We start from the raw sequence: 72,089 nt of genomic DNA, 5'->3' as shown, positions 1-72,089 counted from the left end.
TGGCAGGGTGACAAGGAAAGGTTTTAGTGGCTGGCAGGGTGACAAGGAAGGTTTTGAGTTGCTGGCAGGGTGACAATGAAGGTTTTGAGTGGCTGGCAGGGTGACAGGGAAGGGTTTCAGTGGCTGGCAGGGTGACAGGGAAGAGTTTGGGTGGCTGGCAGGGTGACATGGAAGATTTTGGGTGGCTGGCAGGGTAAAAGGGAAGGGTTTGATTGGCTGGCAGGGTGACAGGGAAGAATTTGAGTGGCTGGCAGGGTGACAAGGAAGGGTTTGAGTAGCTAGCAATGAGACAGGGAAGGGTTTGAGTGGCTGGCGCCTGGCAGGGTGACAGGGAGTGGTTTGAGTGGCTGGCAGGGTAACAGTGAAGGGTTTGAGTGGGTGGCAGGATGACAGTGAAGGGTTTGAGTGGCTGGCAGGCTGACAGGGAAGGATTTGGGTGGCTGGCAGGGTGACTGGGTAGGGTTTGGGTGGCTGGCACGGTGATAGGGAAGGGTTTGTGTGGTTTGCAGTGTGACAGGGAAGGTTTGAGTGGCTGGCAGTGTTATAGTGTAGGGTTTGGGGGCCTGGCAGGGTGACAGGGAAGGGTTTGAGTGGCTGGCAGGGTGACAGGAAAGGTTTGGGGTAGCTGGCAGGATGATAGGGAAGGGTTTGGGTGGCTGGTAGGGTGACAGGGAATGGTTTTTGTGGTTGACAGGGTGACAGGGAAGGGTTTGTGGCTGGCAGAATGATAGGGAAGGGTTTGAGTGGCTGGCAGGGTGACAAGAACGGGTTTGGGTGGCTGGCAGAGTGACAGGGAAGGGTTTGGATGGCTGGCAGGGCGAGAAGGGTTTGAAGTGGCTGCCAGTGACAGGGAAGGGTTTGGGGTGCTGGTAGGTTGACAGGGAAGGGTTTGGGTGGCTGGCAGGGTGACAGTGAAGGGTTTGGGTGGCAGGCAGGGTAACAGGGAAGGGTTTGAGTGGCTGGCAGGGTGACAGGGAAGGGTTTGAGTGGCTGGCAGGGTGACAAGGAAGGGTTTGAGTGGCTGGCAGGGTCACAGGGAAGGGTTTGAGTGGCTGGCAGGGTGACAGGGAAGGGTTTGAGTGGCTGGCAAGGTGACAAGGAAGGGTTTGAGTGGCTGGCAGGGGAACAGGGAAGGGTTTGAGTGGCTGGCAGTATGATAGGGAAGGGTTTGAGGGGCTGGCAGGGTGACAGGGAAGGGTTGGAGTGGCTGGCAGGGTGACAGGGAAGGGTTTTGGTGGCTGGGAGGGTGACAGGGAAGGGTTTGGGTGGCTGGCAGGGTGACAGGGAAGGGTTTGGGTGGCTGGCAGGATGACAGGGAAGGGTTTGGGTGGCTGGCACGGTGACAGGGAATGGTTTGTGTGGTTGGCAGGGTGACAGGGAAGGGTTTGGGTGGCTGGCAGGGTGACAGGGAATGGTTTGGGTGGCTGGCAGGGTGACAGGAAAGGTTTGGGGTGGCTGGCAGGGTAACAGGGAAGGGTTTGAGTGGCTGGCAGGGTGACAGGGAAGGGTTTGAGTGGCTGCCAGGGTGACAGGGAAGGGTTTGGGTGGTTGGCAGTGTGACAGGGAAGGATTTGGTTGGCTGCCAGGGTGACAGGGAAGGGTTTGAGGGGCTGGCAGGGTGACAGGGAAGGGTTGGAGTGGCTGGCAGGGTGACAGGGAAGTGTTTTGGTGGCTGGGAGTGTGACGGAAGGGTTTGGGTGGCTGGCAGGGTGACAGGAAGGTTTGGGTGGCTGGCAGGCTGACCGGGAAGGGTGTGGGGGGCTGTCTCGGTGACAGGGCAGGGTTTGTGGGTGGCAGGGTGACAGGGAAGGATTTGGTTGGCTGGCAGGGTGACAGGGAAGGGTTTGGGTGGCTGGCAGGGTGACAAGAAAGGTTTGGGGTGGCTAGCAGGGTAACTGGGAAGGGTTTGGGTGGCTGACAGGGTGACAGGGAAGGGTTTGAGTGGCTGGCAGGGTGACAAGGAATTGTTTGAGTAGCTGGCAGGGTGACAAGGAAGGGTTTGAGTTCCTGGCAGGGTGACAAGGAAGGGTTTGAGTGGCTGGCAGGGTGACAGGGAATAGTTTGAGTGGCTGGCAGGGTGACAGGGAAGGGTTTGAGTGGCTTGCAGGGTGACAGGGAAGAGTTTGGGTTGATGGCAGGGTGACAGAGAAGGTTTTGGGTGGCTGGCAGTGTAACAGGGAAGGGTTTGATTGGCTGGCAGGGTGACAGGGAAGGATCTGAGTGGCTGGCAGGGTGACAGGGAAGGGTTTGAGTAGCTAGCAGTGAGACAGGGAAGGGTTTGAGTGGCTGGCAGGGTGACAGGGAGTGGTTTGAGTGGCTGGCAGGGTGACAGTGAAGGGTTTGAGTGGCTGGCAGGGTGACAGTGAAGGGTTTGAGTGGCTGGCAGGCTGACAGGGAAGTGTTTGGGTGGCTGGCAGGGTGACTGGGTAGGGTTTGGGTGGCTGGCAGGGTGACAGGGAAGGGTTTGGATGGCTGGCAGGGTGACAGGTAAGGGTTCGGTTGGCTGGCAGGATGACAGGGAAGGGTTTGATTGACTGGCAGGATGACAGGGAAGGGTTTGTGTGGCTGGCAGGGTGACAGGGAAGGGTTTGGGTGGTTGGCAAGGTGACAGTGAAAGGTTTGGGTCTCTGGCAGGGTGACAGGGAAGGGTTTGGGTGGCTGGCAGGGTGACAGGGAAGAGTTAGGGTGGCTGGCATGATGACAGGGAAGGGTTTGGGTGGCTGGCAGGGTGAGAGGGAATGGTTTGTGTGGTTGGCAGGGTGACAGGGAAGGGTTTGAGTGGCTGCCAGGGTGACAGGGAAGGGTTTGAGTGGCTGGCAGGGTCAGAGAATGGTTTAGGTTTCTGGCAGGGTGAGAGGGAAGGGTTTGGGTGGCTGGCAGGGTGACACGGAAGGGTTAGGGTGGCTGGCAGGATGACAGGGAAGGGTTTGGGTGGTTGGCAGGGTGACAGGGAATGGTTTGTGTGGTTGTCAGGGTGACAGGGAAGGGTTTGACTGGCTGGCAGTGATAGGGAAGGGTTTGGGTGGTTGGCAGTGATAGGGAAGGGTTTGAGTGGTTGGCAGGGTGAGAGGGAAGGGTTTGAGTGGCTGGCAGGGGTGACAAGAACAGGTTTGGGTAGTAGAGTGTGACAGGGAAGGGTTTGTGTGGCTGGCAGGTTGACAGGGAAGGGTTTGGGTGGCTGGCAGGTTGACAGGGAAGGGTTTGGGTGGCTGGCAGGGTGACAGGGAAGGGTTTGGGTGGCTGGCAGGGTAACAGGGAAGTTTTTGAGTGGCTGGCAGGGTGACAGGGAAGGGTTTGAGTGGCTGGCAAGGTGACAAGGAAGGGTTTGAGTGGCTGGCAGGGTGACAAGGAAGGGTTTGAGAGGCTGGCAGGGTGACAAGGAAAGGTTTGAGTGGCTGGCAGGGTGACAGGGAAGGGTTTGAGTTGCTGGCAGGGTGATAGGGAAGGGTTTGGGTGGCTGGCAGGGTGACAGGGAAGGGTTTGGGTGGCTGGCAGGGTGACAGGGAAGGGTTTGAGTTGTTGGCAGGGTGATAGGGAAGTTTTTGGGTGGCTGGCAGGGTGACAGGGAAGGGTTTGGGTGGCTGGCCGGGTGACAGGGAAGGGTTTGGGTGGCTGGCAGGGTGACCGGGAAGGGTTTGGGTGGCTGGCAGGGTTACAGGGAAGGGTTTGGGTGGCTGGCAGGGTGACAGGGAAGGGTTTGAGGGGCTGGCAGGGTGACAGGGAAGGGTTGGAGTGGCTGGCAGGGTGACAGGGAGAGGTTTGAGTTGCTGACAGGGTGACAGGGAAGCGTTTGGGTGGCTGGCAGGGTGACAGGGAAAGGTTTGTGTGGCTGTCAAGGTGACAGGGAAGGGTTTGGGTGGCTGGCAGGGTGACCGGGAAGGGTTTGGGTGGCTGGCATGGTGACAGGGAAGGGTTTGTGTGGCTGGCAGGGTGACAGGGAAGGGTTTGGGTGGCTGGCAGGGTGACCGGGAAGGGTGTGGGTGGCTGGCATGGTGACAGGGAAGGGTTTGTGTGGCTGGCAGGGTGACAGGGAAGGGTTTGGGTGGCTGGCAGGGTGACCGGGAAGGGTTTGGGTGGCTGGCAGGGTGACCGGGAAGGGTTTGGGTGGCTGGCATGGTGACAGGGAAGGGTTTGGGTGGCTGGCAGGGTGACAGGGAAGGGTTTGGGTGGCTGGCAGGGTGACATGGAAGGGTTTGGGTGGCTGGCATGGTGACAGGGAAGGGTTTGTGTGGCTGGCAGGGTGACAGTGAAGGGTTTGGGTGGCTGGCAGGGTGACAGGGAAGGGTTTGAGTTGCTGACAGGGTGACAGGGAAGGGTTTGGGTGGCTGGCAGGGTGACAGGAAAAGGTTTGTGTGGCTGTCAGGGTGACAGGGAAGGGTTTGGGTGGCTGGCAGGGTGACAGGGAAGGGTTTGGGTGGCTGGCATGGTGACAGGGAAGGGTTTGTGTGGCTGGCATGGTGACAGGGAAGGGTTTGGGTGGCTGGCAGGGTGACAGAGAAGGGTTTGGGTGGCTGGCATGGTGACAGGGAAGGGTTTGGGTGGCTGGCAGGGTGACAGGGAAGGGTTTGGGTGGCTGGCAGGGTGACAGGGAAGGGTTTGGGTGGCTGGTGACAGGGAAGGGTTTGGGTGGCTGGCATGGTGTCAGGGAAGGGTTTGTGTGGCTGGCAGGGTGACAGTGAAGGGTTTGGGTGGCTGGCAGGGTGACCGGGAAGGGTGTGGGTGGCTGGCATGGTGACAGGGAAATGTTTGTGTGGCTGGCAGGGTGACAGGGAAGGGTTTGGGTGGCTGGCAGGGTGACAGGGAAGGGTTTGGGTGGCTGGCATGGTGACAGGGAAGGGTTTGTGTGGCTGGCAGGGTGACAGGGAAGGGTTTGGGTGGCTGGCAGGGTGACAGGGAAGGGTTTGGGTGGCTGGCAGGGTGACAGGGAAGGGTTTGGGTGGCTGGCAGGGTGACAGGGAAGGGTTTGGGTGGCTGGCAGGGTGACAGGGAAGGGTTTGGATTGGTTTGAAGAGGAGTAAGAAAAAGAAGAATGAGGAGGATTAGGAGGTGGAGGAGGTGGAGGAAGCATAAGATTAAGAAGAGGAGGAGGAGGAGGAGGAGGAAGAGGAGGATTAGAAGGTGGAGGAGGTGGAGGAAGAATAAGATTAAGAAGAGAAGGAAGAGAAAGGAGAGGGAGGAGGAGGAAGAGGGAGGATTAGGAGGAGGAGGTGGAGAAGCAAAGATTAAGAAGAGGAGGAGGAGGAGAAGGAAGAGGAGGATTAGGAGACAGATTAAGAGGAAGAAAAGGAGGGGGAGAAGGAAGAGTAGGAGGAAGAGGAGGATAAGGAAGAGGAGGAGGAGAAGGAGGAAGAGGAAAAGTAGGAATTTTTAGTGATGAGGGATGTTTAGGAAGAGGAGAAAGAAGCTGTGTGTGTGTGTGTGTGTGTGTGTGTGTGTGTGTGTGTGTGTGTGTGTGTGTGTGTGTGTGTTTCTTTCTCTTTGTCTGTCTGTCTGTCTCTGCCTCTTTCTGTCAGTCTCTCTTTGTCTCGGTCAGTCTCTGTTTGTCTCTGCCTCTTTGTCTCTTTCTGTCTGTCTGTTTGTCTCTGTCTCAGTCTGTCTCTCTGCCTGTCTGTTCGTCTCTGTTTGTCTCTGTCTGTCTGTCTGTCTGTCTCTGAGTCTGTCTTTTTCTCTGTCTGTCTGTCTGTCTCTGAGTCTGTCTTTGTCTCTGTCTCTCTGTTCGTCTCTGAGTCTGTCTTTGTCTCTGTCTGTTCGTCTCTGAGTCTGTCTTTGTCTCTGTCTGTCTGTCTGTCTCTGAGTCTGTCTTTGTCTCTGTCTGTCTGTCTGTCTCTGAGTCTGTCTTTGTCTCTGTCTGTCTGTCTGTCTCTGAGTCTGTCTTTGTCTCTGTCTGTCTGTCTGTCTGAGTCTGTCTTTGTCCCTGTCTCTCGGTTCGTCTCTGTTTGTCTCTGTCTGTCTCTGAGTCTGTCTTTGTCTCTGTCTGTCTGTTCGTCTGAGTATGTCTTTGTCTCTGTCTGTGTCTATCTCTGTCTCAGTCTATCTCTCTCTGCCTGTCTGTTCGTGTCTGTCTGTCTCTGTCCGTCTGTCTCTGAGTCTTTGTCTCTGTCTGTCTCTATCTCTGTTTCAGTCTGTCTGTTTCTGCTTGTCTGTTCGTCTCTGTCTGTCTCTGTCCGTCTGTCTCTGAGTCTTAGTCTCTGTCTGTTCGTCTTTCCCTGTCTGTCTGTGTCTCTGAGTCTCTCTCTCTCTCTCTCTCTCTCTCTCTCTCTCTCTCTCTCTCTCTCTCTCTCTCTCTCTCTCTCTCTCTCTCTCTCTGTCTGTCTGTCTGTATGTATGTGTCTATCTTCGTCTGTCTCTCCCAGCCTCTTTTTTTTCTTCTTTTATTTATTTATCTGTACATCTTACATATTGCCTCTGCCTTTTCTCTCTCCACAGAGAGAGAGAGAGAGAGAGAGAGAGAGAGAGAGAGAGAGAGAGAGATGGGAATGGGGGGAATGGAAGGAGGAGGTGGAGGAAAAGAGTAACCGCCATAAAGGGGGGGGGAGTTAACCGCCACCCTTCCTCCTCCTCCTCCTCCTACGCTTGGAAACAAGAAAATATAGTGTAGTTCTCAATACTAAGGACGAAGGAAGGAAGAAATTAAGGAAAGAAGGAAGGAAGGCAAGAAGGAACGATACAATTTTACACTAATATTCCTGAAACAGCCAAGAGAAGGAAGAAAGGAGAAAGGAGAAATGAAGGAAGGATAAAGAGTTAAGTGAAAAAAAGAAAGAAGGAAGGAGAGAAAGGAGGAGGGGAAGGAAGGAAGAAAAGAATGAAGGAGAGAAAGACGAAGGCAAGAAGGAAGGAAGGAGAGAAAGAAGGAAGGAACGAAAGGAGAAGGAGGGAAGGGAGGAAGGAAGGAAAGAAAGGCAAGAAAAAAGGAAGGCAGGAAGGAGAAAGAAGGAAGGGAAGAAAGGAAGGAAGAAAAGAAATAAGAAAGGAGGGAAGGAAAAAGAAGGAAGAGAGGAAAGGAAGGAAGGATGAAAAGAAGAGAAGGAAGAGAAGAACAGAAGGAAGGGAGGAGAGAAAGAAGAACGGGAAGAAAGGAAGGAAGAAAGGAAGGAAGGAAGGAAGGACAAATGCAGAGAGAGAGAGAGAGAGAGAGAGAGAGAGAGAACGTTAGCTTCAAGACAATGCCCGTACTCTCTCTCTCTCTCTGCATTTGTTTGCATAATTATTGTTTGTTTGTTAATCTGTCTACCTCTCAATTTGAATATATAAATAATAATAATAATAATAATAATAATAATAATAATAATAATAATAATAATAATGATAATAATAATAATAATAATAATAATAATAATAATAATAATAATAATAATAATAATAATAATAAAAGTTTAATTAGTAGGCTAGTAGTAGTAGTAGTAGTAGTAGTAGTAGTAGTAGTAGTAGTAGTAGGAAGAGGAGGAGGAGGAGGAGGAGGAAGAACACATGGCCTGCATATAAGGTTGAACATAAGAAAAGTAAAAAATTAACGATGATGATGATAAGAAGAAAAAGAAGAAGGAAAAGAAGAAAAAAAAAAGAAGCAGAATAGCGGTGATAATGATGATAATAATAATAATAATGATAATAATAATAATGATAATAATAATAATAATGATAATAATAATAATAATGATAATAATAATAATAATAATAATAATAATAATAATAATAATAATAATAATAATAATAATAATAATAATAATAATAATAATAATAATAATAATAGCAATAGTAATAAAAGCAATACTAGCACTCACCCAAGCGTAATTCTGGTGTAATTCTCGTTTTTGTTCATCTTGTTCTCCCTGTTCTTGCGATAACAAAATTGGTGATAACATTAGCGTAATCATTCATGTATAATTATATAACCGCAAAGACATACGCACGCACACACACGCACACTCATTAATTTCTTAGCTGTTCTCACTTTCTTTTTCCTTTCACTATTTCCAGAACTAACACTTCTCTAAAACGGTTTATCATCACACGTTTTTTGTAGCACCAATAATAATAAGAAAAAAATAGCACTCCCACCATTTCCTTGAATTTTTAACTTATTTCAAACCTTATTTAAGCTTTTCCAGGCGTTAGAAATGGCACCATGAGATCACTGGCACCTTATCTTCCCTTTCCTGGCACCGGCACTCTGGGAAACACGTAATTCGCTCTAAAATTTGAAAATATAAATTTGGCACTTTCCCGCCCGCCACTTTTCCCCTTCATATTTATCACCTTATCTAAGTTTCCCACGGGATAAAAGTGGCACCATATGATCACCGGCACCTTTGCTCTCCTCTCCTGGCACTTGGTACTCGGGGAAACACGCAACTCGCGGTAAACTGGAAAAAAAATATTGTTCGTGGCCACTGGAGAAAACATGGAGGGTGACTTTTCCCTTCCTCCTTCACCTTTTCCCTTATTTCCAGCCTTATTTAAACGTCCCACGGGATAGGAATGGCACCATATGATCACAGGCACCTGATCTTCCTTTTCCTGGCACCTGACACTTTGGGAAACATGTACGTCGCACGAAAACACGAAAAATAACGTTGTCACTTGGGGGTAAATTCTTCCCTTCACCCGCCGCCTTCACTTCCACCCTCCACTTTTAACGCCATTATCACCTTATCTAAGCCTTCCGCGGACTATAAATGGCACCCACGTAATCTCTGGTACTTCTTATCCTTTCTGTGGCACTTTGGTTCGTTGGCGCCGTGTATTTAGCGGAAAATGAGTAAAAATGATGAAGTTGAGCGCGCCGTCACACCATTACGTAACAAAGGACGCCGAGAACTCAGCTGATCTGCGCGGGAGACTGTTGGCTTCTTCTTCTTCTTCTTCTGTGCTGTTCTTTATAATCTTTTTATCTTCTCCTTATTCTTATCCTACTTGTATTTCTCCTTCCTTTCCGTGTTACTTTTTCCTTTTTTTTCTAGTTTCCTCTTTTTCTATTCTCATAAACTTTTTTTTCTCCATTTTTTCTATCTTCAGTAATTCCTCTTTCTTTTCTTTTTCCTCTTTATCCCTTCCTCTTTTCCTCCCTCTTTTCTTCCATTCTTTCTTATCAAAATTTCTTTCCCTTCTCTTTCTTCCTTATTATTTTATTGTATTGTTATGCCGGACGTGTTACCTGGGTTCCGTGTCGCCGTCAGGAGACTCCGTGGGAGGGAGATATGTAAACACCTTGCACAGCTTATGTAGTTTAATATGCTTCCTTAGTAGTACACTTCACTCGGACTCTTCACTGACCACTAGCTTACTGGGACTGGGACTGACTCCTCTCGCCCTCTTCTCCTATATAATTATATTCAGAACAGTACAGTCTAGAACGTTACAGTATATTTTAGATCATACAAGAACATGTAGCAAAAACATGTGCGAGTTGGGATAGACGCCGGGGGAAGCTTCCAGCACAACAATATTTTATCTTTTTTTTGGGGGGGGGTATTTTCGTTGGGAACATACCCAAAGGGAGTAAGGCGGTGCATGCCGCGCAACCCCGCAGACGGCTGGTAGAGAGATGCCCAATTCCTTCAAGGAGGAGGCCCAACAACGGGGCTGAGGGTGTCGGAAAGAGCCCACCTTTCCACCCCCATGGTAACTGATAGGTCTCGAACCCGCGCCCAAGCACCCCGCCGAAGCGCAAGGCGGAGACTCTACCACGGGACCACGGGAGCCCCCATATTTTATCTTCCCTCTTCTTCCTTCTTCTTTCCTTCCTCCCTTACGCTCTCTCTCCTCCTTTCTTCCCCTTTTCTTCCCCTTGCATATTCTCCGGGTTTATTTAGCTTGGTGTCGTTTTGTCATCACGATATACGCTAAAAAGACAGACTAGGCTACGTTGTGTTGCTTTCACTCTGAGACGCGCAATTATTGACTTCCCTGCTGTAAAATATAGGATGTGATTTTTCAAGCTTTCTTTCACGTCCAATCGGCCAGGGCAACAATATTGTCTCTGTTATTATTGTTATTTTTATTATTATTATTGTGAACATTATCGAGGTTCACGAAAGGACAAGGAAAAACGGAAAAAAAATAATGTGACGGCTTTCTTCTACGTCAAATCGGCTACGGAAACCATATCATCACTGTGATTATTGTTATTTTATTAATATTGTTATACTTAACAAGATCATAAAAGGACAACAGGAAAAAACGGAAAAAAATATATAGACTTTAGCTGTAATTGTGGTGCTTTCTTGAACCTCAAATCGCCTACGGCAACAATATTATCACTTATTATCGTTACTTTTACTGTTATTGGTGTTGTTAAGAATCGTCGAGGGAAAAGAGGAAAAGGCACATGATATTAGGCCAACGTAAACAGACCGAGTCCCCCTGATAAGAAAATCATAAAATTCCCCCTTTCAAAAATAGCCTAGTCTTTCACGATTTATCCATTTCTTCTTTCTTTTCCTTTATTATTAGTTATTATTCTTTCCTTTCCTTTCTTTTCTTTCCTCCCTTCTAATTCTTCCTGCTCTTTGTTTCTTGTCATTTTTCTTTCCTCCTCTTTTCTTTTTAATTATTATGAAAATAACGTCTACATCCATGACCCAAACTAACAAATAATTATGACAGGGATATTTAGGTCTGCCTCCCTCTTACTCTTTCTGGCTGTCTCTGTGTTTCTGTCCGTTTCTGTCCGTCTGTCTCTTTCTTCTATCTGTCTGTCTGTTTCTGTCTGTTTCTTCTATCTGTCTGTCTGTTTCTGTCTCTGTTTCTTCTATCTGCCTGTCTGTTTCTGTCTATGTTTCTTCTATCTGTCTGTCTGTTTCTGTCTGTTTCTTCTATCTGCCTGTCTGTTTCTGTCTCTGTTTCTTCTATCTGTCTGTCTGTTTCTGTCTCTGTTTCTTCTATCTGCCTGTCTGTTTGTCTCTGTTTCTTCTATCTGTCTGTCTGTTTCTGTCTCTGTTTCTTCTATCTGTCTGTCTGTTTCTGTCTCTGTTTCCTCTATCTGTCTGTCTGTTTCTGTGTTTCGTCTATCTGTCTGTGAATTTCTGTCTGTTTCTTCTATCTGTCTGTCTGTTTCTGTCTCTGTTTCTTCTATCTGTCTGTCTGTTTCTGTCTCTGTTTCTTCTATCTGCCTGTCTGTTTCTGTCTCTGTTTCTTCTATCTGTCTGTCTGTTTCTGTCTCTGTTTCTTCTATCTGCCTGTCTGTTTATGTCTCTGTTTCTTCTATCTGTCTGTCTGTTTCTGTCTGTTTCTTCTATCTGCCTGTCTGTTTCTGTCTCTGTTTCTTCTATCTCTCTGTCTGTTTCTGTCTCTCTTTCTGTCTCTCTGTTTCTGTCTCTGTTTCTGTCTGTCTTTTTCTGTCTCTGTTTCTTCTATCTGCCTGTCTGTTTCTGTCTCTGTTTCTTCTATCTCTGTCTGTTTCTGTCTGTCTGTTTCTGTCTCTGTTTCTGTCTGTCTTTTTCTGTCTCTGTTTCTTCTATCTGCCTGTCTGTTTCTGTCTCTGTTTCTTCTATCTGTCTGTCTGTTTCTGTCTCTGTTTCTGTCTGTCTGTTTCTGTCTCTGTTTCTTCTATCTGTCTGTCTGTTTCTGTCTCTGTTTATGTCTGTCTTTTTCTGTCTGCCTGTCTGTTTCTGTCTCTGTTTCTTCTATCTGTCTGTCTGTTTCTGTCTCTGTTTCTGTCTGTCTGTTTCTGTCTCTGTTTCTTCTATCTGTCTGTCTGTTTCTGTCTCTGTTTCTGTCTGTCTGTATCTGTCTCTGTTTCTTCTATCTGCTTGTCTGTTTCTGTCTCTGTTTCTTCTATCTGCTTGTCTGTTTCTGTCTCTGTTTCTTCTATCTGCCTGTCTGTTTCTGTCTCTGTTTCTTCTATCTGCCTGTCTGTTTCTGTCTCTGTTTCTTCTATCTGCCTGTCTGTTTCTGTCTCTGTTTCTTCTATCTGCCTGTCTGTTTCTGTCTCTGTTTCTGTCTGTTTCTGTCGGTCTGTCTGTCTGTTTCTGTCTCTGTTTCTTCTATCTGTCTGTCTGTTTCTGTCTCTGTTTCTTCTATCTGTCTGTCTGTTTCTGTCTCTGTTTCTTCTATCTGCCTCTCTGTTTCTGCCTCTCTTTCTGTCTCTGTTTCTGTCTGTCTGTTTCTGTCTCTGTTTCTGTCTGTCTGTTTCTGTCTCTGTTTCTGTCTGTCTGTCTGTCTGTTTCTGTTTCTGTTTCTTCTATCTGCTTGTCTGTTTCTGTCTCTGTTTCTGTCTCTGTTTCTTCTATCTGCCTGTCTGTTTCTGTCTCTGTTTCTGTCTGTTTCTGTCGGTCTGTCTGTCTGTTTCTGTCTCTGTTTCTTCTATCTGTCTGTCTGTTTCTGTCTCTGTTTCTTCTATCTGTCTGTCTGTTTCTGTCTCTGTTTCTTCTATCTGCCTCTCTGTTTCTGCCTCTCTTTCTGTCTCTGTTTCTGTCTGTCTGTTTCTGCCTCTCTTTCTGTCTCTGTTTCTGTCTGTCTGTTTCTGTCTCTGTTTCTGTCTCTGTTTCTTCTATCTGCCTGTCTGTTTCTGTCTCTCTTTCTGTCTGTCTGTTTCTGTCTCTGTTTCTCATATCTGCCTGTCTGTTTCTGTCTGTTTCTTCTATCTGCCTGTCTGTTTCTGTCTGTTTCTGTCTCTGTTTCTGTCTGTCTGTTTCTGTCTGTCTGTTCTGTCTCCTTTTCTGTCTGTCTGTTTGTTTCTGTCTCAGTTTCTGTCTGTCTGTTTCTGTCTCTGTTTCTTCTATCTGCCTGTTTGTTTCTGTCTCTCTTTCTTCTATCTGTCCGTCTGTTTCTGTCTTTCTTTCTGTCTATTTACGTTTGTTTCTGTTTGTCTCCTTCTGTCTGTTTCTGCCTGTCTTTCTATCTGTCTGTCTCTGTCTCACCCGTAGTAAGTCTGTTTTGGAGCTGCTAGACACGTTGAGTAACCTTCATGGCGCCGGAAAATATAACAAATACTGTATAAATAAAATAAAAAAAATCTCCCGGAAACCCACACGAAAGATGAAACGAAGAGAAAAAGCGTAGAAATGTTTCATATTGTTCTGGTTTTGAGGGTGTTAGATGGGGTTCTAGCTTGGAAAATTAAGAAAAAATGATTATTCGGGTTATTGGATATAAATGATCCTAACACATATACCTTTCATAATATAAATCCTCCGAGCATCAAACTATGTCCCTTTAAACAGGTTAAATGGACAGTTTGACAGGTTACTGCGCAAGGCTAGAGGGCTGGCCTTCAATCTGCTATTTTTCCTCTCTTTTTCCATTTTTAAAGGCGTATTTCTTGGCATTGTGAAGTCTGCCATTGAAACCCGTTTTCTGCCTCACTAAATCTTGGGAGAACATTCTTCTTCTTCTTCTTCTTTTGACCTGTAACGCTTTGTATCGCTTCTTAGGTCCTCCTCCTCTCGTTCCTCCCTTCTTATTCACACAACTTTCTTTTCAGCGTTATGTTATTTTCTAACCTGAAATAAAGCCACTTATATTCACTTATTCAGACCTTTGTGCCCTTTTTTCCCAGCACTGCGCGAGGAACACTTTTGCCAACTTTACCATTCTTCTTTCCGTTTCCTTTTTGTCTCCATACAGCCCCAACACCGTGCAGATCGCCCCGTTTTCCTCCTCCAGCCTCCTAGCCCACTCCTCTCTGCCTATTACCATCACTACTCCTGCCACCAACTCCCCTCTCTGCCTCTCATAGTTGCTGCATTCCACTATTAGGTATTCTACTGTTTCCATCTGCCCCGTCCTACAGCTACAGTCCTGGGGCGGTATACACAAAAGTTCTTAGCATCGCTAAGTGCACTTAACGGCAAAGAATCGTTAAGTTTTCTACTTAAAATGGCGCTGGGCCGCTTAGCGCTGGAGCTGGAGCACTTAGCGGGCGGAAAATTTAAGGCGGGGAAGGGGCTCCCATAGCACCGTTAAAAATGCATAAGTATTGCAACATGGTGGATTACAGCGGGATGAAAGGCATCACCTCCTAATATATCTGCCTCGTCTAGACGAATTGGAGGCGTGTAATGATTTGAAACTCATCCTGAAATATCTGTGGACTGTGCTGACCGTGCTGAGATGAGTGGCTCGGCGAGGCGGACCTTGGAAACACCTACATGGCCATCACGACTGAAGTGGTGTTCGCTGACAGGTAAAATGCAGGTGCAACCTTCACAGACTGACAGAGATTGAGTGATAACAGACACTGGAGACCCTCCAGGCGATGGCTGGTGACCGCCTGCCACCATCCACAGGCTGTCACACAAGGAGCCCTGGGAGTAACCTTGCTGGAAGCCCCGCGGGCCGCAGTGTGTGGCTGGCGTTATACAGCCCCCAGCCATCGCCTGGAGGGCATCCAGTGTCTGTTATCACTCACCTCAGGTAGTCTGTGAAGGTCCAGTCATCACTGGCGCACGTGTATCTTACCTGTGATCAACACCGGCAGCCACAGACTCCTGCCCAAGGAACGAACACAGGTGAGCCAATATTTTACCTCGCCAGACTTATCCTTTACAATATTCAACTCTTTTAACCTAACACACCTGTTAATCTTGTGACTGACTTCAACAAACGTTTCCCACCAATCTTACCAAACCTTAAACAATACCTATTTGGGTCACTAGTGTCTGTTATTTAATTTTTACTTGACTAACCTCCCAGCAGTGATAAACCAAACCTAACCTGGGTAAATTTATCATTGACATATAGTTATTTCAACTTAATCTGTTTTTTAAGATAGCCAGTTTTAACCAAATCAACAATTATTTAGAAAAGTTGATATTTTTAAACTAACTTAAATGTCAGAAGTGTCCTAACGAAATTACCTTCCTTTTCTTATTTTTAGTAACCAAACCAAATCAATTTGACGTACCGGTAGCTCTTAAACCGAACTTGCTCTAGTACTCAAGCTTGCATCACTTATGACTTTTTTCCTTTAATCCTAAATCAACTTGTTTAGAAACCTTGCTCCGACGAGCCCAACTTAATATAAGTTCACCTCTCCTAACTCAGATAAATTTCCGATTTGTGTTACTGACTATTTTTTAAACAAACATTTTGATTTTGGACGTAAATTTTTTACCAAACTAACTATCATTCAGAATGTTGCCTTATTTTAACTTAACAAAAAATTATAAACGTCACCTAACCTCATTGATCCTACTTAACGAACGGTAGCTATCCTTCCTGTAAAATACCTCCCAGGAATCCCTGGGTGTTGCAAAATGATACTAATACCCATGCTAGCTAGCATTGTAGTATTGTTTTATTTGTTTTGGTCATGTCTTTTCTTTTCACATTTGAAATTAATTAGTTCACAGTATATTATGGCTTTTGTTATTTGCAGCTTCCTTTCTTATGAAGATCTAAAAGTGAATTTTATGATTATTCTTAGTCTTACTCCCAAATAGCTATTAAAGTCAATCAACAATGCTAAAATCTTTTTGAACAAAAAAAAATTGCAAATTGGTCCATGAGTCAAGAGTTTTGACTTCTGGACAAGTATAGATATACATATAGGGCAGGTACCAAAGCATTTCTAATTGTAATGTATCTATTTGCAGTGATTGTGATGACATTGACAACAACGAGCAAGTCCTCCTAGACCTACAGTGACCTCAAGCTGGTATTCGCCACATAACATTATTGTTTAATCATTTAGTTTTTATCATCCAGCATCAAGCAATCATTCCCATGCAAGAATATAATGCCCAATATAAGCAACTTCAATTGCTAGAAAATAAGACAATGTTGCCAGCCCATATAGTGTGCACTGTGCAGTAAATAACTCATGTAGATAATGCCTGTTATTTTATCATATACTTATGTCGATGCAATGTCTTTTAGTTCTTGCTTCGGGTATATTAATTACTAATCCATTCTTATTTCTCCGACGGCCATTTCCTGTGTCGATACATCAATCAGTTCAGTACTTTTATTTTCTTAGCTTGTGTTTTGCAATTCTTTGCCAATTAAATCACTGGACACATCTTAATAAATATCACAGATTTAATTATCATATATCAGTCCCATAAGTTTATTTCAGATGCTCTTAAAACAACATCTGTCCATTCATAGTCCAACTTAACCTGGTAGCAGCAACAGGCCAAATTTGTGGCTTTACCGTGTACCAGCGATGGGCCACATTTTTGTCATGATATAAACCCCAAAAAATAGATGATGCATAAACTGATCACAAATGTGTTGATATATATTATGAAATGGTTTGCGTGAGTGATGATTTTTTCTCATTTTTCTCGCTCGGAGGAACCTTTAAGAAACATGATCCCTGCAGCTACCAGGTTAACCTCTTTTAGTATAGTACACTAATCAAGGAAAAACATCCCAATTAATATATATATATATATATATATATATATATATATATATATATATATATATATATATATATATATATATATATATATATATATATATATATATATATTATGTTTTTTTTTTGATCTTGTTCTCATATTTCAGGGCCAAACATGATGTGGAAGAAGAAATCAGTTGTCTCCATCAGTCGGGTTTGTGCCATGCAGCTTTCTCCAGCTGTCCGGCAGAGGTCCAGTCCATGCCATGGAGAAATTCAGCCTCCAACAAGGAGATGGCATGCCAGAGATGGATCCGCAACTTCTCCTCCAATCAGTCAATCATTGCAATGCCCTTTCTCTTTTCTCTCCTTCTGTACCACCAGGCTTACACATAACTGATCCTAGGTACTTAAACTCGTTAACCTCCTCCATTTCTTCACCATTCAAAATTATTTGGCATTCTTTTTCACATTCAATGCCCACTCTGTATGGGCATACAAACTCTACAACCTCCCTTCTACTCCGCTCACAAACCATCACTTTACTTCTGTTGACATTTACTTTCAACTTTCTCCTTTTACATACACTATCAAAAACATTGACCAAATTTTGTAAGTCACTTTCATTTTCTGCAATGGGCACCGTGTCATCAGCAAATAAGATTGGATTCATCACCCACTTCCTTCCCTCCCTCAGCATACATTTTTACTTCAATTTCCCCAACTTTGCCCTTCATTTCTCATAACACCATCCATATAAATATTGAACAACCACGATGACATGACACACCCCTGCCTTAGCCCACTTTCATCTCAAAATGTTCACTTGTTTCTCCAGTAATTTTGACACATGCAGATGCATCCTCATAGAAAGACTTTATTGCATAAAGCAGTTTTCCTCCCACACCATATATCTTTAAGACGTCCCACAATGCCAGCCAATCGACTCTGTCATAAACTTTCTTTAGAATAACTAGATCCATGAAGGCAGCATAGTATTTTTTCCTTTTGCTAATATTTTTTCTAATAAAACACCATCCTGAAGGAAAATATCTGATCCACACATCCTCTTCCCTTCCTGAAGTCTCCTTGTTCTTCACTGATTTTCTCTTCTGTAAGTCTTTGCACAATCTCAATTAGGACTTTTCCATATACCTTTCCGGGTAGCCTACACTCAGCAGACTTATACCCCTACAACTCCCACCTCCCCTCTCCTGCCCTTCCCCTTGTAAACTGGGACCATGATGGCTTTTGTCAAGTCTGCTGGGACCTCCCCCCCCCCTTCCCAGGCCACTTCACATATCTTGACCATTCATATAGTAACTTCATCTCCACACTTCAACATTTCTGCTGTGATTCCTCTCAATTCATTCATCATCATCATCTCATCGACGCCTGCTCTTAGGAGCTCCCACCAGGGGATGGCCACGGCAGAAGTTTCCATCTTTCTCTATCCGGACACTCCCTCCTTGCCTGCTCAAAGTTTCTCAAGGATCTCTCATCCTTCTCCCTAACGTACTCCTGCACCCTATCTCTCCATTTCACTGGAGGTCGTCCTCTAACATTCCCTTCCTCAATCTCACATACACCCTTCTGGTCATCTTACTCTCCTCCATTCGCTCCATGTGGCCAAACCACTTTAAAGTCACTTATTCCCTTCACCCCGTGACACATTCCAAAACGCTCATACACACTTTCATTACTTATTCCATCCATTCTACTCACACCACAAGCACTCCTCAAATAACTCATTTCCACTGCCTGCACTCTAGACCTCTGACTTTCATTCCAGGCCCATGTTTCACTTGCATATGTGAGGGTTGGTACTATTATTGTATTTTCAACTGATAACTGATCCAAGGTACTTAAACTCATTGACCTCCTCCATTTCTTCACCATTCAGAATTATTTTGCATTCTTTTTCACATTCAGTTCCCACTCTATATGGGCATACAAAATCTACAACTTCACTTCTACTCCCCTCACAAACCATCACTTTACTTTTGTTGACATTTACTTTCAGCTTTCTCCTTTTACAGACGCTATGAAAATCACTGACCAAGTTTTGTAAGTCACTTTCATTTTCTGCAATGAGCACTGTGTCATCAGTAATCAGGATTGAATTCAGCACCCACTGCCTTCCCTCAGCATACATTTTTACTCCAACTTTGCCCTTTATTTCTCTCATGACACCATCCATATAAATATTGAACAACCATGGTGACATGACACGCCCCTGCCTTAATCCCACCTTTATCTCAAAATGTTCACTTGTTTCTCCACCAATTTTGACACATGCAGATGCATCCTCATAGAAAGACTTTATTGCACTAAGCAGTTTTCCTCCCACACCATAAATCTTTAAAACATCCCACAATGCAATCCAATCGAATCTGTCAAGCTTTTTCAAAGTCCATGAAGGCAGTGTATAGTTTCTTTCCTTTTGCTATTATTTTTTCTCCTACCATCCTGAAGGAAAATATCTGATTGATTCCATCAGTTCCTGCTGCTTTTCCATTTTTTAATCTTTTTAATGCCTGATTTACTTCTTCATATGTTATACTTCTTTCTTTATATACTCCTCCTCTACCTCCGCTCAAAACTGTTGCTGTAACAGCTGCTGGACGTCCATCATCAAAACTCATTAAGTTTTTGAAATATTCTCTCTATGTCTCTTTCACAGCTTCCCCGTCTTTGAACATCTTTCCATTCTCATCCATAACTTCATTAATTTTCCTTGGGGAGATATTATTGGGGTGATGCTTTTCTTTAATTTTTTACTTATTTCCAATATGATTTCCTGTTCCCTTTATATTTTTCACTTAGTCTTTTCCAAAGTCTTCACCAACTCTCTTCTTACTTTCTTTTATTGCTTGTTTTAATTTCATTTTGCATTCTCTATATTTCTTTTTCCTTTCCCTTTTTACTTGCTCAACCACATTTCTTTCTTAAGTTTTCTTTAAAAAGTTCCCTTTTCTCTCTTACTATCCTCCTTATCTCTTCTGTCCACCATGAATTTCCTTTTCTTTTTCCATCTCTCACCACTTTCATTCCTACCACTTTTTTGTTGTAGTTAACACTACTTCTTTAAATGTTCTAAAAACTTTTTCAGTATCTGTACTATCACACTTTCCCATTTTTCACTTAAGGCATCTGCCATTTCACGTTATACTCATCTTTTATTTCTTTTTTCCTGTTACTTTTCTATCTTCAGTATTTCCTTTTTTACTTCACCTTTCTTTTCAAACACCCACTTTTGCAAGATGGTCAGAGCCATCGAACATCCCGCTTACTACCTTCGCGTCACAGATATCCTTTCTCAGTCTTCCATCTACTGCCACATAATCAATCAATCCTTTCTGCTCATAATCATTCCCCCTCCTCCATGTGTATATGTGGATATAGGCAAAAGTAATAAAGCCCCACACATCAGAAGTTGTATTGCTTTGCCTAGGTTATGCAGATGATGTAGTATTAGTGGAAGGATTTTGCCTGATCCTAAATGACTTTGGTATGGAAGGGAAACTTATCTTTAAACATAATAATGGAAATTCACACCAGCAGTAGGACAGCGGGTGCTGGGAAACAATATCTTAGAGGTAATAGAAACACATGGTTATTTAGCATTTGAGATAAGTAAGGAGGCCATAGGAGAAAGTACAAAGAAAACTGAATGAAGCCAAGGTAAGGAAAATGACGGGTGTTAACATCAGTGGTAGAGAAGGGAAATTAGCCAGTATGAATATGGAAGTTGCTTTTGGATGGGGAAAGTAGTAACCCCACAGCTATCTTGTATGGGTCAGCAGGACTAACACTTGAGATGTCGGGAGATTAGAAGTCATTCAAGACCAGTTGGCATGATAGTGTTCACATGCTCTCAGGGGAAATAGGGTGAAGCTTCTGAGAAAGGTTAACAAAGGGGAAGCTGAGTTTCAAAGAGAGGAAATGAGTGAACACCGGTGGGCCAAATTAATATAACACTGGAAATTGAAGACAATCCCCTTTGGAGAAAGGAAATATACAGAGAGGGAAAGCATATGATGACACTGGAGCAGAGTGAAACAATGTGAATGGGAGACCTGTCAAAGATAGTTGAGAAAAGTGGCCTCTGTGAATGGAGAAGTACCTATACCTATCTATAGTACAGCAGATAGGTGTAGAAGCTCGGGAAACATTAGAACATTTTATAATAGTACTAATGATTGTGTGCCTTGACCCACTGAGGCAAAGATATACCCGAGTAACCTGACTGAAAGTTGATATATATCAAAATAAATAAACAAGAGTCACTGAACACACGAGTCTGAAATTATGGTAGCCATCTCACGCGAGGCTAATGCATTATGTGTTGTATGTTGGTCTCTGAATACAGTACAGTGACAAACAGCTTGAATATTGAAGAAACTTCAAACTATTGAAGAGTGTGAATTAACGCATCTTAGCACATTGCATTTTGGGGGTAGAGGGGTCAGGTTAGGTTGGTCATAGGCTAGGTATAGTTAGGTTTGGTCAGGTCTGGTTAGATTTAGTTTGTTTTTGACTTGTTTACTTTTATTATTTGGTAATTCCGTGTGATACGCTTCGCGCTACGCCTTTGTTGTCACCGGCGGCTGAGGAGACGACGTCAGGGCAGTAATATACATATTTTACCAAAACACATAACAGAATAGTGGAGGTACACCGGAAACATGAAAAGATGCACCTTTATAACGATCATAGGCAATAAAGACCACAAGAGGAAGAAGAAGAAGGCTCGTTTATGTCGACCATTTACTCCACTGTTGTGTCTATTGTTTCCAAACAAGCTTTTGTGTACAGATAGATAACGTGTTGAATGCATTATAGCTATTTCATCTTTGCATAATATGCACTGTGGTAGCCATATACAATGCTTTTGCAAGTGGTCGTTTTGCTATGCGATGCACTTCATACCGGTATTTTGCTCAAAAAATACTTAGCTTAGAGTCCGCTAAGGGGAATTCTAAGTAATACTTAAGGGCCTATGCTTAGCTAAAAGTTGTTAAGTGCAGGGCTTAGTATTATTCTTAGAATATTTGTGCATACGGCCCCTGGTTTCCCCCGTCCCTGTTCCTGCCGTTTACCTCCAGGGTTCCCGTTCTTGCTTTAAACAACAGTTTGCTCCCCCAGTCTCCTACATGCCAGTGTACTCCCTCTGGTTTCTGTTTCCTGCTGTACCATTTTAGCGTTGACTTGCCACTCATTCCTTCCTGCCATTTGACTTGTCCGTTCCTTTCTACTGCCTTCTTCACATCCCTGATCTCCATTTCATTCCACTCTTCCCTCAGGTGTTCTCTCCTTTTCCACCTCTCTAACTCTTTCCCCCAGGTGGACTTGTTTCCACTTTCTTGCAGTATTTTCTTTGCCCATCTCTCCTCACTACTCCATGGGTCCACCCGGACCCCTAGGGGGTGTGCTCAAATTTTCCCGCCATATATTTTCCCTCCCTTAGCCCTTGCATCAAAACAAACGCCCTTTAATCAGCTGATTGATGTTAGCCTCTCCAGACAAGGTTAGTTTGTCGTGATTTATATGCTTATTATATGATATTTCGCACTCTGAGGTCCGCTTGGACCCAGGGTTACCAGTAATGAGAATTCTGGGATTTACAAAAACTTATATAATGCACGAATTACTATATATTATATGGAGAAAATAGCCAAAACAAGGGTGTTATTTTGAAGATCAAATGTCAATGAAACCACACACACAGTGAAAAGTCAATGGCATATTATTAGGCACATTTGATATACCTTTGTTATAGGTGTTACAAGTAAGACAGGTGTTACGAAGCCCACAGGTATCCCAGGTAGAGGTAGAAATTTTTGGGGGGTGATAGTCTGGAAAAATACGTTAGTTTGACTCACTGGCACCCTAAAACTCCCTCTAAAAGTCTAACGGACCATAAAAAACTAAATTTGCAAGCAATGCCAGAGATCCATCTGCCCCAATCACACTGCCTTGCTGTGCAGTGATTGCATCGACTAATAGCATCTTCCATTTGACACAAAACCCGGAACCAGGTTCGGGGATAAACCCAGACCCATGTCCGGGTTTTCGCGCCGTAAATGGAACGCATTTAGGCGGCTATGTAAACAAATATTCTTCCTCTTCTTCTTTTGACATGTCCTCCTCCTCTCAGGCGTCTCTCCTGTTTATTCCCACACTTTTCCTTTAATTGTGCTGTGTAGCTTAATTTTTCTTCACTGCAATATACTATCACACTTTACTTTTCAGTTTGTTGCTGGAATAACTTACTGACATTGCTTATCCGTGCGCTTATTCAAGCATTTGTGCCCTTTTTTCCCAGCACTGCATCTCCATCCAACACGTACCGTGCGATGGCCCCGGTGTCCTCCTCCAGCCTCTTAGCCCACTCCTCCCTGGTGCTACTAATAACTCCCCTCTCTGCCTCTCATAGTTGCTGCATTCTACTATTAGGTGTTCCACTGATTCTTTCTCCCCTGTCCTACAGCTGGTTTCCCCCTTCCCTATTCCTGCCATTTAGCTGCGGGGTTCTCGTTCTTGCTTTAAACATCAGCTTGCTCCCCCAGTCTCCTACATGCCAGTCTACTCCCTCTAGCTTCTGTGTCTTGCTGTACCATCTTAATGTCGACTCTTTACTCTAAAATTCATAGGCTAGCCTAGGCAGATGGCACACCACCTGTTCATCTTCCCTTTTTTACAACAAAGAAGGCAGCTCAAGGGCACCAAAAAAGAAAACAATAATAAAAAAAGCCCACTACTCGCTGCTCCCAAAAAATAATTAAAAGAGGTGGCCGAAAGAAAGATCAATTTCGGGAGGAGAGGTGTCCTGATACCCTATCAGGCTGATGGATGAATGGGTTTTCTGGGAAAGCAAACACTTTTAACTTAGACATTAGATACTTGCCTGTGTCCCAGGGTAATAGGTTCTCACTTGACACAGGCTTAAGGGCCAGAGACAAATAAGCGCTGATGAACAACACACTTGTGAGACCAACACTAGCATGTTGTTCCACGGTGTGGGATCCTTACACACACACAAACATTTATAAGTTAGCACTAATCAACACCAAGGTGGCTCGGTTCATTATAAACAATGAACTTGAACACCAGGCATCATAACACAGATCAAACAACAGATTAATATGTAACCTCTTCACATGTGCAGACAAGCACACACTTAAAATTCTGTACAAGATCACATACACTTACATTGACATTGACCCACACATACTTACAGGACGCAAACAGTCAGCGTACTGTAACACACTCAGCCAAAATACCAAACATATCACACAAACACTGACACATGTACGGACTCATACTTTCCACGCACCACACGTGACTGGAACAGCCTCCCCCTACAGACTTTAGACTGTGGTACAATAGACTCATTCAGAAAACAAATACACACTCACTTGTCACAACACACCAAGACTAACTAGTAGTACACCTATTCATTTCCCTTCCCTACACACCCCAGTTCCCCCAGCAGCCAACACAAATATCCGTGTTATGCACCTGTACTGGTGCCCTGTGCATTACCTGTCAAGATCAAGACAACACACAGCTTATCAAATGCCTCCAACCTTACCTAATGATAACACTGCTGAACTATAACTCTCATTCACTCAGCACAAATAGGATCATGAAAATCAAGATCAATTCTATCCTCCGGCATAAGAAAATAAAGCAAAACAACTGTACAAATGCATTTATTTAACTAATAAAAACATTGAGCACAATTATCAACAGGTACAAAAATTGTTTTTTTCTTATTACACAGATTAATCAAGAAAGAAACTGAATTTCAAGACATTGCTGGGTTCCCAGGTGTGATTGGGGACATTGATGGAACACGTTGACACGAAATAAAAAAATATACGAAACTATTAATAATGATTATCATAACTGGGTACATGTTAACTTTACAGTTTTGACTCACTCAAAGATCAGAAGAAACTAATAATGACACCTACAGAGTTTGTGACTTGAGCAAGTTGATAAATCCTGCCAGGAGGTACTCAGAATGAAAGGGGGCCCTGCATGGAGACTTGTCCAGAGGGACCCTCGGACTTGGCGTTGTAGGGTGGGTGAGGCGACACCCCCCCCAGCATATGCCACCTTTGATAGATGACTGTATATTGATAATCCAAATTTGATACTTTCTACGACAATTGGAATGCTATTCATGCCTTCAAATTATTCCTCGGCAACAAAAATATGATGGAATATAATTTTAAACAAAACTTGTCATTTAGGAAACTTAACCTATTTGGACCTATAGCCGCATTATTAGCTATCTTGTACTTATCTTGAACCCGCGACCAGCGTGACGGGAGAACCACGGTAAATCTCAAGAATTACCACTCCACCCCCTCCACCACCCCAGCCCCCCCTACCCCCCAAGACAAACCTGGGGACCTGTGGGGAACCGGGGTATTGGGGGGGGGGGAGCCCATATCACTGAAAAATGGCCTTCCAAAATTTTCCTGGAAAAATCCCTAAATCAGGAAAAATTCCCAAGTCTCGAAAGTAAGGAAAGTCCCTAACGCATACTCTTGTAGTCTATTCCAATATGACCTAGCATTCAATCTGTTGACAAGTGTCAGGCATCTCATCAGATGGTGGGCATACTGCCCCCCTCCCCCCACCGCCGCCCTCCCAATCCGTCCCGCGGCGCGTAAGTTTTGATGGGCCACGCCACATGTCAAATATATTTAAACTACTCCAACCGAACTTTACGACCTGCGCGCACTGCAAGGCAGGTATGAGGCTCAGTCTGTGTATAGAGGCGGTTGTGAAACAATAACAATGAACTTATAAAATCCGAGCCACCTAACTCTATAATTAAAGAGGCTTGCCCCCCTGGCCCCTCCCCAAGGTAAAACGTAAACGAAAATGCATTATAATAATAATTCTTTCACGTGCTAAATTAATACGAATATTGGTTTGGAGTGGTTATTCTTAAGTTTTGCCCGATTGATTACCATTTAAATATAATATTGAATTGTTACTGCTTCACTCATTGATAATCTAACCTAACTGGTATTTTTTGTGATATCAGTGACCCAAATAACACAAAAGTCACTGAAACAAACGATTCATCTTTACATTATGCATAAATGGGGGTTACCAATGATGATGAAAATTAACTGGGTAGGTAATGATAAATAATAAGTCAACATGTATCGGCAATAAACACGTCAGTCACTGTAAGGTAAAAGTAAAGTTGGGGGCATATGCTATAGCAGCGCGTGGCCTCGGTGCTCATCTCCGTCGCATTGGCCCTTGAGCCTGTGGTGGGAGGGAGCCCATTACCCCTGGACACAGCGCCAATTTGACACCCGGGTGGGTGCTATTCTATATAAAACACAGCCGTCGCGTTTCACTCCCCTCCCTCGCCCGGCCACAAAACCCTTGCCCCGCCATACATATATGGCTCTCCACATCTATTCATCCAACTGTTTTCGTTTAAAGCCACTACAGGCCTCTTGCTGGGCCCGAAATGAAAATTTCAACGCCCCGCCCACTGCACCACTTTTAACTTATTATTCATGGTTTTCGGCACATATCTATGGGTAAATATGTAACTGGCATAGAGTACCTACAATTTCGGATCACCAGGCACCACCTGGATGCAGTGGTTGTAGCAAAATACCCAAATATGGGAAATAAGGCATGCAAATGGCGGCGGCGGCGATAGTCTTGGTCCTGGCCTGGGTCTTGGGTCGAAAGTGATCTGGCTAACCCTGCTCGGCAGTGGGTCCTCCGGGTCACCCAGATCCTCTAAAATGGGTGCAGGCTGCGGCGTCAGCTGATCGGTTCCGCTAAATGGAACACGCCAGATCACGACCCAGAAACGGGTTATGCTAAATGGAAGATGTTATAAGAGGTAACTATTCTATATATATATATATATATATATATATATATATATATATATATATATATATATATATATATATATATACACACACACACACACACACACACACACACACACACACACACACATATATATATATATATATATATATATATATATATATATAAATATATAAATATATATATATATATAAATATATATATATAAACATTGACAGACAGATATATAGATGGATATAAGGCATATACATATATATTTTATATATAATTTATACATACTGGTATGTTAAAATCGCCCTTTTTCATTATCACAAATCACCCCTCCGATGGTGACCTGCAGTCGAACCAAGAGGCTCCAACGCCAGTACAACATCCCATCTCAAGCTATTTTGGGTGCCAGATGCCCACCCATTTTTTTTTTTTGACAAATTTAAAAAAAAAAAAAAACTTTTATTTTTAAAAAAAAATTTCAATTTTTTTTTTAAAATAAAAGTTTTATTTTTTCTTTTCTAAATTTGGTTTCATTAGATTCCTCATTTCATGTACTTCACATTGGTTAGGATTTGCAGAAAATAAATCAGGTGTGTATGTGATTTAAATTGGATTTTATTGGAGGGGTCCGCACGGACCCAGGTTACCAAAGTCAGGGCTCCAAAATAAGGTTACCAGTCTAGGGTTAAGGAAGCCTAACTTGCCCTTTACAATTCTTTCCTTGAACGTACTCCATCCCATATCTCCTCTGACGGCCTCTACCGCTGTGCTCCTAGGGGGTCCTAATCCCCACCGGCCTACTGTGTTCTGAACTTTTTCTAGCTGTGCAATGTCCCCTTCTCTGTAGTGTGTTATCTCTGATTCATAGAGGCAATATGGTACACCTACTCCTTTCCACAGACTTCGCCCTACATCATATTTGTTTACTACTCTATTGCCTCCATTTATTATCATCCCTGACATCCTCCTTCATTCACTTTCCTCTGTTTCTCCCCTCCTATGCCTTCCTTGCTAACCTCCATTCCTAAGTACATATATTTATCGACTACCTCCAGCACGTTGTTTCCTAGTACCCATTGGTTACTGCCTCCACTACCAAACTCCATAACCTTACATTTTCTTTCACTAAATTTCAGGTCCCACTCCCTCCCATATGCCTGAGCTATGTGCAGGATCTCCTCCATCTCCTCTTTCCTCTCCGCCATCAACACTACATCATCAGCGTAAGCCAGGCACCCTAACCTCTCTCCTCCTATCTCTACTCCTTTCCCGGCTTTCCTAATTCTCACTATCAGCTCCTCGAGGTACATATTGAAAAGCGTCGGGGACATCACACAGCCTTGTCTGACTCCTACATTATTTTCTAACCACCAGGTTTGTTGGCTGGCGTACGAGAGCCAGGCGCCCGTCTTACACTCAAAGATTTACGCTCCCCAACAAGACCCGCACTGAACTTAAATCGTCGGCAATGTTGGTATAACTGGTCGGGCGAGGTTGGCGAGCGTGAGCGTGAAAACGTAAACAAAGTCACGTGATTTCTCGGCGCGTACCATGAACTGTATAGCGACCAAAGTCGTTTTTCTCGAGATAAATCATGTTTTCAAGATTACCTCGTCTCCAGGTAGAGTTGTGGGCATGCCTCAAAGCTGCGTGCGGCCTCTGTGTTTGTCCGCCTTACTTGTCCTTGAGTCTGTGGTGGGTAATAATAATAATGACAGGGCCAGTGTGATATTCCTGCTACCCACAGTTTATCTTCCCAAAGTTTACCTAGATACCCATTAGTTGGTCAGCCCAAAAGGGTCCATGAACAGCTGGGTGAGCTGCGTGTAGACTGATCAAGCTGAGATTCATACACGGACACAGGGATTTGCTGCTGAACCTGCTAACCAATGTACCAGTGTTTCTTTAATCTTCTCCTGGGCATTTTTTTTCAGTGTGATTAAAAAAGGGGGAGTAGAGGATTAATCACCCCAAGGACGAATATTTACAGTCTTTGGTAAATGGTTTAGCTCTGCCACTTCAAAATATCATGTACTCTTCCAAACTGTGGGCAAAGGGCAAAAATAAATGCTATTTAACCATAATATGAAGGTGTACATTATAAGTAACTAACCTAAGCAGACGTAAACCAAAACCAAAAGTGTTATAATTAGTTTTACCATGTAGATATCATTACAAAATAAAATTTCTATGGTGTAGATACTTTCCCTTGTAGATAACAAGCCAAAGTACGGTGTAGATATTTTTTTTCTTGTAGATAACAAGCCAAAGTAGCACCACCTAACCACTGCAGCCACCGCCCCGAATGTCCAGTGCACTGACAGTACTGGCAGGGTTATGTTAGGTTTGCTTAGATTAGTTAGCCTTCTTTAGTACTTCTATTGAACTGCCTACTTGTTTGTTTATTTTCTTCAAATTATAATGGTATTGAGTATTATTGAGCTGAAAAAAATAAGGAACAAAGCAGGGGGAATTGTTTCTTCACTCAAAGAAATGGATATTTGGGAAAACCTGGGGAAAGTAAACTGGTAACTCTCCTGTTACACTAGCCATGTCCCAGGATAATTAGTTCTTACCAACAACCAGCTCTAGGGCCAGCAAGATGGAGATGAGCAATGAGGCCACATGCAGCTATAGCATATGCCCCCAACTCTACCTTTATTTATTTAGCATGGGGTAAAGGTAAAGAATGTATCGTTTCACATTAATATTTTATTGATAAAATAGTTTTATTTAGCCTTAGTATGTGCGATGAAAAAGGATTACACAGTCTAATAATTTATTTTTCCATGTTGAAAATACAGGTAAACTTACTACCAGGTAAAGATTTTCTTACAGCAAAAGGTCTTTTATGATATTTGTATCTTGACTGCTCTTTGATGCTATAAATGGACACAGTCACCACAGGACAGCCCCAGGGAGCAGAAATATCGGATGATTCTGTCACTATTCTCCCTCCATTTCATCTGTACGGTTCTCTTTTCTTCTCTTCTGTAGCTCACATTCCATTGCTTTGGACTGTTAAGCCCTAGTAAATGAACTTATCTACCTTTGCCAACTTAATGAAACCTTACTGTACCATCTCCATAGGGCTCACTCACATGTACTCAGGCTTGCTCCTCCTAGTTCATTTTCAGTTTCTTTCCTGCCTTCACTACACATCACAATGTCACCCATAAATATCATGGTCCATGGAGACTGCTGCCTCAACCAAACAGACATAACCTAACCAAACTTAACCACTGCAGCTGCCGCCCTGACTGTCCAGTGCACTGACAGTTCTGGTACGGTTATGTTAGGTTTTCTTAGATTAGTTAGTTTTCTTTATTACTTCTATTGAATTACTTATTTGTATATTTTCTTCAAATTATAATGGTTTTGAGTACTATTAATCTAAAAATACTAAGAAATAAAGCAGGGGGAATTGTTTCTTCACTCAAAGAAATGGATATTTGGGATAACCTGGGGAAAATAAACTGGTAACTCTCCTGTCACACTAGCCATGTCCCAGGATAATTAGTTCTTACCAACAACCAGCTCTAGGGCCAATAAGATGGAGATGAGCAATGAGGCCACATGCCGCTAAAGCATATGCCCCCAACTTTACCTTTATTAATTAATTTAGCATGGGGTAAAGAATTTATCATTACATATTAATATTTTATTGATAATATAGCTTTATTTAGCCTTAGTACGTGTGATGAAAAAAAGGATTACACAGTTTAATAATTTATTTTTCCATGTTGAAAATACAGGTAAATTTATTACCAAATAAAGATTTTCTTACAGCAAAAGGTCTTTTATGATATCTGTAACTTGACTGCTCTTTGATGCTATAAATGGACACAGTCACCACAGGACAGCCCCAGGACTTTGTCCTGGAGCAGAAATATCGGATGATCGTATCACCATTCTCCCTCTATTCCACCTGGCCTGTACGGTACTCTTTTCTTCCTTTCTGTAGCACACGTTCCATTGCTTTGTTCTGTTAAGCCCTAGTATTTGAACTTATCAACCTTTGCCAACTCCACTAACTGAAACCTCACTGTACCATTTATGTAGGGCTCACTCACATGTATTCAGTCTTGCTCCTGCTGATTTTCATCCCTCTTATACAGTGCATACCTCCACCTCTCTAGTTCATTTTCAGTTTCTTCCCTGCCTTCACTAAATATCACAATGTCATCCACAAATATCATGGTCCATGGAGACTGCTGCCTGACCTCATCCGTCAGCCTGTACATCACTACTGAGAATGAGCGGACTGATCCTAGGTGTAGTCTAACCTTGACCCTGACTCTTTGTAACTCCTGCCATACCAGCAACATCATAAACTTTTTTGGACACATGGTGTGCTTCCTCGGATAGAGAAATTATATGTAGAAAGTGTACCAGGTATATCAGTTGACATCTCCAATAGCCCTGCTACCTGATGACGACAATTTATATGCAGTCAGCTATGGTGAAGAGGAAATTGCTTGTGACCAGGTATTTCACTGTGACAAGCATCTTAAGACTCGGAAGAATTCCACATCCTGTGGGAGAGACATATATGTACATAAAGTATTATTAAAAAAAAATGCTGTCATGTTGAAATTAGGATGAAAATAAATAAATGTTGGGTGTGCAGAAAACAAGAGAACTGAGAAAAACATGCTGGAAAATTTAAACAAGTACACTATAACAGTGACTGAGGGACAGAGTGATGAATGGAAGAACAAATTGTAATGCTAATGCAGCTATAGCATTTGCCCCCAGCTTTATTTTTTTTAAACTTAAAGATGGGAAGGGGGCCGAGCCGAACCTATTCTGCACAATCCTACATAACCTACCTGAAGATTTTGGCCTGACCTGAGTGGTATATTTCAGAGACTGCCTTCAATTTTTGGGGTAACCTATGATGCTTTATCGTATGGAAATAACTGTCGCACCAGAATACAACGACGAGAACAATGGAGCAAAATATTTACAGAATAACAACACAGCTATTTCAAGAAAATATAAAAAAATCTCCTTAACTGCCATTCCCATAAATTATTCAGAAATTAATATTGTAGTCAGTATTTTAAATAAATGAGAAAAATCATCTTATTGCTGTGGAAACTTGCTGTGAAGTAGCTGTCAGGGCAAATGACACTATCCTAGAGCTGCAGCTCAACATTAGGATAATAACCTATCACTGCTCAGGATAATAACCTATTGCTGCTAAAATAAAATATGGCGACTTAATAGATTGAGAATTATATATGATTCCACGGAACTAAGCAAACCTAATAATTAGTACCCTAATGCCGTCTGAATCAATCAGAGCTAAAATAGTTACCTTTCTCTGTAAGACAGTAGCCTATCACTTCTTATCTAGTTATTCATAACACAAACAGTCGTACTGATTACTACATAAAAATATATTCAAAATAAACTGGTGACCACCCGTGATGGGTGTATTTCTATAGTTTTTGTTTTTTCTCCCCCTCTGCCTGGGACCAACTACTATGAATAGTTCCATTATACCTTGAATGTTTTTTGGGTGGCTGTCTTATATATTCTTGATATTTCATAATAGAATTCATGTTGACTGAGTGCCACCAAATCCACAGGTATGCAATAGTTTGTTAACCCTATCAGCACACTCGTATGAGCTACGAAGACAACTACATACAACATTTTCAAAAAGAAATGTCAACAGATAAATAAAACACTAAATGTACTTACCGAAAATATCCATTGCGTTGGCTGAGACGATAGACTCTGTTGTGCTGGCGGTGTACGATACGCTGCCCAATAAAACGCTTGTACAACAAAAATAAAGGTGTTTTGAATAATTATTTGCCTTATATATGCTCTCTGCATGCTAGGTATGTTATGTCATTGCATATTTACTTATTTACTTTGAATTCATAGGTTACAAATCTCGTTTTCGTCACCTCAACCGCTCCCCAAAATCTCCTTACCAAAACGCTGATTTTTCGTTCGCGAGCGAGTGAAAAGCAGCGGCCAAGAGCGACTGTAAGACCCGATCGCGCGCGGAAGGCTTTCGTTCGCTGGCTAGCGAACGAAAACGGGTGACTGTAAGACCGGCCCATAGGCTCTGTATTATATCAAGATCTACAGTACCAGGTCTCCTCATTTCCGACGTATTTTCGCAGATGCTGGCGCACTCACGTCACCAGGCTGTTCGAGGGTAGGTTCAGCGGGGCCGATGGGGTCAGTCGCTCTTCCAACCTCCGTGTAGTAACAGCTAGCTGGCAGTCGCTCCCAGTTTCTCTCTCTCTCTCTCTCTCTCTCTCTCTCTCACACACACACACACACACACACACACATGTAAGCTAGTAATAAGAATGGAGTAGAGGGTATCTACTCATAGCCATTGACAAGGCACATTATAAGAATTACATGTAGAAAAAATATGAAGTAGGGAGATATACAAAATATTATAGCTGTTATGCGTACATTTGCGTTTGTGAGTAAACACACACCACACACACAATACTACTACTAATAATAATGACAGCATCAACATCTGGGGGCAAATATGGGGTATTCTTGAGAGAGAGAGAGAGAGAGAGAGAGAGAGAGAGAGAGAGAGAGAGAGAGAGAGAGAGAGAGAGAGAGAGAGAGAGAGAGAGAGAAACAGCGCAATGAGAGAACGGGGAATATAGAATAGTTCCCCGTCTTCCTCACTGTCTCACAGCCAGCTGACGTCACAGGCTGCGCAGTGGAGGTAAAGTGAGGAGACCTGTTACTATAGATCTTGTATTATATTAAATTTTACTATCTAAACAAGCCCGGCTTGATCTTGATCTTGATCCTGATGTCACAGGTGGCTCGGGATTTCTCCCCAGCCAGGCCTTTGTATCGGCAGCTCCTGTGAAAAGAAAACAAAACATGCGGAAAGTCTTGTTCTCGGGGCAAGATATCATTCCCTACATCTCGCACGCCACATGCCCTCCAAGAACTCTTTCACTGCCTCAATCACTCGTCCACTCGTCTCTCCACTGAGCCCCAGCAGCAGCACCGGCTCAGGCCCAAAGAAGAAGAAGAAGAGTAGATTCAACGGAGCTGCCTGCGTAGCGACCTAAGCATTACTTTTTCTCGTGTTTACCTTCAAACTACAATGAAGAGAAGTTCCGCAGCCTTTAAGAAGAAGGTGAAGGGCACAGGGACGGCCAGGGAAAGTAAGAAAAGCTGCAGAGAAGCCTTCATATGACGAAAGTGCCTCCACCACCGCTTCCACCACCACCACCACTACCACCAAGTCACCACACTAAGGTATCTTAGTACGATGTAATTTACTTACTGATGTGACGTGACATCTTCATTTCCTACTTCGAAGAAGGGTAATACCTTATAAGAAGTCCGCCTCTCCCTTCGCCACTCCAAGACAAGCCTGGGGAACCGGGGTTGGAGGGGGAGGCCAAAATCACTGAAAAATTTCCCAAGAAAAATCCCTAAATGAAGGAAAAATCCCTAGTCTCGAAAGTAAGGAAAGTCCCAACTTTACAACCTAATAGCCCCCCTGCTAACCAAGGGTGGCTGCGCCCCTCTTGGACCCCCCCCCCCCACATGTATGATGCGCCGGAAAATCGTGGTTTTTTTTTTCAGTGGGGAGCATTTTTAAACTACTCCAACCGAACTTTGCTACCTGCTAACGAGAGGACTTCGCCCCCCTCGACCCCCCTCTTAACCAAGGGGGCTGTGCCCCCCCTGGACCCTCCTGCTTCCAAAATTTCCCTAGAAAAATCCCTAAATTAAGGAAAATTCCCTACGTGGGAGGGGTCCAGGGGGGGTGCAGCCCTCCTTGGTTAGGAGGGGGGTCCAGAGGGGCGAAGCCCCCTCATTAGCAGGTCGTAAAGTTCGGTTGGAGTAATTTAAATACGCTTCCCACCAAAAAAAAAAAAAAAACACGATTTTCCGGCGCATCATACATGTGGGGGGGTCCAGAGGGGGGTGCAGCCCCAACATTGGTTAGCAGGGGGGTCAAGGGGGCCTGTTAGGTTATAAAGTTAGTACTTTCCTTACTTTCGAGACTAGGGAATTTTCCTTCATTTAGGGATTTTTCTTGGGAAATTTTGGAAGCCCATTTTTCAGTGATTTTGGCCTCCCCCCAACCCCTGGTTCCCCACAGTTCCCCAGGCTTGTCTTGGTGGTAGGGGGGCTGAAGTGACAAAGGGGGAGGCGGACTTCTTATAAAGTATTACCCGAAGAAGGAATATGTTATTATTGAAAAAGATGTTCTAGATGGGTATGTTTGAAGTTAGTTTACTGGTAGGTTTTCAGGGTAGGCCTATGCATGGATAAACCTTAACTGAGTATTAGAAACAAATAAGTAGACAAGTGGAGGGTAGGGAAGAGGCCCACCACTTGTTAAAAGCAGCTCCACATGTTGAAACTTATGTGCCGAGGACCCCCGCTGGGTTAGGTAATTGCTACCGGCAAAGGCCTATAACAACTGTGTTTACAAAATTCTTTAATATTAAGCCAGAGTTACCATTTTTTTATTACAACGTGGCCTATAGGCATAATAGAAGTGACCAAAGTTTGATGCATGTAGGACTTATACTTCCCGAGTTATGACAAATAGTTTTGTATTTCTTTGAACGGCAATTCCTGGAAAATGATATTTTTGCAGTATAAAAGGTAAAGATTCGTTTTAGTACCGTGCCAGTATCTCATTATCTACTTGTGAAACATCACTATCTCTTCACATATATTTTCTACAAACCTTGAACAGTCATGGAAAAGCTTTGAAAATCCAATTTAAGGACTTTTTTTTATTTTTTTTTTACTCCTGTAAATAATGGATAATGTTTGCGAAAGCACGTCGCCTCCTCTGGCAGCGGCCGCGGCGACGCTGCAGCCGCCGCGGCCGTAAAATAGCTCGCAGAGTGTTTAGGGTCAGGGAGCATATTTAAACTACTCCAACTGAACTTTACGACCTACTAACGGGGGTGGTGGAAACCTCCCTCGACCCCCTCCGACATGTATATGTGACTTATTTCAGCGAGGAGGTATTTCTCGCAACACCGGCTGCACCGTCGTGGCGGCTGTTGCCAGAGGAGGCGACACGCCTTCGTAAACATTATCCACTATTTACAAGAGTAAAAAAAAAGTCCTTGAATTGGATTTTCAAAGCGTTTCCAATACTGTTGAAGGTTTGTAGAACAGATAATTATATGAAGAGATACTGACGTTTCACAAGGTAGGTAATGAAATACTGGCACGGTACTAAAACGAATCTTAACCGTATAAAATCTCCCAGAATGCTTATTTATTAGGGAATTTGGAAATAAAAAAGTGGCTTGTTTTTCAACTCTTTTTCCAGATAGTAATTAAGACAAAAATACTATAATTTAATTTGATGTATTTTTACAATTTTTTGCCAAAAAAAAAAAAAAAAAAAAATATATATATATATATATATATATATATATATATATATATATATATATATATATATATATATATATATATATATATATATATATATATATATATATATATATTTTTTTTTAAATCATTAAAAATATGAAAATAAAAAAAATCTGCTTCTCTTTTAATACCTATTTTGAGGAAAGATGACATTTTCAAATCATATATAACCCATTCAGATTTATTTAAAAAATTATAAACTGACAGCTTATAAAGCACAAGTATAACATCAGCTCATAGAACGCTTCCCTAATTAGCCTAATACACTTAAAATCAATGTCTTACTCCGAGACCCAAACCAACAAATGATTATGACAGGGAAGTTTACATATACCTGTCTGTCTCATTCTCAGCCTCTCTCTCTCTCTCTCTCTCTCTCTCTCTCTCTCTCTGTATGTATGTATGTAGTGGGGGAGGGGGGGGGGGATGTGTGTGTGTGTGTGTGTGTGTGTGCCTGAGTGTGTGTAATTCACCACGGCCTGATTACGAGTTGGACTTACAATCACTAGCCCGACAGGAGCAAACTCATTCTCATTATGATCGATCTCTGGGTTCTGCCGGGACCTCACCACCCCATTCCCCTTGCTCAAGGGGGTACAGAAACAACTCTTTGTCAGCGGAAAGATTTCGGCATGAGTGGGGCTCGAACTGCCGCTTGTCAAGCCGTGAAGCCTGGCAGAGCAGCGCTTCAACTGATTGTGCTACGGAGCGGTGTAGAGTAGGTGTGTCATTCACTTCTTGGTCTGCTGCGGGTCTCTCTCGAGACAGCCAGCCGTTCCCCTACAGAGGAACACAGAGCTCATAGTTCTGATCCTTGGGGAGGACTGAGACCACTCACACACAACACACCGCGACAACGAGGTCACAACTCCTTGCCTGACGTCGCGTACCTACTCGCTGCTCGGTGAACAGGGGCTACACGTGAAAGAAGGTAAACCAAACTTATCTTCACCCGGCCGGGGAATCGAACCTCGGTCCTTCTGGTTGTGAGGCTGACGCTCTATCCACTGAGCTACTGGGCCGTGTGTTTTTACCTAGTTATGACATACAGGAAAAGAGCTACGCTCGCGCTGTCCCGTCTCCATATCCTCTCTTACCCAACTTTTCCTTAAAATCATGGACACGTGTGTGTGTGTGTGTGTGTGTGTGTGTGTGTGTGTGTGTCCTATGAGTGTGTGTGTGTCCTATGAGTGTGTGTGTGTGTGTGTGTGTGTGTGTGTGTCCTATGAGTGTGTGTGTGTGTGTGTGTGTCCTATGAGTGTGTGTGTGTGTGTGTGTGTGTGTGTGTGTGTGTGTGTCCTATGAGTGTGTGTGTGTGTGTGTGTGTGTGTGTGTGTGTGTGTGTGTGTGTGTGTGTGTGTGTGTGTGTGTGTGTGTGTGTGTGTGTGTGACAGAGAGAGAGAGAGAGAGAGAGAGAGAGAGAGAGAGAGAGAGAGAGAGAGAGAGAGGAGGCGCCGCAAATAAATGCTGACCTATGATTATAACTCAGAGTGTTTGACAACTTCTTTACCTTGAACATGGAAATCCCCGTGAACACCCAATTGATCTTCTCCGTGCCCTGGGGAAGTGGTGGCAGCGTCAGCCTGAGACGATTAGTACTGCGGCACGCGTACGTCCGGCTTCCCAAACCTCCGAGGGAGCTGCTCGTGCAACACACTGGTGAGCCAAGTTGGTCCCCAAGCCACACAACAGTTAATTGAGGCTTCTTAGTCCTGATTAGTTTTACATTTTTCTTTCAGTCTTTTTACTTTTAGATTATTTTACATTATCAGTTTTCCATCAATTTGATACCTATATTTATATTTTTAGTAAATATATATCTTGTGTTTTATATATATATATATATATATATATATATATATATATATATATATATATATATATATATATATATATATATATATATATATATATATATATTTTTTTTTTTTTTAAAAAAAGAGACAGCTCTAGGGCACTCAAAAAAAAAAAAATAATAAAAAAGCCCGCTACTCGCTGCTCCTAAAAAAGAAACAAAAGAGGTGGCCGAAAGTAAGATCAAACACGGGAGGAGAGGTGTCCTGATACCCTCCTCTTGAAAGAGTTCAAGTCGTAGGCAGGAGGAAATACAGATGAAGGAAGATTGTTCCAGAGTTTACCAGCGTGAGGGATGAAAGAGTGAAGATGCTGGTTAACTCTTGCATAAGGGGTTTGGACAGTATAGGGATGAGCATGAGTAGAAAGTCGAGTGCAGCGGGGCCGTGGGAGGGGGGGAGGTATGCATTTAGCAAGTTCAGAAGAGCAGTCAGCGTGGAAATATCGATAGAAGATAGAAAGAGAGGCAACATTGCGGCGGAATTTAAGAGGTAGAAGACTATCAGTATGAGGAGGAGAGCTGATGAGACGAAGAGCCTTAGCCTCCACTCTGTCCAGAAGAACTGTGTGAGTGGAGCCCCCCCACACATGAGTAGCATACTCCATACGAGGGAGGACAAGGCCCCTGTATATGGACAGCAACTGTGCAGGGGAGAAGAACTGGCGGAGACGGTACAGAACGCCCAGCCTCGAGGAAGCTGATTTAGTAAGAGATGAGATATGAAGTTTCCAGTTGAGATTTTGAGTTTAGGATAGACCGAGGATGTTTAGTGTTGAGGAAGGTGATAGCTGGGTGTTGTCAAAGAATAGGGGATAGTTGTTTGGAAGATTGTGTCGAGTGGATAGGTGGAGAAACTGTGTTTTTGAGGCGTTGAAGGACACCAGGTTCTTCTTGCCCCAATCGGAAATAATAGTAAGGTCTGAGGCTAAGCGTTCTGCAGCCTCCAGCCTTGAGTCGTTAAGTTCCTGAAGGGTGGGTCTTCTATTAAAAGAAGTTGAATAATGCAGAGTGGAATCATCGGCGTAGGAATGGATAGGACAGTTCGTTTAGGAAAGAAGATCATCAATGAACAACAGAAAAAGAGTGGGAGATAGGACAGAACCCTGTGGGACACCACTGTTAATAGATTTAGGGGAAGAACAGTGACCGTCTACCACGGCAGAAATAGAACGGTCAGAAAGGAAACTGGAGATAAAGGTACAGAGAGAAGGATAGAAACCGTAGGAGGGTAGTTTAGAAAGCAAAGATTTGTGCCAGACCCTATCAAAAGCTTTTGATATGTCCAGCGCAATAGCAAAAGTTTCACCGAAACGGCTAAGAGAGGATGACCAAGAGTCAGTTAAGAAGGCAAGGAGATTACCAGTAGAATGCCCCTTGCGAAACCCTTACTGGCGATCAGATAGAAGGTCAGAAGTGGAAAGGTGCTTTTGAATCTTCCGGTTAAGGATTGATTCAAAAGCTTTAGATAGACAAGAAAGTAAAGCAATAGGACGGTAGTTTGAGGGATTGGAGCGGTCATCATTCTTAGGTACAGGCTGTATGAAGGCATACTTCCAGCAAGAAGGAAAGGTAGATGTTGACAGGCAGAGGCGAAAGAGTTTGACCAGGCAGGGTGACAGCACGGAGGCACAGTTTTTAAGGACAAAAGGAGGCACTCCATCAGGTCCATAAGCCTTCTGAGGATTGAGGCCAGAGAGGGCATAGAAAACATCATTTTGAAGAATCTTTATAACAGGCATAAAGGAGTCAGAGGGGGGATGAGTAGGAGGAATATGCCCAGAATCGTCCAGAGTGGAGTTTTTAGAAAAAGTTTGAGAGAAGAGTTCAGCCTTAGAGATAGATGAGATGGCAGTGTTGCCGTCAGGACTGAGGAGTGGAGGGAAAGATGAAGAATATGTATAGAGTATAGTAATTTTTAGGGAAATAAAATTATTCTGATTCTCTCTCTCTCTCTCTCTCTCTCTCTCTCTCTCTCTCTCTCTCTCTCTCTCTCTCCCCCCCCCCCCCCTTGGTGTATGGCTCTTCCCTGTAAGCTGTTGTCAAATCCCCTTAGCTGTGTCCTTTCTTTGTCACTGGTGGAGGGTTGAGACTGACTGGTGCTGAGTAAATGCTATTGTATTCCATTTTCCTGTACAGTCCTGAGTGCACTGGGTGGGCTATTTTTTGTTTCCTTTCTTGTTGCTCCTCAGCTCCTCCTTTGATGTAAAGAAACAGATCATCATTGTCATGGTTAAACCTGCTTCTCAATCAAGAGTATTGCCCCATTCCCCCGTCACGTGGTTCCACTGACTTGCATGTTTTGGTTCTAACTCCACATCCTCACCATCGTCACTGTTCTCCTGCTGCCCCGCTCCCTGTCACAGTCTCTTCTCAACTTGCATATTTTGGTTTTCCTGAGGCCTCATCAGCATTATTGCCAAGCTTGGGTTCTTTTGTTCCTGTTTTACTCATGTCGTCAAAACACATCAGCTGTATATGTCATTTCAGAGGTAAAAAAGAAATTGAGTTCTTGGTATTAATTCGGCCTCATCAGCACCACAATCCCAGCTTGTAATCTCCTACTCATGTTTTTACTCCCATCTTCTGTTGCCAAGTCAGGTCGTCATATCCTTTCAAAGAAGAGGTATGGTGTTGGTTATATCTCTGTGCCCCGGCATCACTACCTGGGGTTGCATTCTTTGCTCATGTGTGTTGGACTCATCCTTGTCTTCTGCCAAATCACATCAGGCATATATATCCTTTCAGAGACTCGTCTGGAGCCCAGGAAGAAGCTTGTGTCTGAGTACGAGGCGCTGATGGAAGTGGCGGCGCTGTCAGCCAGTCCAGCTGGCCACCTCTCCGGGCCCATAGTCGTGGGGGGCATCTTGGCGGAGGGGACTGTAAGGGTTCATGGAGCTCCTGGCTCAAATTACAAGCAAAAGGTGTATCAATTACTGCCTCAAATTAGAGTATTAGGAAGATGAATTATGATGACTTACATGTCTCCAATAAGTTTATAATTTCCTGCTGTATATAAATGCATCACAGTATCTTCTGGTCTGGATTCAGTACTTGAAGGGCGGGAACTTGAGGCTGCTGAGTACCCCCTTGGCCGAGGGAGGGGACCAGGCCTTCCTAACACTTAGCTTTACTCAGGTGAAGTTGGTGGAGGCTGAGTTTAATGAGTCATTAGCTTGTCCTCACACTTATTGAAGGTAGAGGTGGGTGCCTGTGGCATGGCTGTGGTGCCCATCTGCAAACCATTGGCCCTTTGAGCCTGTGTTGGGGAAGAAACACTCACACTGGGGCAGGCCAGGGGGAGTCCTGGGAATGCCACACTGCACCTTCCCCTGGTTTACTCAGCTGCTTGTTTATGGACCCTCCTCAAGGGGAGGATGAACAGCTGGGTGAGCTGCACGCCCTGCACAGGCTGGGATTCAAACCTTGGCCCGTGCAGTCATGGCCAGGCATGATGACCATTGCTCCACTTCTTTTACTGTCCCTCAAGTTATCTTTCCTGACTGTTAACTCTAGCCAGCAAGGTTGGTGGCTTGTGAGGTTTAGTTCATATGACATTGTTGTTGTGTGACTTTACAGGAGATTGTCACAGACAGAACATAACTTTAAGTGTCTGCAAAAATATGATGACTTGTAAAAGGAAACAGAAGCCAGAATTGCAGTTTTAACATTATGTTCCTCCTCTGTGTAGGTCAACCGCAAGAGTCTGGACTTCCAGATCAAGTATGGGTGCAGCCTGCAGCACCTCCACGGGGTAGTGAGCCAGCTAAAGGCCCACCTGGAGCAGTCTGGCAGCCTCAGCGCCCTGCCGGCCCTCGTGGAGTGATTGTCTTGCTGTCTGGGGTGACTTAGGAGGCTGGACAAGGGAAAGGGAAGGCATGGTTAGGGTAGTGATTGTCCTGCTGTTTGGGGTGACTTAGGAGGCTGGACAAGGGAAAGGGAAGGCATGGTGGATGAGTGGAATAGGCTTAGCAGTCATGTGGTGAGTGCCAATACAATTGTCACATTCAAAAATAGACTAGATAAATTCATGGACAGCGATATTAGGTGGGGTTAGATACACGGGAGCTTAGGGTCAAAGGAGCTGCCTCGTACAGGCCTACCGGCCTCTTGTAGACTCCTGCGTTCTTATGTTCTTATGGTTAGGGTAGTGATTGTCCTGCTGTTTGGGGTGACTTAGGAGGCTGGACAAGGGAAAGGGAAGGCATGGTTAGGGTAGTGATTGTCCTGCTGTTTGGGGTGACTTAGGAGGCTGGACAAGGGAAAGGGAAGGCATGGTTAGGGTAGTGATTGTCCTGCTGTTTGGGGTGACTTAGGAGGCTGGACAAGGGAAAGGGAAGGCATGGTTAGGGTAGTGATTGCCCTGCTGTTTGGGGTGACTTAGGAGGCTGGACAAGGGAAAGGGAAGGCATGGTTAGGGTAGTGATTGCCCTGCTGTTTGGGGTGACTTAGGAGGCTGGACAAGGGAAAGGGAAGGCATGGTTAGGGTAGTGATTGTCCTGCTGTTTGGGGTGACTCCGGAGGCTGGACACGGAAACGGGAAGGCATGGTTAGGGTAGTGATTGTCCTGCTGTTTGGGTGACTTAGGAGGCTGGACAAGGGAAAGGGAAGGCATGGTTAGGGTAGTGATTGTCCTGCTGTTTGGGGTGACTTAGGAGGCTGGACAAGGGAAAGGGAAGGCATGGTTAGGGTAGTGATTGTCCTGCTGTTTGGGTGACTTAGGAGGCTGGACAAGGGAAAGGGAAGGCATGGTTAGGGTAGTGATTGTCCTGCTGTTTGGGGTGACTTGGAGGCTGGACAAGGGAAAAGAATGCAATCAAATGGTCACAACTTTTTAACCCTTTAAATTGGGCACAGGCAGAGACTGACGCTGGGTGTGGGTGGAGCAGCTGGATACATGGACCTTGCTGGGTGTGTGAGTGCCTCCCAAAGAAGAGTTCCCAGCGCCACGGCTCCCAAGACCTTTGCCAAGCTGGGCAATGTCAGTCTGGTCATTGGACACAAGTCGCGGCAGGTGGCAAAAGTGGACGTGGCTGGTGAGTAGTGTGGACTTTGTAGTGATTCTTTTTATCCGTGTATTTATTTATGTTTGGAGCAAGTTTTATTATAATTCCTTCTTCTTTTTTCTTTTCAACTTTCTTTTTCTCATTTTCTCCTGGTAATGGTTCCTCTCTGTTTTCCTTTTTTTCTGGACTAGGTTTTATTGTTGTAAGATTAGGTGTTGTTAGAGGAGGTGTTGATAGGTTTAGATGAGAGTATTAGTCTTGTTTTCTTTATCTTTTTCTCCCTCCTCCTCCTCCTAGTAGTAGTGATTCTTTTTCTTTGCTTTCTCTTTTTCTTTTTTCTATTTCCTCCTCCTTCCCCTTCTCTTTGTTCTTCCTCCATTCCTCTCCCTCCATATTCAGTGATGCATGCTTTCTTTTTCTGTGTGTCTCTAAACATGTCCACTGTTCATCTCAGTAAACAAGTCTGTCTTTAACTACTTGTGTATATGTACAGTACACTTCATGCATGGTGTCTTTGTATTGATAAGCAAGTCTTTCTTTTGTGAGCTGAAGGAGGACTGTTTATCATAGTATACAAGCCTGCTTCAACTTATGCTTATGCACTCAAACCTGACATGCACTCATCTCCTAGCACAAAACTTCTCCTCTCTGGGGGTTCTGGTAAACCTGCCTCTTACAACAATGGGTAATCCTAGACTATTGTTGCTTACTATGGGTAATCCTAGACTATTGTTACCTACTATAAATAATCCTAGACTATTGTTACTTACTATGGGTAATCCTAGACTATTGTTGCTTACTATGGGTAATCCTAGACTATTGTTACTTACTATAAATAATCCTAGACTATTGTTACCTACTATAAATAATCCTAGACTATTGTTACTTACTATGGGTAATCCTAGACTATTGTTGCTTACTATGGGTAATCCTAGACTATTGTTACCTACTATAAATAATCCTAGACTATTGTTACTTACTATGGGTAATCCTAGACTATTGTAACTTACTATGGGTAATCCTGGACTATTGTAACTTACTATGAATAATCCTAGACTATTGTTACTTACTATGGGTAATCCTAGACTATTGTTACTTACTATGGGTAATCCTAGACTATTGTAACTTACTATGGGTAATCCTGGACTATTGTAGCTTACTATGAATAATCCTAGACTATTGTTACTTACTATAAATAATCCTAGACTATTGTTACTTACTATGGGTAATCCTAGACTATTGTAACTTACTATGGGTAATCCTGGACTATTGTAACTACTATGAATAATCCTAGACTATTGTTACTTACTATAAATAATCCTAGACTATTGTTACTTACTATGGGTAATCCTAGACTATTGTAACTTACTATGGGTAGTCCTAGACTATTGTTACTTACTATGGGTAATCCTAGACTATTGTAACTTACTATAAATAATCCTAGACTATTGTTACCTACTATAAATAATCCTTGACTATTGTTACTTACTATAAATAATCCTAGACTATTGTTACTTACTATGGGTAATCCTAGACTATTGTAAGTTACTATGGGTAATTCTAGACTATTGTTACTTACTATAAATAATCCTAGACTATTGTTACTTACTATGGGTAATCCTAGACTATTGTTACTTACTATGGGTAATCCTAGACTATTGTTACTTACTATGGGTAATCCTAGACTATTGTTACTTACTATGGGTAATCCTAGACTATTGTTACTTACTATGGGTAATCCTAGACTATTGTTACTTACTATAAATAATCCTAGACTATTGTTACTTACTATGGGTAATCCTAGACTATTGTTGCTTACTATGGGTAATCCTAGACTATTGTTACTTACTATGTGTAATCCTAGACTATTGTTACTTACTATGTGTAATCCTAGACTATTGTTACCACATTTGCCACAAAACCTTTCCTCTCTGGGGGTTCTGGTAAACCTCTTACAACAATGGGTAATCTGTGGTTATTAGTTCTAAATTTACAAAGACTTATTCTGTACAGCTTTGGTAACCTTATTAAGTAGCTTTGAAAAGAGAAACTGTCCTTATAAGTCACATAAGTACTGCATGATGATTTACTGTTGAATGCCACTCGGAGATCCAGTGATCCTTAACATTCCTCTGGAAAGCAAGTTTCAAGCAGTGTGTTGTGAACCTCTTGTTCCAGACACATCCCCGACATGCTCAGCTGAGTTGTTCAACAGTGATTTTATACTTCATCCTTGGTGATTTGTAACTATTTTCATTATGCATTTTAAAAAAGACATTGATACATTGCATAACAGTTTCTCTTGTTTACTGGAAATTATCCTTGAGTCAACCAAAGCCTTGTCAAACTATCACTTTGCTCTTAAAACTGCCCATGGTAAGACTACTAACACAACCACTACCAAAGCCGTGTCAAACTATCACTTTGCTCTTAAAACTACCCATGGTAATACTACTAACAAACTACCCATGGAAATACTACTAACACAACGTCTACCAAAGCCTTGTCAAGCTATCACTTGGCTCATAAAACTGCCCATGGAAATACTACTACTAACACAACCTCTACCAAAGCTCTGTCAAATTATAATTAGCCTCGTACCACTACCCATGGAAGTACCCAGAGAGTCTTATCCATTGTTGGCGTGTGAGGCCTGAACTCTCTGAGGATACTGACCCAGGCCTTTTTATTTATTGTATTTTTTTTTTTTTTTTTACATGGAGGCAGCTCAAGCACAAAAAAAAAAAAAAAAAAATAAAAAAAAAAAAGCTACTGCCTGCTCCCAAAATTAAAAACAAAGGCCAGAAACAAAGAGCGTATCGGAAGAGAGAGAGAGTGATACCCCCTCCTCTGGAGAAAGAATTCCGATAGTTAGGCTGGAGAGGAAACAGATGAAGGAGAAAGATTGTTCCAAGAAATATGAAGAGAGGATGAAAGTGAAGATGAGGGTTAACTCTTCACATGAGGACATGAGACGGTGTAGGGGCAGTGGGGGAGGGGAGGCATGCAGTGCAGAGGCCGGGGGAGCAGGCATGCGATTAGCAGTAGAGATCAGTCCCAGCAATGTCAGTCAGCCAGGCACTGTTCCCTACACGCTTCCCATGAACCTCTGCTGTGGGTCAGTGGCCACACCCAACACACTCATTATCCCTGTCAGTAATAGCAAACAGACCCCAAAAAGTGATGGAAATGAACTCTATGGAATGTAAGGGAGGCAGAAAACAGTGTAAAAGCTGCCATTGTTTTTTAAGCTGGTAATAGTTGGCATTTCTTCGTGAGGGAGAGCTGGCAATACTGTTTTTCATGCCCAAGGCAAGGCTTAGGTAGTCTTACGCTTGACAAATTAAACGGATCAATGAAAACTTTCAAAATAATAGGAATATTAATAATATGACACACACACACACACACACACACACACACACACACACACACACACACTAACATCCCTAGCACACACAGTAGCTAAAATAACAGTAGTAGCCTAGCACACTGACCCCCCATGACCTGACCTGACCTCTGCCGTGTGCATAACTAAACTCAATCCTCCCTGTCATCCCTGCCCTGTTGTGCCGTGTCCTCTGCTGCCCCGTGCTGCCCCCCCAGTGCCCCATCAGGACGTCATTGTCTCCAGTCATGCGGTCCAGCGAGTCACTGCTCTACCGCACGGCACTGACCCCAAGGACGTCCCGGTGAGTCAGTCCGTCTGTCAGTGAGGGACATAACCCCTGCCTGAGCTAACCCATCGCTGAGTCAGGCATTCATTATTTGTGTTATTTCAAGCCATAAGAGTAGCCTGGCATATGAGGAGGAGGAGGCATCCATCAGTTTACTCAAGCATTATCTCAAGAGCATAATGTAACATGAGATAATAAGGAGTCTGCAAGAGGCTGATAGGCCAACACAAGGCAGCTCCTCACTATCCATGAACTCATCTAACCTCTTCTACCCGGCCCTCACACCACCAAAGCCTTATTAACACCCCTTACTAATTAAAGCCCTTCATACATTTGTAAGCCTCCATCAAGTCTCCTCACACCCTTCGCTTTTCTAGAGAATGCAGGTTTAAATGTTTGGGTCTGTCCTCGTATGACAAGTTTCTCACCCCTAAGAGATTGTAACCCTTTTCCATATACAAACACAGGTAAACACACACACATTGACCCTTCCTGACCTGTTGTAACCCTCCACAGATCCACAGCAAGGACGTGGCCACCCCTGCCAAGTCCCTGGACACAGCCCCAAGTGTTCCCTGGTGGGCCATACTCGCTGGGCTCCTCCTCCTCCTCCTCCCCCTCACCCTGCTGCCGTGGAAGGTGAGGGAGAGAGAGAGGGACTTTGATCACTGTCCCAGGCATGGCCAGAGGAATGTTGATGATGAGGTCACCGTAGTATCTTTTTTTTCTTTCCTACTAATTCCTCCACCTCGGAAAAACTGAGCTTGTCGTCCGTGACCACACCAGTGTTATCTTAGGCTGGGATTAAGCTCATGAAAGTGTTATTCTCTCTCTCTCTCTCTCTCTCTCTCTCTCACACACACACACACACACACACACACACACACACACTTCTGGTCTGGGTCATCACTGTATCTATTCTTTCCAGTTTGTCTGAGGTACAAGTTGTTTCTGGCTGCCACAATGTCTTGGTGCTCCAGTAATATTTGTCTTCCATTCCAACACTTCTTAAATCTAAACCCAAGCTCTCTTATAACTTTCCATAAAGCTGTTCTGCCACCTTGAAAGTTTATTGGGGTTTCCTTGGCTTTCTGTAGCACAGTATTCATCATCATCATTTCCAGGAGATGGCCATGGCAGAAGAGCTTCCAACTTTCTCTATCCAGACACTCCCTCCTTGCCTGCTCAAAGCTTCTCAAAGATCTTTCCCCCCTCTCCCCAACGTACTCTTGCACCCTATCCCTCCATTTCACTGGAGGTCGTCCTCTAGCATTCCCTCCCTCTCTCTCACTCACATACACCCTTCTGGTCATCTTACTCTCCTCCATTCGCTCCATGTGGCCAAACCACTTTAAAGTCTGTAGCTTCACTTCTTCCACCACTCCACACTTCTTCCCTTCACCCCTGTGACACATTCCAAAACGCCTGTACACACTTTCATTACTCATTCCATCCATTCTACTCACACCACAAGCACTCCTCAAATAACTCATTTCCACTGCCTGCACTCTAGACCTCTGACTTTCATTCCAGGCCCACGTTTCACTTACATATGTGAGGGTTGGTACTATTATTGTCTTTCTCAAATCCCTCTTTACCTCCATGCTCACACTTCTGCCATTCATGATTCATCCCAAAGACCCTACCACCCTTCTTCCTTGCAATGCCCTTTCTCTTGTCTCTCCCTCCGTACCACCATGCTTACACATAACTGATCAAGATACTTAAACACATTGACCTCCTCCATTTCTTCACCATTCAAAATTATTTTGCATTCTTTTTCACATTCAATTCCCACTCTATATGGGCATACAAAATCTACAGCCTCACTTCTACTTCGCTCACAAACCATCACTTTACTTTTGTTGACATTTACTTTCAGCTTTCTCCTGTTACAGACACTATCAAAAACACTGACCAAATTTTGTAGGTCACTTTCATTTTCTGCAATGAGCACCATGTCATCAGCAAACAGTACTGAATTCAGTACCCACTTCCTTCCCTCATCGAACAGTCTTACTCCAACTTCTCCAACTTTGCCCTTCATTGCTCTAATAACACCATCCATATAAATATTGAATAACCATGGTGACATGACGCACCCTTGTCTTAGGCCCACTTTTATCTCAAAATGTTCACTTGTTCCTCCAGTAATTTTGACACATGCAGATGCATCCTCATAGAAAGACTTTATTGCACTAAGCAGTTTTCCTCCCACACCATAAATCTTTAAAACATCCCACAATGCAATCCAATCGACTCTGTCATAAGCTTTTTCCAAATCCATGAAGGCAGCGTATAGTTTCTTTCCTTTTGCTATTATTTTTTCTAGTACCATCCTGAAGGCAAATATCTGATCCACACATCCCCTTCCCTTCCTGAAGCCTCCTTGCTCTTCACTGATTTTCTCTTCTGTAAGTCTTTGCACCCTCTCTATTATGACTTTTCCATATACCTTTCCGGGTATACTCAGGAGACTTATTCCTCTATAGCTCCCACATTCCCCTCTCCTGCCCTTCCCCTTGTAAACTGGGACAACGATGGCTTTCGTCCAGTCTGCTGGCACCCCCCCCCCCTCCCATGCTACCTCACATATCTTGACCATCCATTTCACGACTTCATCTCCTCCACACTTCAACATTTCTGCTGTGATTCCATCAATTCCTGCTGCCTTTCCATTTTTTAATCTTTTTATTGCCTGATTTGCTTGTTCATATGTTATAGTTCTTTCCTTATATACTCCTCCTCTACCTCTACTCAAAACTGCTGCTGTTACAGCTGCTGGACGTCCATCCTCAAAATTCATTAAGTTTTTGAAATATTCTCTCCAGCTCTCCTTCACAGCTTCCCCGTCTTTCAACATCTTTCCATTCTCATCCATAACTTCATTTATTTTACTTGAGGAGATATTTTCTGCATTTCTTTCGTTTTTTCCTGTCTCCATATCTGTATTTATCCAGCTTTTCCTTAAAGTTATGCACACTCTTTGCCAATACTACATCCTCATTTGGTCTGCTCCAAACCTCCAGGTTTCTTTGCGGGAAGCTATATTTCTTTGTCTCTCAAGCATCTTCCCTTTCTCAATTGTGTTCCTGGTGTTTCTTCCTTCTCTTAGTAGTAACTAAGCTAACTAAGCTTGTTTTTGTGCTGTTAGAGATGGAGAGGCAGCTCACAAAAGGTACCAGAGCCTTTGCACTCCTGCTAACCATGATCTTTACATTTTCGCCCGAAATTGTGCAAAATCTATTCTTCAACTTACCAAAACCACTTTCATCCATGGCAAATGTCAAAACCTTGTTTTTTCTAATTCTTCCCGTGACTTCTGGCACCTAGCCAAAAATATCTCCTCCAACTTCACTTCTTCATCATTCCCTCCACTCCTTGACCCTGACGGCAGCACTGCCGTCTCATCGTCTCATCAGCTCTCCTCCTCATACAGATAGTCTTCTACCTCTCAAATTCCGCCGCTATGTTGCCTCTCTTTCTATCTTCTATAGATATTTTCATGCTGACTGCTCTTCTGAACTTTCTAACTGCATGCCTCCCCCCCTCCCGCGGCCCCGCTGCACACGACTTTCTACTCATGCTCATCCCTATACTGTCCAAACCCCTTATGCAAGAGTCAACCAGCATCTTCACTCTTTCATCCCTCACGCTGGTAAACTCTGGAACAATCTTCCTTCATCTGTATTTCCTCCTGCCTATGACTTGAACTCTTTCAAGAGGAGGGTATCAGGACACCTCTCCTCCCGAAATTGACCTCTCTTTTTGGACACTCCTTTGACTTCTATTCAGGAGCAGTGAGTAGCGGGCTTTTTTTTTTTTTTTTCTTTACGCCCTTGAACTGTCTCCTTAGTTGTAAAAAAAAAAAAAAATCTGTCTCTAAGGCTGAACTCATTATTCAAACTTTCTGTAACAACTCCACTCTGGATGATTCTGGGCATATTCCTCCTACTCATCCCCCCTCTGACTCCTTTATGCTTGTTATTAAGATTCTTGGGAATGATGTTTTCTATGCCCTCTCTGGCCTCAACTCTCAGAAGGCTTATGGACCTGATGGAGTGACTTCTGTTGTCCTTAAAAACTGTGCCTCCGTGCTGACACCCTGCCTGGTCAAACTTTTTTGTCTCTGCCTATTAACATCTACCTTTCCTTCCTGATGGAAGTACGCCTTCATACAGCCTGTGCCTTGTTATGGTAGGATATCAATGTATTATTATTATTTAATATCACCACGAATTAGGCATACAATTGTCAATGGAAAAACCCCACGACGGATAGATCACGCCACCTTATAGGAATGTCGTCCGTCAGTGTTTACCGTCTCAGTTTTGTATACTTAGCACTCCGATGGTGCGTGGAGGTCACCTTGACATACGTGACCGATTGTAACAATTATTTTCCAACCTGTAACTCGCCACTCCTTCACGAGAGTCCGACTGACACACAACGACAGTCGCTCTCGCTCCGTCGCTTCTTGTACATAAAGGCTACGAATATAATTCGCCTTAAGGAAGCTGAAGTCTTAATCAACACCCTTTAAACGCCCCCCGACAAGCCCGTTACATTTGGTTGGCAGCGGTCACCCCGCGCCTGTGCCTTCGCTACCTCGTTCTCCTCCAAGCCACGAGAACTCACCGCCAAACTCCGGGGACAGGCGTACAAGGGAAGAAGGAGTCAACGCACCTGCCGTCCGCGGCACCGCACCTGCCGTCCGCGGCAACGCACAAGGCGCCAGCTACAAGCATCTCACAAGTCGCCACCTACGTGCAACTCACAAGGCGCCAGCTACAAGCATCTCACAAGTCGCCACCTACGTGCAACTCACAAGGCGCCAGCTACAAGCATCTCCCAAGTCGCCACCTACGTGCAACTCACAAGGCGCCAGCTACAAGCATCTCACAAGTCGCCACCTACGTGCAACTCACAAGGCGCCAGCTACAAGCATCTCCCAAGTCGCCACCTACGTGCAACTCACAAGGCGCCAGCTACAAGCATCTCAAGTCGCCACCTACGTGCAACTCACAAGGCGCCAGCTACAAGCATCTCCCAAGTCGCCACCTACGTGCAACTCACATGGCGCCAGCTACAAGCATCTCACAAGTCGCCACCTACGTGCAACTCACACGGCGCCAGCTACAAGCATCTCACAAGTCGCCACCTACGTGCAACTCACAAGGCGCCATCTACAAGCCTCGAGCACACCAGCTATAAGCAACTCTACAGGCGTCCAGCCTACAAGCCTCGAGCACACCAGCTACAAGCCTACAGGCTCTACAGCCTACAAGCCTCGAGCACACCAGCTTCAAGCAACTCTACAGGCGTCAAGCCTACAAGCCCCGAGCACACCCACAGGCCTACGCAGCCGATAGCGAGGGCCACAATCTACAAGCCGCTCCCCCGCTTCTAGCCAGCACTGCTACGTACCCTGCAAGCCACTCCACGATACGGCAGAGGTATTCACACCTGCAACGAGGAGGCACGCCCCGCTGACCTTGGGACACCCCGCATGCCCCTCACTCCACAGCTGGCGGCACCACCGCCGCTGCCGGGAGCATCGGCCCAAACCTCTTCCGGCAAACAGTCAGCAAGGGTACCCGCGGACATCTCCCGGTGACTGCAAGCTGTTCCCACTACCGTTTCTTGCAAGGCGTCTTCTCAATAGGTTACACACCCAAGTCGTCTTATCTGCCACAGCCGCCCATCTCTTACTATAACAAGGACGACGCGGCCATCATACGTCTGGCGGCAGTGTACCAGCTCCCAGCCGCGCACCGCGGCCGCTCATTTTGCTGGGTCAGCAGTTTTTCAACCTCCATTGCGAGTCCTCCGATGTCAGCCCATCCCTCACCTCTCACCGCCGCTGTGGCCGCGGCCGAGGTTTCCTGACGCGCCTACAACGACTGCACGTCACCCAGGGCATCACAGGCCGTCGCCCTCTCCACTACATCTGCTGATTAATCTTGGTATTTGTGGATATTCCATTCTTGTCCAAATTTGCCGACTCGGCTCATTTTCATTATTATCCGTGCAGAGGCACGATTTTTTTTATTTCTGTGTTCCTAACACTGTTCTTCAGTCATAATTGTGAGAGTAACGTTCATTCGCATACGATATTGATTCTTTCTTATTGTTTGCTAGCGAGTCTATTGAGTATAGTGTGAGTTCCCTGATCAAATTTAATCTTCATCAGTGTGCCCTGCCTCCGTTTTCTTTTCACCGCTCGAGAGAAAACGTGAGCTTCAATGGTATACTCGCTTAACATACCACTTTGTTTATATAGTTATTCTTTCTATATATACCCATATCATTAGGGCATTCCATCTATAACCTTAACTTCTATTACGTCTAAACAGGCACCTTGCTATCCATTCTTTCTTGCCTTTTTAGGGTTTCAACGCAAACTATTCATTCATACACGTTCCGTTTATTGGTTCATATTTACAGCTATCAACATATGCTCCTATTTTGTAAATGATTTACACCTTTAACCAGTTGGCTCGTCCTTCAAGTGAAGAGGGACTGGAACACGATACCACAACCGGTGAATTTACTAAGGTAATCTTATGTTCAGGCACTCATTATTTATCAATTACAGGCCGCAGACTTCGTTCACCCCCGGGTTCGTCTGCACACTTACAACCCACTCAAGGTTCAAGGACACCCTCACCAGCATCCCCTCGCACCAGCCGCAGTATTACAGGCTCAAAGTAAGGTCTCTCTCACCTGTAGTTTTTGCAAACAATCAGGACATTCTGAACATTCTTGTTTCGCGAAACGTAGGGAATCAACACATTCAAGACGGGGCTCAGATAGGAGGTCAGGAGGTTACAGGGGCGGGCATCATTCATCACACAGGAACCCTAGGCCAAACCATCAGCGGAAGGCTGCCTTTTGCCATATCCACGGGAATTGTTTTCATGATTCAGACAGTTGTTCTGCAATACAAAAGGCCAAGGAGGAACAGAAGTACAAGTCCTCAGCGGACAGTAAACCACACTCCTCTTCTCAGAATAAAAAGACATGACTTCGTGACAGCCCCGAGGCGTACATCCAAGTGTCCCTTAAGGAAAATACTAATTGGGAGCAACTTGACTCCGTCATTGCAGACTTGGGACGGACAAGCATAATTGCCCTCCCTTGCAAGGTGGGCAACACTTCACTCACCTTAGCGGTTGACACAGGTGCCACAGTCAATGTCATATCCGACTCCGCTTACAGGTCACTGACACGACAAGCGAGTGGGGAAAATTGGCCGCTCCAAGAGAACGACCTGAATGTGGTAGGCGTGACGGGCACCACTTTGGGAATCCTTGGGCGAGTACCACTAACAGTCAGCTTACATGAAAAAGTATGTCCCTTTCGAGATTTCTTTTATGTCTCTAGCAGGTTTGCTTTACCTGTAGATGGGATCTTAGGATTGAACGCCATGAAAGACCTGCACATCGCCATAAACCCTGTAAGCAACGCGATCGTGTATCAAGGCCGACGCATACAGGGGATGGTCAATCCATCGCCTCTGTCAACTGTAATCTCACCCTCAGAGGTGGAAAATGACCAACCCACCACAGACTCAGGGGCTGCCACCGCCCAAGTGTCCCCTCTTACGGTCCAACCACACGAAACCATTGCAGACTTGTGGCGGACAGTAACGGCAGTCGTAGAAAGTCCTCATATAGTTCCGGATCGTGCTGCAAAACTTGTTAAAATCCGTTTGCCTAACGCCCCTCCGGCGGGCAGTGATGTGTATCGACGGAGTTCTCACGTACACCGCGTGACGGTGGAGGTAACTCTTGCAACAGTCAAGGAGGGAGGTTTTGCAGAGGCATTGGTAATAAACACGTCTGGATCCCCTGTATCCTTAAAACACGGTGTTCGATTATGCCAGTGTCTAGTGTGTGGGAGAAATGTCGCCCCGGAACCAGCTGAATACCCTTCAGCCCAAGTCTCAGGCATAACCTCGGCGTGTCAGGCTTCTCCCGAACAAGACACAGCTAATTTAGAGGCATTCCTGAAAGTTGCACACTATTCCGAAATTAAGCCAACCTTAGTCCAGCTTCTGGAACATTATCGGGGGGCGCTTGCTCTACCAGGCGAGCCGCTTGGAGTTACGCAGTGTGCTGAACACCACATTAAGTTCAAACCCAATACAAATCCTGTATATATCAATGCGTACAAGCTCCCCCACAGTCAGAGGGAGGTGGTGCAACAACTTATCTCTGAAATGTTAGAACAAGGTGTCATCAAAGAATCGAATTCCCCGTGGAATTCACCCTTGTTCCTGGTTCCAAAGAAAGACGGCTCTTATCGTCCTGTGATTGATTTCCGGCGTGTGAACACCGCGACCGTGGATGATCATTTTCCGCTTCCCGTTCTTCGAGATCTTCTGATGTGTCTCGGTAGAGGAAATAAAGTCTTTACGAGTCTTGATCTGGTCAGTGGCTACTGGCAACTGCCCATGGCCCCCGAGTCACGTGAAATAACGGCTTTCAGCACGCCTCATGGCCACTATGAGTGGACGAGGATGCCGTTCGGGCTCAAAGGAGCTCCCTTGACCTTCCAAAGGACAATGAACAGTATTTTTGGTGACTTGCTGGGCAACTCTGTCTATGTGTATTTAGACGACATCATCATAGCAAGTAAAGACGTGCATGCTCACATGGAAACACTAAAAGCAGTCCTACACAGACTTCAAGAGGTCGGATTAAAGCTCAAAATCACCAAATGTGAATTTTTAAAGCCTCGGATCAAGTTCTTGGGGCATGTCGTGGACGAATTCGGCATCCATACAGTGGACGACAAAATAAAGGCTATTGCCGAGTTCCCTCAGCCAACGTCTGCGGACAAGGTACGGTCTTTCTTGGGTGTCGCAGGTTATTACAGGCCTTTCATTAAGGACTTCGCAGCTCGCGCGAGTCCCCTAACCCATCTTTTAAAGAAAGACGTACCATTTCAGTGGCTCCCAGCTCAACAAACGAGTTTTGAGGATTTAAAGAAAGCGCTTACACGGGCTCCGGTCCTTGTCTTTCCGGATTTCAAGGACCCCTTTCAGCTTTGTACCGACGCTTCGGCCAGTGGAGTAGGAGCCGCGCTGATGCAAACAGATAAGTCCGGCAAAAAGCATGTGATAGCGTTCGCCAGTCGAGTACTTACAGCTCCGGAAAAGAACTATTCTGTTACCCACCTAGAGGCTCTTGCCATTGTGTGGGCTCTGAAGCATTTTCGTGACATTGTGATGGGGTACAAAATTGTGGTGTTTACGGACCACGCGGCCATAACTGATCTTTTCAAGAAAAAAAAACCTACACGGTCGTCTGGCAAGATGGTTCTTAACGATCCAAGCATACAATCCGGAGATAAAATACATCACCGGGAAAACAAATGTGGTCGCAGATGCCTTATCTCGGAATGTTCCGATAGGCGCGATTACCACCCCAGAGGTCATCCACAACTTCACTTCACCTGAGCTACACACTGCTCAGCGTGACCACCCTGTGTGGAAGAGGTTAATTTATGCCCTCGAGTCGGGAGACGAATCAAACCTTCCTGAATTGCCAGTTCCCTTTTCACAATTCTTCCTATCAGAGGACAACCTCCTTTGTCGGTCATGGCCAACCAAACCGGTACCTATAGACCAACTGGTCATCCCAGACATATACGTCCCCGTGACGCTTAAGCTGGTCCATAACACACCCATTGCGGGTCACCCAGGAAGAGACAAGACGCTATCTGTCACCAGACGAAAATTCTACTGGCCCACATTACGGGTTGATGTAGACAAACATGTCGCACATTGCGTCGTTTGTGCTAAGCACAAGGGGTCCGTCAAAGGGCCAGCACCTATGTTGCAATACCCAGTACCAGAGGCGCCATGGGATGTTGTTAATATAGACTTATTACAGCTCCCCCAGAGCCATCATGGCTCGCGCTACTTATTGGTGTGCGTCGACCAGTTCTCTAGGTTTCTAGTTCTAGCGCCTCTCAAGGACAAGACAGCCACACGCGTGGCCCATGCCCTCGTGACTCACGTGTTGTGTCCACATTCGTCTCCTCGAATTCTTCTGAGTGACAATGGCACCGAGTTTAGGAACTCAGTATTGAGCGAAATATGCGCTCAGTTTAACATCACGCAATCCTTCATCACAGCTTACCACCCAGCTGCTAATGGGTTGGCGGAGAGGGCTAATAGGAAAATCTTACAGGTCCTCAGGCCTATCGTGAACGATCTCCACGATAATTGGGAGGATTGGCTATCGCATATAGCCGCTTCCATAAATACGTCGGTAAACGACTCTACGGGGAAGTCTCCCTACTACATCTTGTATGGGGTGGAGAAACGTCTTCCGTACGACTTCCTTACAACCCCACAGCAACCTCTCTACAACATTGATAGGTACGCACAACAGCAGATGCATATGTTTTCCAAGATACACTCAGAAGTTAGGTGTACGTTAAAAGCTACGAAGGTTGAAATGATGTCAAAACAACACAAACAGGCCGTCCTGGTGAATTTAAAAGAGGGTGACACAGTCATGATTAAGCAAGCGGAAAGGAGTTCGAAACTGGGGGCTAAATTTGTGGGTCCTTACCGAGTTGTTCGGAATGTCAGGGGAAATCGGTTCTAGGTTCTCGAGTCGAATAGTGGAGTCAGTCTAGAAGTTCACAGTGATCGTCTGAAAGTAATTCCCTCACCTTTGGACCTTGATATTGGTACTTCCCCCTCAGAGTCAAATGTTCAACAGGATAATCCCAACACCCATAGCTATAACTTGAGACCACGGGTTTAGATACTTCATTCCCACCACTTTCAGATCATGATGTTGCGTTTTCTGATCATCTTGTTGTCCCTCGGCTCCCTGCTTGCAACAACACCCATCCATCTGAAGCCTGGTGCCCTCACGGCACACATAGGAGAGGTCTTCCTCATAGAAGATGTGCTCCTCGTAAAATATCCATATACTTCCTTGACCAACACCACGGACACAATCAGGATAGTCTCAGAAAAACTACTCGGCATGGCAGACGCCATCCGGGCTACCAAGACTAGGGAATCAAAGGCTCCTTCTAGTACCAACTCTCTGACTCTTTTTCAACTACTGGAGGATAGGATTCTGTTCTTACGGGGAAAAGTTGATGAGGTAAACATGGATTATAGTTTTCACTCAGTTCACTCTCGGGTAAAGAGGGGGTTGCTCAACATCGTTGGGTCCGCCTCAAAGTTCCTTTTAGGTACGGCTACCGACGAGGACGTTCGCGATTTGCGGGACCACTACGCTCATGTACTTTCCTTTGCTGCTCGAAATCGCAGGGTGATCAACGCCAATTGTAGAAAACTTGCGCAATTGCATACTAACATTGAGGAACTGCTAGAGCAGACACATAAGATGGAACAGATCGACCAGGTGAATCAGTTTCTCCTCCTAGATCAGGCCTTGCATGTATTGGAAAACGTCATTAGCTCCGTCGCAACGGCAAATCAGCAGGTTATTAGCAACATGGTTGATGCAGCGCACGGTAGAGTCACACCTGCCTTGTTCCCTCTACACGATTTGAGAACGACTGTCCAGATCGGGTATCAAAATTATAGCCTGACGCCTTTATTCACCCCGGACATGAGTCAATATTTTTACCCCTTGATTGAGTCCAGCCTCACCACTGATGCCATAATCATTCATGTTCCCTTTCAGACGGCGGACGTGTTTGAGGCACACGAAATTGTCCCGTTCCCTTTTTCGGCAAAGGACAGTGTGTTGGCCCTGGACACGTCCCGTCTCTTGTTCTAATCGCGAAGGATTTCGCTCTGTATTCAACGGGTAGCTACTCACTCTTGCAGTATTGCAAGGAGACGGTCTTTGGGCGATTCTATTGCTCTGCGTCTCTCTTTGCCTTCCTTCCAGTTCGGGGAGGGGTATGCGAGATCGCCCTCACCCGCGTGAACGCGTCTGATGCTCTTTCCCTGTGCCCTTACAAGCAGCTAACACCAACGCCTGTTTTCCATACGAACTTTCAGGGTCTGCATTATTTTTATTTCCCTCAGTCCTTCTATGTATCGGTCATCTGCCCGGAGAGTACCACTTCTCAACGGGTTACTGGTCACTATGCCATAGCGGAAGCATGCTATATCCGCTCCACTAACATAACAACGTACCCGTCCCGGATTCGTCTGGTTTTCACGGCCAATATTTCCCATCGAGTGTTTCCTCTACGGTCTCTCGATAACATTCACTTCTCCAGCATCTCGTATGTGACTAATTCCCTTAATTCATTGTCTTTCGCGAACAAAACAGAGTTTGCGGAAACCCTGGAGGAAACGCTGCCTGATTATTTGCATCTCCCCTACCTGTACCCTGGATTTTTTGTACCAATGTTTCTGATGTTCGTCAGTCTCGTCGTCATGTGCTACCTTATTAGGAGAAACTCTGTCCTGCACGATTATTTGGTTGTGCAGACACGGCGACTGGATGCAGGGAGGCCACTGGCAAGGTAGTTTTCCTTTTCTCAGACAAGTCAGGGGACAGAAACCTGGCTGCTCCTATACTTAACATTGTACTGTGTTTCACTACTGTATTTTTTTTTAGGAGCTCGATCAACGTTTCATTGTCTGTAACTATGCCAGTTGATAGTTTCTTATACATGTGTCCTTATATTTATCTTTTGAGAGGTTTCTTATGTTTCATGTCACACACGTTGTGGTTTCCCTCTCCCTATTTATATTATAATTCCACATCTGTTCTTACATAGCCAGTGTTTTAATATAATTGTATCATAGGCAGTCTGCTTGACAAACTCCCACTATGTATGTTCGTGGTACCTAGACTGCTATTTCGATTTTTATATATCGCGAGGTCGCGATCACTGGTAGGTGACCGAGCAGTGTTATGGTAGGATATCAATGTATTATTATTATTTAATATCACCACGAATTAGGCATACAATTGTCAATGGAAAAACCCCACGACGGATAGATCACGCCACCTTATAGGAATGTCGTCCGTCAGTGTTTACCGTCTCAGTTTTGTATACTTAGCACTCCGATGGTGCGTGGAGGTCACCTTGACATACGTGACCGATTGTAACAATTATTTTCCAACCTGTAACTCGCCACTCCTTCACGAGAGTCCGACTGACACACAACGACAGTCGCTCTCGCTCCGTCGCTTCTTGTACATAAAGGCTACGAATATAATTCGCCTTAAGGAAGCTGAAGTCTTAATCAACACCCTTTAAACGCCCCCCGACAAGCCCGTTACAGCCTAAGAAGGGTGACCGTTACAATCCCTCAAACTACCGCCCTATAGCTTTACTTTCCTGTCTATCTAAAGCTCTTGAATCAATCCTAAAGCACCTTTCCACTTCTAACCTTCTATCTGATCGCCAGTATGGGTTCCACAAGGGGCATTCTACTGGCGATCTTCTTGCTCTCTTAACCGACTCCTGGTCATTCTCTCTTAGCCGTTTCGGCGAAACTTTTTTCAGCTGTGCTAGACATATCGAAAACCTTCGATAGAGTCTGGCACAAGTCTTTGCTTTCTAAGCTGCCCTCTTTCGGATTCTATCCCTCTCTCTGTTCCTTTATCTCCAGTTTCCTTTCTGGCCGTTCTATCTCAGCTGTGGTAGACGGTCACTGTTCTTCCCCTAAACTTATCAACAGTGGTGTTCCACAGGGCTCTGTCTTATTACCCACTCTCTTCCTGTTATTCATCAATGATCTTCTTTCCTTAACAAACTGTCCTGTCCACTCATACGCTGATGACTCCACTCTGCATTATTCAACTTCTTTCAACAGAAGACCCTCTCAACAGGAATTACATGACTCCAGGCTGGAGGCTGCAGAACGCTTAACCTCAGACCTTGCTAGCATTTCCCATTGGGGTAAAATAAATCTTGTGTCCTTCAATGCCTCAAAAACCCAATTTCCCCACCTATCAAGTCGACACAATCTTCCAAACACCTATCCCCTATTCTTCAACAACACCCAGCTGTCACCTTCTTCAACACTAAATATCCTCGGTCTATCCATAACTCAAAATCTGACCTGGAAACTTCACATCTCCTCTCTTACTAAATCAGCTTCCTTGAGGTTGGGCGTTCTGTATCGTCTCCGCCAGTTCTTCTCCCACGCACAGTTGCTGTCCATATACAGGGGCCTTGTCCGCCCTCGTATGGAGTTTGCATCTCACGTGTGGGGGGGCTCCACTCACACAGCTCTCTTGGACAGAGTGAAGGCTAAGGCTCTTCATATCACAGCTCTCCTCTTACTGATAGTCTTCTACCTCTTAAATTCTTCTATCGATATTTTCATGCTGACTGCTCTTCTGAACCTGCTAACTGCATGCCTCCCCCCCTCCCGCGGCCTCGCCACACGCGACTTTCTACTCATGCTCATCCCTATACTGTCCAAACCCCTTTTGCAAGAGTTAACCAGCATCTTCACTCTTTCATCCCTCACGCTGGTAATCTCTGGAACAATCTTCCTTCATCTGTATTTCCTCCTGCCTACGACTTGAACTCTTTCAAGAGGAGGGTATCGGGACACCTCTCCTCCCGAAATTGACTTCTCTTTTGGCTACTCCTCTGTACTCTTTTTAGGAACAGTGAGCAGCAGGCTTTGTTTTTCATCATTTTTTTTTTCTTATGCCCATGAACTGTCTTCTTTGCTGTAAAAAAAAAAAAAAAATCCTCATTGTCTACTTCTTCCATTTTAATCAATAATTTATGAGGCGGTGGCTGAATGGATAGCGAGACGGCCCCGTGTTCAGGAGGACGCGAGTTCAATCCCCGCCCGGTGCCACCAAGCTGGGATTTTTCAGCCGCCGCCGAGTGGCCTAAAACTACCCACATGCTGTCCAGTACACCACCTATCAACCCGGACTCTAGATTCTAGGATTAAAGATGAGCTCTGGGAGGGCAGCATGAGCCAATGCAAGATGGCACCACTATAAACACTCACCTGCGCCAGAACGGGCTGGGCCGACCATCAGGCTCCACGGTAAAGAAGCCTTGGACCGACCATCAGGATCCACCAAGAAGAAGCCTACCGGCGCAATAGGCCGTGACGTAAAAAAGAAAAAAAAAGTCTCCCCTTTCTCTTCCTTGTTCCAGTGTTGGCAGGTCCATTTCCTTTAATCTTTCTTCATATGACAATCCCTCCAGTTCTGGAACCATTTTCGTTGCAATCCTTTGTGTTCTTTCTAGTTTTTTTATGTGTTTCTTCTTATGGGAGACCACACCGCCTCCACAATTTTGTTTTGTTTTTACAACAAAGGAGGCAGCTCAAGGGCACAAAAAAAAGGAAACAACAATAATAAAAAAAACCCGCTACTCGCTGCTCCCACAAAAAGAATCAAAAGAGGTGTCCAAAAGCAAGGTCAATTTCGGGAGGAGAGATGTCCTGATACCCTCCTCTTGAAAGAGTTCAAGTCGTAGGCAGGAGGAAATACAGATGAAGGAAGATTGTTCCAGAGTTTACCGGCGTGAGGGATGAAAGAGTGAAGATGCTGGTTAACTCTTGCATAAGGGGTTTGGACAGTATAGGGATGAGCATGAGTAGAAAGTCGTGTGCAGCGGGGCCGCGGGAGGGGGGGAGGCATGCAGTTAGCAAGTTCAGAAGAAGAGTCAGCGTGGAAATATCGATAGACGATAGAAAGAGAGGCAACATCGCGACGGAATTTAAGAGGTAGAAGACTATCAGTATGAGGAGGAGAGCTGATGAGACGAAGAGCCTTAGCCTCCACTCTGTCCAGAAGAGCTGTGTGAGTGGAGCCCCCCCACACATGAGATGCATACTCCATACGAGGGCGGACAAGGCCCCTGTATATGGATAGCAACTGTGCGGGGGAGAAGAACTGGCGGAGACGGTACAGAACGCCCAACCCCGAGGAAGCTGATTTAGCGAGAGAGGAGATGTGAAGTTTCCAGTTGAGATTTTGAGTAAAGGAAAGACCGAGGATGTTTAATGTTGAAGAAGCTGAGTGTTGTCGAAGAATAGGGGATAAGTGTTTGGAAGATTGTGTCGAGTTGATAGGTGGAGAAATTGAGTTTTTGAGGCATTGAAGGACACAAGGTTCCTTCAGCCCCAATCGGAAATGATAGCAAGGTCTGAGGTTGTTGTTCTGCAGCCTCCAGTCTGGAGTCGTGTATATGCTTATTCCAATTTTGGTCTAATCATAGTGGTTATATTCTTTTCCATCATATCCTTATCCTTGTAGTGGAATGCTAATCCTATATTTCTTACCATTCTATTCATATCTCTGAATACCCTATCAACATGACTCTCAGGCTGTTGATTATCTTGTATTGTCACTCCCAGATCTCTCTCTTCTTGAACTTTTTTTTAATATTTCTCCATCTCCCATTCTGTATGTTCATTTTGGTCTCCCTTCACTCTTTTCCCATTTCCATTACATGACATTTATTCACATTGAATTCCATCTCCCATTTCATACTCCAGTCCCAGATCTTAGTCAGGTCCTCTTGCGAAATTTCAGTCTTTACTGTTTCTTATATGTCTCAGCAATTTCCCAATGTCTGCAAACAGGCTCATGTAACTGCTTACTTTCTCCGGCATAACATTTATATATACCAGGAAAAGTATTGCTGCCAATACTGATCCTTGAGGCACTCCACTCTCTACAATTATCCTTTCAGATTTCATGTCCTTTACCACTGTGTGTATTTAGGAAATTGGATAGCCTTACTATTTTTTGTGGTAGATTCTGGTGTTTATTTAAGAAATTGGGTAGCCAAACTATTTTTTGTGGTAGATTTTGGTGTTTATTTAAGAAATTGGGTAGCCAAACTATTTTTTGTGGTAGATTCTGGTGTGTATTTAAGAAATTGGGTAGCCAAACTATTTTTTGTGGTAGATTTTGGTGTGTATTTAAGTAATCAGGTAGCCAAACTATTTTTTGTGGTAGATTTTGGTGTGTATTTAAGTAATCAGGTAGCCAAACTATTTTTTGTGGTAGATTTTGGTGTTTAAGTAATCAGGTAGCCAAACTATTTTTTGTGGTAGATTTTGGTGTTTATTTAAGTAATCAGGTAGCCAAACTATTTTTTGTGGTAGATTTTGGTGTTTATTTAAGTAATCAGGTAGCCAAACTATTTTTTGTGGTAGATTTTGGTGTTTATTTAAGTAATCAGGTAGCCAAACTATTTTTTGTGGTAGATTTTGGTGTTTATTTAAGTAATCAGGTAGCCAAACTCAGGCAGCTGTTTCTGGCGCCAAACACCAGCTTATTTCAACATCCTCCCCCACTATCCTAAACCTCTGTCTGAATACACTGCAGCCCAAAAAATCTAACCTAACTCACCCTGGCATGAATAACCTAACAGGGGGCCTTGTCACCCCCCCCCCCCCTGTCTTCACATATCATCTGAGAAAGGGGAATAAATATAAGCTAACCTAAGCTAATGTAGCCCCAGACATTTAAGACTATGGGCCGCTTCACAGTCACTTTGTTTGTTTTGATCGTTACCAATGGCCGCTATAGTATATCCACGTCAAACTGGCCGATGGGGTGGTGGTGGCGGCTGCGGGGTTAGCCTGGCCCAGCACCTTGGCACACACTCTCAACACCTCTCGCTTCCCCTGCTGCCGCCACTCCCCTATAGGACAGTTTCACGTGGAACACTGTAGCGTTGATCGCCGCCATTGGTAGCGATCAAAACAAACAAAGTGACTGTGAAAGCGGCCCCATGGACACAACTCTTCTTCTTCTTCCACAGGTGTCGGGTTCCTGCACAGGTGAACCAAGATGGAGTCATGGCTTTGGGGCGGCTTGCTAAACAGGTACGTGTGTGTGTGTGTGTGTGTGTGTGTGTGTGTGTGTGTGTGTGTGTGTGTGTGTGTGTGTGTGTGTTTACCTGTTGTGTAAGAAAGTGAAGGCTTTCAGGTTTATTTTACCCACACACACACAAAAAAAAAAAATGGACATATAAAATGGGAGATGGTGAAATATTAAAGAAAGTACATGAAGAGAAAGATCTGGGAGTAATAATGCAAGATAACAAACAGCCTGAGTCTGAGAGTCATGTTAATCGGATATTCGGTGATATGTATAACATGGTAACAAATATAGGAATAGCATTCCACTACATGGATAAGGATATGATGAAAAAATTCATTACCACTGTGATCAGACCAAAATTGGAACATGCGGAGGCAGTGTGGTCTCCCCATAAGAAGAAACAAAGAAACTAGAAAGAACACAAAGGATGGCAACAAAAATGGTTCCAGAGCTGGAGGGATTGACATATGAGGAAAGACTTGCCAACACTAGAACAAAGAAGAGAAAGGGGAGACCTAATACAAATCTATAGATTGTTGAGCAAAATGGAAGAAGTAGATAACGGTGAGTTACTACTGAGAGAAGGAAGTACAACCAGGAACACAAGAGGACATCGTAGAAAATTGAGGAAGGGAAGATGCTTGAGAGACAAAGAAATATAGCTTCCCACAAAGAAATAAAGAGGTTTGGAACAGACTAAGTGAGGATGTAGTATCGGCGAGGAGTGTGCAAAGCTTTAAGGAAAAGTTGGACAAATATAGATACGGAGACAGGACCACACAAACATAAAGCCCAGGCCCTGTAAAACTACAAACAGGTAAATACAACTAGGTAAATACATACACTTAACTTCCGCTGACCCACACTGCCAGCTGAAAACATCTAAACTAACCCGAACGTGAACATAATTTACCTAATACGCTTTATTTATTTATTTATTTATTATTATTACTATTTTTTCCCTAACACTTAACCTCTTGACTGTGGATTTCCTACAGTCCGACCTCACCAAGCTACAGGAATGGAACAAAAAGTGTCTACGGCTACAATTCAGTCAAGAAAAATGTTAGGTCCTGCACCTTGGGAGGGGATATCCAGCACACCAATACCACATGGGAAACACTCCACTATCCACCACAGAGGCAGAGTAAGACCTGGGAGTGTATGTTACCAGGCTACCAGTGAAGGGATATCCAGCACACCAATACCACATGGGAAACACTCCACTATCCACCACAGAGGCAGAGTAAGACCTGGGAGTGTATGTTACCAGGCTACCAGTGAAGGGATATCCAGCACACCAATACCACATGGGAAACACTCCACTATCCACCACAGAGACAGACCTGGGACTATTATGTTACCAGGCTACCAGTGAAGGCAAAGTCCCTGACAATCGCAGCGGATGGGTTAACTTTGGTTGGCTACACCGCAAGCCAAAAACTTTTAAACTAACTTAACGTAACCTATCGAACAGACTTCCTTGACTCCCCCATCGTTTTCGCATTTATTATTTTTTTTTCATTTGTTATTTGTACGCCCGAGCCCACAGTGCTGTTAGGCTTTCTTTTTTATGGGCCTGGTGGTTGGTCCGAGCCCATCTTGGCACAGGCAAGTGTTTATAGTGGGGCCATCTATTCTCAATTAAAATCTATTCTCGATCCTCTTTGTTTTCTAATTTAATCTGAGCATACTGAATTAACCCGTCCACTGTGGTTGGCAAGGATTTTGCCCTCACTTGTAGCCTGGTAATATACAGTCCCAGGTCTTTCTCTGGCTCTGTGGTGGATAGTGGAGTGTTTCCCATGTGGTATTTGTGTGCTGGATATCCCTCCACTGGTAGCCTGGTAACATATTATGGGCCCAGGTCTTTCCCTGGCTCTGTGGTGGATAGTGGAGTGTTTCCCATGTGGTATTGGTGTGCTGGATATCCCTTCACTGGTAGCCTGGTAACATATGGTCCCAGGTCTTACTATGGCTCTGTGGTGGATAGTGGAGTGTTTCCCATGTGGTATTGGTGTGCTGGATATCCCTTCATTGGTGACCTGGTAACATATACTCCCAGGTCTTACTATGGCTCTGTGGTGGATAGTTGAGTGTTTCCCATGTGGTATTGGTGTGCTGGATATCCCCTCCCAAGGTGCAGGACTTTACATTTTTCTTCATTGAATTGTAGCAGACAGTTTTGGTCCATTCCTGTAGCTTGGGGAGGTATTCTGGTAGGAAATCCCCAGTCAAGGGGTCACACTGCCCTAACCTAACGTAACCTCCTTAATGGGAGACTTTGAACCCCGCGACCCCTCGTTTCCACACTTAATCTGAGCATGCCAAGTTAAATCAAACTAACTTAACCTAATGTAACCTAATGTAACCTGACTAATGTCTTTTTTTTTTTTGCCCCTTCAACTCACCCTATTTTCACATTTCATCTCAGGCCTGTACTTTTGTCAGCTTTTGGGGGGGGCTAGAGGGCATCATACGCATCTCTCTCTCTCTCTCTCTCTCTCTCTCTCTCTCTCTCTCTCTCTCTCTCTCTCTCTCACCAAAAAAAAATAAAGTCCCCACATCCACAGGTCAGATGAGCCACAACGTGCGCAGGTCACAACAGGTCACCACATGCAGGTCGGAGGTCACACAGCCACCGTCCATGACCTGACCCCTAAGAGTGGATACCAGCTGTCTGGAGTGGACACAGAAGTGGATTCCTTACAGCATCGGGACTCCTGTAAGAGGAGACATAGGAAGCACAGCTGTGGAGGAGGAGGAGGAGGAAGGGTTAGAAGAGGCATGGAAGAAAAGAAAGACAAAATAAGAAAATGAGAGAGAGAGAGAGAGAGAGAGAGAGATATATATATATATATATATATATATATATATATATATATATATATATATATATATATATATATATATATATATATATATATATATATATATATATATCGTTACTGATTTATTATTTTTAACTATGTCATATTTATAATTATGTCCGTCTTCCCTCGCTGTCCGCCGCCTCCTCTTTATATTGTGTGTTTGCGTATAATATAAATTTTCTTTTCTTCTTCAACCTCCCCCTTCCCTTCCTTCCTTCCTCCTCCTTCACCCATCCCCCAACCCCCTCCTAACCCCTCCCTTACCCCATAGGTCAAGATCTCGGTCACCCTCGGAGTCTCGTCACTGGCAACTTCCCGAGGAGCTGCGTCTGTGCGTCACACTCCACCTCCAAGCTAACCCAGGACTGTCCCAGGCTGAGCTGCATGACATAACCTATACTAAGATCGAACCCGCCTGCAACCTCAAGATCAAGTACGGGTCACCCAAGCCTAGGAGACAGAGTAGCCCTCGCCGATCTGAGAGGTGGGTGATTGCGGCTGAGTGGGGTCTGAAGAGGCTGTTTTTAGGGGCGAGAGGGCAGGGATAAGACTGTAAGGTTACTATCAGTGCTGAGAGACAAAATGTGAAGGGTAATTTTTGGGGCTGATTTCGGTGCCTGAGGGGGCTGAAAGGAGTAGAGGGGAAGGAAAGGGGCTGAGAAGGAGTCGTCAGGTCGCTATGGGTTTAAGAACGGGCTGGTTTGGGGCTTTTTAGGGGGCTGATTTCGGGCTGCGAGTGTAAGGCCGCGGGCACACAGAAAGTGAGAAAGCTAGCGAGAACTGCAAGGCGAGTTTCTGTGGCCATACTCACTCTGGAATAGCTTAAGTTAGGTTAGCATTTTTTTTTTTAATTATTATTTTGGTGTAATGTCTCTCATGCATCTTCCTTTTCTCTCTCTCTCTCTCTCTCTCTCTCTCTCTCTCTCTCTCTCTCTCTCTTTTACATCTAAGGATGCGGCTCAAGGGCAACAAAAAGATTACAAAAAAGCCCGCTACTCGCCGCTTCCACAAAAGTAAAAAGTACAGGGTAGCCAAAAGAGAGGTCAATGTCGAGTGGAAAGGTGTCTTGATACACTTCTTGAAAGAGGTCAAGTCCTAGGCAGGAGGAAATACAGAAGAAGGAAGGCTATTCCAGAGTTTACCAGTGAAGGGGGATGAAAGAATGGAGATGCTGGTTAACTCTTGCATAAGGGGACTTGTTATCTACTTCCATTTTATTTCACAATTCGTACATTAGTATTAGTATTAGGCATTTACCTAGTGTACCTAGTTGTGAAATACAGGAAAAGAGCCGTATTAGGCTCGTGCTGTCCCGTCTCTATAACGCTTATTATCCAGTTTGGCTTTAAATTCATGAATCGTTTTTGCACGCACAGTCTCCTCGTCGAGTCCGTTCCATGTTGTTGTGCTTCTGTATGGGAAACTGTATTTCTTGACGTCTCCTTCAGTCGCTCTTCTTCAATTTCTTACTATCCCTCTTGTCACACTTCTGTCACATACCACTAAATCTTCCGTCCAATTTCTCCAATCCCTCTTGTATCCTGTATTAGTTCCCCTCTCTCCTTCTCTCCAGTGTTGTAAGTCCCAATTTCTCCAGTCTTTCTTCATAACCCCCCGGTCCCACAGAGCCCGAATCGGTCCCGAATTAGAAATTTTCAAATTCGGGTTGAATTCGGCTAGCTTCGGGAGCTTCGTAGTACTTCGTGAATCAAATCGGCGTCAATTCGGGTTCAAAAACACTTCGGGAGAAAAATTTCAACGTGCGCAAATTTTCCCCCCAAATTCAGAAGCCGTCCCTAATTGATAAGAAATCGGCGTTTCTGTGTACTTCATAGTACTTCATAGTGTTTCGGTGTACTTCATAGTACTTCATAGTGTTTTGGTGTACTTCATAGTACTTCATAGTGTTTTGGTGTACTTCATAGTACTTCATAGTGTTTCTGTGTACTTCATAGTACTTCATAGTGTTTTGGTGTACTTCATAGTACTTCATAGTGTTTTGGTGTACTTCATAGTACTTCATAGTGTTTTGGTGTACTTCATAGTACTTCATAGTGTTTTGGTGTACTTCATAGTACTTCATAGTGTTTTGGTGTACTTCTAGTACTTCATAGTGTTTTGGTGTACTTCATAGTACTTCATAGTGTTTTTGGTGTACTTCATAGTACTTCATAGTGTTTTGGTGTTCTTCATAGTACTTCATAGTGATTATGTGTTCTTCCTAGTACTTCATAGTGTTTTGGTGTACTTCATAGTACTTCATAGTGTTTTGGTGTACTTCATAGTACTTCATAGTGTTTTGGTGTACTTCATAGTACTTCATAGTACTTCATAGTGTTTTGGTGTACTTCATAGTACTTCATAGTGTTTTGGTGTACTTCATAGTACTTCATAGTGTTTTGGTGTACTTCATAGTACTTCATAGTGTTTTGGTGTACTTCATAGTACTTCATAGTGTTTTGGTGTACTTCATAGTACTTCATAGTGTTTCGGTGTACTTCATAGTACTTCATAGTGTTTTGGTGTACTTCATAGTACTTCATAGTGTTTTGGTGTACTTCATAGTACTTCATAGTGTTTTGGTGTACTTCATAGTACTTCATAGTGTTTTGGTGTACTTCATAGTGTTTTGGTGTACTTCATAGTACTTCATAGTGTTTTGGTGTACTTCATAGTACTTCATAGTGTTTGGTGTATACTAGTACTTCATAGTGTTTTGTGTACTTCATAGTGTTTTGGTGTACTTCATAGTACTTCATAGTGTTTTGGTGTACTTCATTGTACTTCATAGTGTTTTGGTGTACTTCATAGTACTTCATAGTGTTTTGGTGTACTTCATAGTACTTCATAGTGTTTTGGTGTACTTCATAGTACTTCATAGTGTTTTGGTGTACTTCATAGTACTTCATAGTGTTTCGGTGTACTTCATAGTGTTTTGGTGTACTTCATAGTACTTCGTAGTGTTTTGGTATACTTCATAGTACTTCGTAGTGTTTTGGTGTACTTCATAGTACTTCATAGTGTTTTGGTGTACTTCATAGTACTTCATAGTGTTTTGGTGTACTTCATAGTACTTCATAGTGTTTTGGTGTACTTCATAGTGTTTTGGTGTACTTCATAGTACTTCATAGTGTTTTGGTGTACTTCATAGTGTTTTGGTGTACTTCATAGTACTTCGTAGTGTTTTGGTATACTTCATAGTACTTCGTAGTGTTTTGGTATACTTCATAGTACTTCGTAGTGTTTTGGTATACTTCATAGTACTTCATAGTGTTTTGGTATACTTCATAGTACTTCGTAGTGTTTTGGTATACTTCATAGTACTTCATAGTGATTCGGTGTAATTCATAGTACTTCATAGTGTTTTGGTGTACTTCATAGTACTTCATAGTACTTCGTAGTGTTTTGGTGTACTTCATAGTACTTCATAGTGTTTGTGTGTACTTCATAGTACTTCATAGTGTTTTGGTGTACTTCATAGTACTTCATAGTGTTTTGGTGTACTTCATAGTACTTCATAGTGTTTTGGTGTACTTCATAGTACTTCATAGTGTTTTGGTGTACTTCATAGTACTTCATAGTGTTTTGGTGTACTTCATAGTGTTTTGGTGTACTTCATAGTGTTTTGGTGTACTTCATAGTACTTCATAGTGTTTTGGTGTACTTCATAGTACTTCATAGTGTTTTGGTGTACTTCATAGTACTTCATAGTGTTTTGGTGTACTTCATAGTACTTCATAGTGTTTTGGTGTACTTCATAGTACTTCATAGTGTTTTGGTGTACTTCATAGTACTTCATAGTGTTTTGGTGTACTTCATAGTACTTCATAGTGTTTTGGTGTACTTCATAGTTCTTGTTAGTCATTATTAGTTATTCTTTGTTATTCTTAGTACTTCATAGTGTTTTGGTGTACTTCATAGTACTTCATAGTGTTTTGGTGTACTTCATAGTGTTTTGGTGTACTTCATAGTACTTCATAGTGTTTTGGTGTACTTCATAGTACTTCATAGTGTTTTGGTGTACTTCATAGTACTTCATAGTGTTTTGGTGTACTTCATAGTACTTCATAGTGTTTTGGTGTACTTCATAGTACTTCATAGTGTTTTGGTGTACTTCATAGTGGTTTGGTGTACTTCATAGTACTTCATAGTGTTTTGGTGTACTTCATAGTACTTCATAGTGTTTTGGTGTACTTCATAGTGTTTTGGTGTACTTCATAGTACTTCATAGTGTTTTGGTGTACTTCATAGTGTTTTGGTGTACTTCATAGTACTTCATAGTGTTTTGGTGTACTTCATAGTACTTCATAGTGTTTGGGTGTACTTCATAGTACTTCGTAGTGTTTCGGTGTACTTCATAGTACTTCATAGTGTTTTGGTGTACTTCATAGTACTTCATAGTGTTTTGGTGTACTTCATAGTACTTCGTAGTGTTTGGGTGTACTTCATAGTACTTCGTAGTGTTTCGGTGTACTTCATAGTACTTCATAGTGTTTTGGTGTACTTCATAGTACTTCATAGTGTTTTGGTGTACTTCATAGTGTTTTGGTGTACTTCATAGTGTTTTGGTGTACTTCATAGTACTTCATAGTGTTTTGGTGTGCTTCATAGTATTTCGTAGTGTTTTGGTGTACTTCATAGTACTTCATAGTGTTTTGGTGTACTTCATAGTGTTTTGGTGTACTTCATAGTACTTCATAGTGTTTTGGTGTGCTTCATAGTATTTCGTAGTGTTTTGGTGTACTTCATAGTACTTCATAGTGTTTTGGTGTACTTCATAGTGTTTTGGTGTACTTCATAGTGTTTTGGTGTATTTCATAGTATTTCGTAGTGTTTTGGTGTACTTCGTAGTAGTCAATTCGGCGTAGTTAGGGAGAGAAACAGGCCCCAATTCCGTGTACTTCTCTCCCCGAAGCACCCCAAGTCACGCCGAAGTACCCCGAGTTACCCCCGATTTACACCGAAGGACTACGAATTGTATCTCTAAGCAGCCGAATTTTCGTCCCGAAGTACGCCGATTAACACCGAACAACGACGGAACTACTAGGAAGTGCATCCCGAAACACCCCGAAGCACACCGAAGTACTACAAAGTCGGGTAAGGTGGGGTAAGATGCCCCCCTGGGGTGAAAGGCCCCCCTTGGTTTTGTCTTTCTTTCTTTTCTCAAGCAGTCACATGATCAAGCAGGCAATGCCAACTCTCTGTGCTCACAGGAACTACTGGACTAAACAATGGACAGTTGCTCTGGCCACAAGGGGACATTTCTTCTTTTTGACTAATTTCTCGTAAG

The 72,089-nt window shown here is 44.0% G+C and overlaps 1 protein-coding gene and 1 long non-coding RNA gene across 2 annotated transcripts; both read left to right on the top strand.

Annotated features, from left to right (window-relative positions):
• The first annotated feature begins 33,101 nt into the window (after positions 1-33,101).
• On the top strand, positions 33,102-41,799 carry LOC126994995 (uncharacterized). The gene is made up of 5 exons (XR_007749772.1): positions 33,102-33,442; positions 37,170-37,261; positions 40,203-40,378; positions 40,506-40,592; positions 41,146-41,799. It is a non-coding gene; the product is annotated as an uncharacterized LOC126994995 (long non-coding RNA).
• Positions 41,800-51,964: 10,165 nt separating this feature from the next.
• Positions 51,965-59,383, top strand: LOC126994997 (uncharacterized). The gene is made up of 3 exons (XM_050854266.1): positions 51,965-52,103; positions 52,736-52,847; positions 56,949-59,383. Exon 3 carries the CDS (start codon positions 56,952-56,954, stop codon positions 57,918-57,920), a length of 969 nt encoding a protein of 322 aa, XP_050710223.1. The 5' UTR covers positions 51,965-52,103; positions 52,736-52,847; positions 56,949-56,951; the 3' UTR covers positions 57,921-59,383.
• The last annotated feature ends 12,706 nt before the right edge of the window (positions 59,384-72,089 follow it).

The sequence above is a fragment of the Eriocheir sinensis genome, unplaced genomic scaffold (assembly GCF_024679095.1).
Source record: "Eriocheir sinensis breed Jianghai 21 unplaced genomic scaffold, ASM2467909v1 Scaffold95, whole genome shotgun sequence".
In the NCBI taxonomy this organism is placed as follows: domain Eukaryota; kingdom Metazoa; phylum Arthropoda; class Malacostraca; order Decapoda; family Varunidae; genus Eriocheir; species Eriocheir sinensis.
Note: the sequence above shows the minus strand (reverse complement) of the source record. Positions and strands in the feature narration are given on the sequence as shown.

Coding starts and splice junctions, on each gene's coding strand:
- LOC126994997 (XM_050854266.1), top strand. CDS start 56,952: ATGATGTTGCGTTTTCTGATCATCTTGTTGTCCCTCGGCTCCCTGCTT.